This window comes from Phalacrocorax carbo, chromosome 6 (genome assembly GCF_963921805.1).
Source record: "Phalacrocorax carbo chromosome 6, bPhaCar2.1, whole genome shotgun sequence".
In the NCBI taxonomy this organism is placed as follows: Eukaryota; Metazoa; Chordata; class Aves; order Suliformes; family Phalacrocoracidae; genus Phalacrocorax; species Phalacrocorax carbo.
The window spans coordinates 49,794,168-49,855,115 of record NC_087518.1 but is presented as its reverse complement, the minus strand read 5'-3'; the positions used below and the strand labels follow the sequence as shown (position 1 = coordinate 49,855,115).

The window sequence follows — 60,948 nt, the reverse complement described above, 5'->3', positions numbered from 1 at the left end:
AATTTCAGTCTATTTTGAAACATGACCACAAAGGGAAGGCACTTCCCCCTCCACAAGCCTCTCTCCTGGGTGTGCTTTTGTCACAACACCCGGTAATTTGCCTCCTGCTAGCAGGAGTCCCTGCAGCCGTGGGGCTCTGCCTTCAGACGCAGCGCCCAACTTGATTCATTGTAAAGCTCAAGCTCTCGTCCTCGCACCTTTGTGCGCAGGCGGCGACCACCTTCCCGCCGGGGCCTGATCCACCGTACCCACACAGCGTGAGCAGGCCCTGGAGCCCTCCTCAGGCCGCTGTCTGTTCGTCTGTCAGTCGTGCTCCCTGCCTGCCTGCCTGCCTGCCTCCCTCAGCGGAGCCCCGAGCGGGTCGATAGGGCTCGGCGCTCGCTTGGCCACGCCTGTTGCCTTGGTGAAGAGGCGGGGCGGAGGCCGCCCAACGCCTTTCCCGCCTCCGGCAGGGCGCGCGCGGACGGCCTCGCGCGCGGGACGTGACCGTTACCGGTCGTCCGTCGTCCCCCCCGTCCCGTCCCCCCCCCCCCCCCCCCACCGTGAGGCGATGGTGAGTGCGGGGTGGCAGGGGACGCTGGGCCGGGCCGGGCCTGCGGGGCTGCTGCGGGGGACCCCCGGCCCCGCCCCCCCCTCAGTGTGTGTGTCTGTGTGTTCTGTGCTCCCCTTCCAGAGGAGGAGCCTGGCCCCCAGCCAGCTGGCCAAGAGGAAAGCGGGCGACGAGGAGGAGGAGGAGGAGGAGGAGGAGGAGGACCGGCACCCCACAGTGGTGAGCAAGGGGCGCCGGGATGTGGCGGGCTTGGCCCGACGGGACGCCCGGAGCCTCCCGGACCGTGGGCAGGGGGACGTGGAGCGGGTGGTGGGGTGGACCAGGTCAGTCCCTGGTGCCTGGTCGGAGGTTGTTATCGCCCCCCGTCTTCTGAGGAGTGAGGGTCAGGCCCCAAGTTTGTGCTGTTTTCACCAGTTAGGAGAAGACTTGTGTCTGGGCATGTAGTTGGTAGAACTTCGTTATATACAGGTGATGCTTCGTGGTTAAGGAAAAAACTCCCTGGGAGAGCTTCCAGGTGTTTTGTGAGAGGGCTGGTAATGAGGAATGTTTAAGACAAAACATTATGTTATGATGCATTGTTCTATGTCATACAGGTCAGAGAATCTCACCTGGTACTTTCTATGTCAGATTCCTTCTTCTGTTTCAGCAGGTGGTTAAAACCATGCCTCGGTCTGAAGAGGAGTGTGTTAAATCAGTAAACAGATCAATGCCTGACTTGCCTTCATGCCTTGCTAAGTGTCTGAAATTTATGTTCCAGTGTGAGGCCTTTCACCTGTGTAACAGCAGATGCGTGGGAGCCTCTGGGGACTTTCATGTAGTTTGTTCCATGCTATTGACCCTTCCTCTTTTTGTCTTCTGCTTTTTTGGGAGTGGGGGCACAGGACACATCTTAGCACAGACAAGCATGCTTAGAAGGTGGTAGATATTTTTTAAATAGGAGAGTATTTTAACCATTCTGCAGTTTAAACTTCAGGGCATTGTGACCTTGGTGGTGTTGCTGGCTCTGTCCTTTGGCAGTGGGGGTGAGTAATGATTGGGTGTGTACAGAGATGCTCAGCTGGCTGGGTGGATTGTCTGTGTGGTTAGGTGCTTACTGAGTGTGACAGTGATGCATCTGTCTTCTGGTCTCACCAGCTGCCCCTGAGTTGTTTTGTCTTGATTGTGTTTTTCAGACTCGTAAGAGACAGAAGCCCGTCAGTGAGATGGAGAGTGGAGAATGTTACAGGTCGCCTTTCCGAAAACCCTTGGCTCAGTTGACCAACAGACCTCGCTGCCTGGATAGCAGTCAGCATGTAAGTGGTGTTACTGCTAGCACACCATAGCAGGTGGGTTGCACATGGAGCACATTCACCAACGGAGTCCAAATGCTTCCATGGACCCTTTTAATCAGAGGTGTTATGGAAATGCCACACATACACAGAGTCTTTAGGAGACACCTTTAGCTAGCTCCAACCATTTAATGCTGAGGGAGGTGTGGGTGTACTTTCTATAGTGGAAATCCTGAATACGAGAGTTCTGTGAGGTCTAGGTGAAGGCCAGTGCCAAGGGACGTGGGTAGCTTTCCACGCAAATGCCTCAAGTGCTGTTTGCTTGCCTGGTTCTCTCTGGGCTTCGATTGCTGGAGACTGGGTGCTGGTCTGGTGTGGACGTTTCTACAATGGTAACCCAGTTTCATTACAGGAAATTAATTGCCTGACTGAATTACTAAGATGGGGGGAAGCAATAGCATTTACAGAAGTGAATAATGCCAGCAGATTTGAGAAGATGGGAGTTATGAAATATCAATTTTACACATCAGAAAACCCAAAGGAAAATAGGCTTGAAAAGCAGAGTTGGTGGGGGGAATTGTGCTGGTTTGCTACTTTCTTCGTTCTGGATATTCTTGAAAATAGTTGGAGTTGAAGCTTGAATAGAGGGACTCTCAGTGCTTGGCAAAACTGAGTTCTCAAAAAATGTCCTGGACTTGCCTTCCTGAACAATCTCTGATTTCAGACTTCTTAAGCGTGTTTTCTTTCTGAATTCCTAGGAGGCTTTTATCCGCAGCATTTTGTCCAAACCCTTCAAAGTCCCCATTCCAAATTATAAAGGTAAGATGAGGAGGTTTAAGGACTGTCTGTGTTGACTGACTCTGGTAAAACACATGGTGGTGCTTAGACCTGTCAAATATATATGTTGGGATTATTGTTATTTTTTGCACTGATGCATTTGAAAGAAAATATTGGCACATTAGCAAAGTCATCATATTTCTTACTACTGTTTAGTTTGGATAATCCTACATTTCAGAATTGGATTTTTGTATTCTTACTGCTGTGTATTTGATGTAGTGCCAGAAGATGTGCACTGTATTGCAAATACAAAAGCAAGTTGAATTCCAAGCGATGAAGGTTTACCATCTAAATAAAACCCTAATGATACTAACACACAGAAGGCTGTATGTGGAAAAGACAGCATGAACCAGTTTTCTTTCTGTTCGTCTTAGTGTGTTGAATCTCAAGGTGACCTTCAAGGCAAGGTAGTTTTGAAGTTCAAAGCCTCAGCTGGTTTGAATCAGTGAAACACAAGATCTCAGAATCAAATGGGCCTGGTTTTGTCCCCTTCCCCTTCACCCTCCAGCTGAAAAATTCAAATGCAGAACAACCAGTTTCACTCAAACTTTAGTTATAAAAATATGTCTGTAAGCAGACACTGACTGTGAAATGACAAGCTCCAAAAGAGTTTGACAAAGTTAACTGGCAGAAAAGCAAATTTGTCAGGAGGCTAAAACAACTGTAACTGGGAAGCTGCTTTCTGTGGCTGTTGTTTTTCTCTCTTAATTAGGAGTTGAGGGTGTCTCGTGCTCTTTTCTTGGTATGTAGGAACTGTTGCCTCAGCTTGTGATGCTCTCATTTTGCAAGGAGCTTTGGCAAGCAGTGGGTAAAATTGACCCTGCTTGTATCTTTCCTAAGCAAAATCAATCCTGGGAGCACAGTTGCCTGAGTTTTGATGGGAAAAGGGATTTCTATGCATGTCCTTTTTGTGTTCATCTCAATTACAAAACTGTGATGTCAAAATATAATACTAGGAAGAGGGACTCATGCTTGGTTTCTGCTTTTCACAAAAATTATCTCCAAGGCCAAACGTGATCTGTTGTTCAGCAGAGAGAAAATAATGCTTTAGAGTAGGTAATGGTGGTATGGTACTAACTATAATACTGTAAAACCTCATCGCTGTTACAGAGCAGTTCCTGCCCTTGCATAAAAGATAAAGCTCCGAATAAGTCTGCGTTAGCTGATCCAAAAAGAGGATTTGACCTTTTTGACCTCGGTATATACTATGTATGTGAGAGTGTATTTACTGAGCGGCTGAGGCATACATTCTGGAACCCTGCTTGTCTTCCATAAAACTAGAACAGCAGCTTTTGGGTACTAGGGGTAACTTCGATGCCCAGAACTAGCTGAGGGAGACATTGTACCTGTTTGTTGTTGGATGCCAATGGCACAGGTCTGGGATGAAGCCATTAGTCACCTTGTGAGATAACTTGTACTGTTGTGTGTCAGCATATATGGCATTTGGTCCACCCAGTGTGACGGGCAGTGCCATTTCTCCATCTTTGTCTCTGTCCCTTCATTCTGTTCTTTCTTGCCACAGAGCTACCTGCTGTGTGCTGGCAGAGTGCTGCCAAACAACTGTCCTGTGTAGGTTTGACTGCACCAGTTGTGCCTGCATCTCCACTCCAGCACCCAATTAATTCACTGTTCCTACATGTAATCAGACTCTTCTGCAAGGCTGCGCTTTCTCCAGCAAGAAGTTCTTTGAGTTGTGCCTTTGTTTGCTTTCAGGGCCACTGGGCTTGCGTGCGCTGGGTATCAAACGGGCAGGGCTGAGGAGTCCTCTCCATGACCCTTTTGAGGAAGGAGCTCTGGTTCTATATGAGCCCCCACTGCTGAGTGCCCACGACCAGCTGAAAATAGACAAGTGAGTCATCATCTGGCACAAATGCTTCAGCTCTGACCTCCTTGTGCGTGTAGGTTTGTGTGCTTTCTTCCCAGATGTATCCGAACTGGGGTCTGAACGTCAAGGGAAGTTGGGTTCCAAGTATTCTGCCTTTGAGTTGGTTCAGATATGGTACAATCAAAGTAGGAATGTACCCATGCTGGATTGAGTTGTCCCACAGGCTTTCATCTCTCACTCATCAAACATTTAAGCCTTTTGCAGGGAATGAGAATGCACACATGGAGAAGCTGCTTAGACAATGTTATGGCTTAGCTGTTAGTCAGGAAATGTCAGCATCTAGGGACAAGCAAAGGGATATGACTGACATTCAAATGTTAGGCTGCCTAATGGTTTTTATTCTTAAGTAGTTCCTTCTGTGCTGTTGTTATAACTTAAAAGGGCTGTCAGCTGGATCTTCATGGGCAGAGGAGGAGGTTTCTCTCTCCAGTAATGCAGTTACAATATTGTTATTGAAACAAGGAAAATAATAATGACTTTTTAATTGTGGCTCTGAACCACATTCTGCCCTTGCTTTAACCACAGCCCAAATACGTGGTTTCACTGATGCTTTAGATTGTAGATCAGGCTCCTGTGCCTTTGTTACCAAAACTGAATTAATCCATTTTTCACTTTCTTGTTGGCAGTTGCTTCCCTCATACCACAGGGGAGTCCTCAGTATAGCAGTGAGATTTTTTTAAAAAAACTAAACATATGCTGTGCCGAGTTCATTAATCACGCTGTCTTCTTCCTTGACTGCCTCCTTCAGGGAGAAAGCACCTGTCCATGTTGTGGTGGATCCTGTCCTCAGCCATGTTTTACGGCCCCATCAGAGAGAAGTAAGTTTACCATCGGGACCCTAGGTTGGAGCATTTGGTGCATTTCAAAAAGCTTCAGTTCCTCTGCTGCAATTGTAACACACCAACTATGAGGTCTTCATAGACCTTGCAGACTAACAGTCTGTGACAGTATAACAGACTCTAGCGTTGCAAATGCAAAGTGAAATACTGGTTTTAACCATCCTCTTAGAGGCCTGAATGTTGCAAATATCATCTGTCCCATGGTAAGTAAGAGGACATGCCGGGAGTATTACAACAGCCCTGTTTGTCCTTAAAAAAATACAGTAATTCACTGCTTTCTTGTGGGTAAGAACTTGCTCTTCACTTGCCTCTGATCCAGCAGGGTCAGAGTACTCCCAGCCTAAACATGATGTTGCTTAATGCGCAGGTGTGTTCAGTGTGGGCTTGTAGGTCAGGTCAGATGATAGTGGAAACTGGGGAGTTTCTGTGAGCATTGTGCACTGGTTGCAGGTCTAGGAGAGCACATTGGTGACAGAAAAGTCAGTCAATGATACCTTAGGAAAAGACCAGCTTCTGCAGGGAGATGGGATCTTGCAGAGTCAGGGCTGAAAGTCCAGCCTTTAATTATCTTGAAGTCTGGAGATGAAGCTCTGCTCAGTGCAACTCAGTGTGGAAGGTGATGGGTTATAGTTGCACTAAATGACGTTGCAGCCCAGTCTTGAGTTGGGCAAGGCAGACTGTTCACTGTGTTTTGCTGGTCAGCAGAATTAATTAGATCCACAGTCTGAGCCAGGAAACACTGAAGCTCTTCTTTCTGGTACCATGGTTCCCAGCATAGCGTGGAGTAGATTCCTACTTCATTGTGTTTTAATTGGAGGCTGCTCTTAGTAGGCGCGAGCTGCCATGACCTGTGTAGACTTGGAATTCACCCATGGAGAGTGCCAAAAAACATTTTATGTCGTAAATATGTGCAGCATCACAATGTCAAAGCAGTGGGTACTAATCTCCAAATATCTAATTGTAAGGTATCTGGACACTTTGAAGTTCATCACAGATGCAGGATATTATCATTTAAGCCTAGGGGCAGCACAGGTGGAAGCTGTGATTGCTGATCTTGCAGGCTAAGCAGGTCAAGATGGATGTGTCCGTGCATGGGAGATCTTCAGATGGCTCAGAGTGCTGTAGGCTGCTCCTAGCTTGTACTTTTATCTCAGAGTTGGTACTGAACCCATGACCCAGTATAATGCTCATCTCTGGCTACATAGCTGGAGGCACTCTGTTTTTGGGGTAAGGTACTGCCTGCTGGTGCTTTTGTCAAGTTATAGTTATGTTGGTGTCCTAGGAACACTGTCTGTTTTTGACAGCTAGGTATCTCTGATAAAGCAGTTTCTGCTCCAGTCTGACTAATAAGTCTGCCTGCTAAGATTCCTGTGCTGCTTTATTCAGGTGGTGTTTCCAGACTCTTGTACAGTTTCACTCTGCCTTTGTCATGTCTTTTGCCCAGCTGCTCAGAGGTTACCCAGCTGGATCCCCAGCCAAATGTATTGTTCAACTGGCTTAAATAAACTTCATTAACCTGTTGTTAAGGGCCTAAGAAAGAAAGAAAAGATACTGAAAGTGCAAGTGAAGGTGCTCCATCCAGTCCTAAATAATGGAGCACAGAGGGGTGACTCTGCCCAGCCCAGATGTGTTTAGGTTGTGCCCCTCATTCCCTGCTCTATTGGTACAGTGCAGGGAGCTTGTACATTCGCAGGACAATGCCCTGGTTTTCTGACTATTGTCACATGATAAAGGAACATTTTTGCAGTCTGTCTTGTTTTCCCTTTTCTCTGTTTTGGTGGTGTTAGCCCTAATGCAGGGCCGAGCTCTTCTCCCACTGTGTGATGTGGGCTTATAACCTCAGCCCTGTGTCTTCTCTGAACCTAAATTGGCTTTGGATCTTGAGTCCAAAGACCCAAAGGTGGGTCATTGCAGTTCTAGGCAGAAGCAATGAGGGCTGCTGAGGGTACTCTGGGAGTTAATCAGGCAGTAGAAACAATTCTGCTCACTCTATGATTCTGTATTTTTAAAACTACCTAATAGGGTAGTGTTAAGATGATTAATCTGTTTGCAGTGATTGATGCAGGATAGCTGATGGCTTGGGCCTGTCTAATGTAGCCAAGGGTAGAAATTTCTGGGAATTCACGTCAGGAAGTTATTAACAATTGTACAGTTAAAATGTAGTAAGATTTCACACATGTTATGAGGTACGTGTTGGCACCAGTAATGTTGTTTCAAACCAACTGTAGCTGCATTTTAGCTGCATCTTGGGCAATTTCCCTCTGTCTCATTAGAACGGTGCGTGTCCCCAGGGGTGTCCTAAACAGATTTGCTGTTTGTTGTGGTATTAGTCCTGTGCATTGCAGTAATGAAGCTGAAATGAAGTTGTCATTCTGCTGATATCCCCATCCTGCTCTGAGAGAACAGTTTTTTGGCAGGGAGTGAAATTCCTCTGGGACTGTGTGACGGGCCGGCGGATCCCTGGGAGTCATGGCTGTATCATGGCAGATGAAATGGGGCTGGGCAAAACCCTGCAGTGCATCACACTCATGTGGACGCTTCTCCGGCAAAGCCCAGACTGCAAGCCTGAAATCGAGAAAGCCATGGTGGTGTCTCCCTCCAGCCTGGTGAGAAACTGGTACAATGAAGTAGAGAAATGGCTGGGGGGAAGGATCCAGCCGCTGGCCATTGATGGAGGCTCCAAAGAAGAGATTGACCGTAAACTAGGTACAGAAATGTTTGCAAATGGTGCAATTGGCTGGCTTAGGTCAAAAATCTTGTGTTGGAAGAAGCCTGCAGCAGTTGATGGGAACACCTCTAAGCTGTCACTAGAGCTCTGGAGACTGATGAAAGTCTCCCCACTAACATGTTCAGATCAGGCTCTTGCATGTTTGGTAATAGTTGATCTTTTGGAATAATCCAAGTCCAGTCATGTGCTTAAGTTAGGGCAGTCCCAGTGCCTCCTCTTTGTTCCAGCCAGTAGCCAGGAAAGGAGTGGTCAGGTGGGAGGGGGAGGGAAATGGGGACAGTTGCAGGGAAGGGAGCATGGGTATAAGTGGTTGGAAGGGATGCTACGGAGTAATTGAAACAGGTTTTCCTAGATTTTTTAAGGCAAAAGCTTTGACTAGAGAGCTTGTGCCCTTTTCTATTAGTTTGCCTCATCCCTCTTTTTTTTTTTCTTTTCCCCCTTCCCATCTGCAGTTGGCTTCATGAACCAGCGTGGCCTGCGAGTGCCTTCACCCATCCTGATCATCTCTTATGAGACCTTCCGACTCCATGCCGATGCGTTACAGAAGGGCAGTGTTGGGCTGGTCATATGTGATGAGGTACAGGAGAATCTTTAAGGAGAATCTGTTCCTGATGTTTTCTTGAGATCTGGGCAAAACTGGGTCAGCTTCCTTAAAAGAGGAGAGGGCAGCGGGAAACAAGGTTTAGCTGTGGACAGCACCTATTCTGGTGTTTGAGAGGCATTGGGTAACCGGCTTATCCATACTGGGTGAGCCTGAATGAGAGAGAGTGTTTTCAGGAGCTGAGATATGAGGAGAATCCAGGTGGTGGTAACTGGCCACTTCATAGGCCCCTGGCAGAGTGGGGGCATCTACTAGGGTTCTCTCAGCATGAAATATGTAGCAGAAAGGAGGTCCACTGCCTGTCTCTTACTCTGAAACAGGCCTTACTCTGTTGGGATGGTAGTGCCCTGGCTCGCTGATCTGTTTTTTGTCTGTTTGTGTCTCTTTGCTAAAGTGAGAAGTACATTCTGTTTGGCCTAGCCTCATGTCCTGCCCAGTAATTTTTAACTTGGCTCTATTTGGAGGAAGAGGTTGGTCTGGAGACTCCTGAGGTCTTTCCCAACCTAAATGATTCTGTGCACGCTCTTGTGTATATCTTTGGCTGCTGTCAGCCACTTTATCTGGACATCATCATCTGTGCTTGTGGGGGAGTTTAAAGGGCACTCCCATGGCAGGACCCTCTTCCCCTATCTGTAGCTTCCTGCCTGGGGCAGAGGTAGGAGGGCTAGGTGAGGAGCTACCTCGTGTTTCTTGTTCAAGAAAGGACAGACCTGGTGCGACTCCCTGTTCGCTGACTGCTGGACCTAGCTTTGCGAAGCCTGTATTGTTAAGCTCTGCTCTCACATGGCAGAAATGGAGGTGTTTTTTCATATATTGTTCCCTATTTGTGGTTATAGGTAGTGAGAGCCAGATATACTGTCAAGGACAAAATGAAAAAAGTGCCCTCTGCCTCCTTGAAACAATCAAGCTGGGGGCCTCAGTCACTGTGGAGGTGTCCTCCACGGCTAGTTAGGTGGGGCTTGTTAAATAGCAGTGCCACCCAGTGGTTTGGGTTTGTATTTGCTAGAACAGTGCTGAGAGGAGCTTAAAAAGAGCAAGCATCCTCACAAGTGTCACTCCAACACTTCTCAGAGCCCCTGGGACGGGGCCAGCAGCTAGACATTCTGGGAATGCAGGTTCTTGGCCTTGTGTCTTCTGTATATTCCCAGTAAATACTCGGCTCTGCAGTGGTCTGGCACTTCTAAAAAGCATCTCTTTGCTTATCCTTTGTCCTACAGCATACACTTGGATGCTAATAAAGTTGCTTTTCACAGGCATGGGAATGGGGCCTGTGTTCAGATTACCCCTGCAAGAGGTGCAGAAACTCTATCTATTAGTGTGCAAAGGCCTGGCAGTCCTGGATATAGGTGGTCTGAATGGCTTCCGATCTTGACCTTTGGTGATGCAGTGTTACTACTCCAGAGTTCAGTGTCTGGTGTTGGTAGCTAAAAACATCCCTGTCTTTGAACAAGAAAGACTTTTTGTAGTTAAACCATTAGGTTGGTGGTTATTTTCATGGTAGGCCCTCTCGCCTGGGTGCGACTCAGATGTTCCTAGTCTCGGAACCTTGTAATGCCATGTTTCCTCACGTAATGGCTTCAGGTTTCCTACCAGATGGTTGCCTTTGAAAGAAGTCTGTTACAACAGTTGAATACACATACAACACTCAGTCCACTACCAGGAATGGGAAAGTGGTGTGATGCCTTGTGGGAGATACATCATGCCAGTGTCGATGAGGCTCTCCAAGCTGCTTCCCATCAGGGCCACTGGATTTATCAGCTTCATACAGGTTTTTTTCTTTTTTTTTCAAAGGGCCATAGACTGAAGAACTCTGAAAATCAAACATACCAGGCTCTCAACAGCTTAAATACACCTCGACGAGTCCTTATCTCAGGCACCCCCATTCAGAATGACCTGCTTGAGTATTTCAGCCTGGTGCACTTTGTCAATTCAGGCATCCTAGGTAAGATGTGAATGTGTGAGAGACATGATGGAGGGGGAAGTTGCTGGCAAGGCCCCTCCCCTGCCTACCAGTGCCAGTGAAAGCAGCGACCAAGACATTACTGAGAGGAGAGGTCATGTACAGGTTGGAGAGTTATTGTTCAAACTGAAGTTTGTATCCAGAAAGCCTAGATAAGGGTCCCCTGTTCCAGAAGCTGTATATCATCAAAGCTCTGTTTCAAGAAGATTGTAATTTCAAGTGCACCAGTCTAACAGCTGTTTTGGAAGGGGAATTAATTATTAAGGTAAAATTAATTTATAACCCTGAGTACTCCATGGCTGATCTTGTGTAGCTATACTTGTCAGCCAAAATGTTCATGTAGGCTAGGAGTTTCTCTAACAATAAGCCCTTGGTAGATACTGCAGGAGTTGCTGGGCAGGAAGAGCCAGCTCATAATGGTATTTCCCCCAGCACTCCCAGGCTTTAGCAAATTCAGAAATCTAAGCCAGGAATGATGTCTTTGTAGGATAGGCTCTGTGGAGGGGAGGGTTTGACTTGACACGTTCTCTGCATTGAATAGAGAGGCAGCCTGGGAGACAGCTTTTCCCTGCTCTCTCACCTGTATTCTTCTGGCACAGGAGGTTGAAGTGGCTGGTGCAAGGTGGAATGGTGTACCTTGTGACAGTTAGGCAACAAAGCCCGAATTTCTGGTGGTCTGCCATCCCACTTTCAGATAATCTGAGAGAAAGCTGAGGGTGATGTCTAGCATTTGGAGTTAAGACTGCTCCTGTTTTTTAAGTCAAGGAGGCCTGTGAATATGGGATTAACTTCATCTGAGATAGAAAAGGTCTGGAGGAGAGATACCGATTAGTGTGAGTTTTCAGGATAAAACACCTACAGTTGCTGATAGCAGACTGACGTATTCTCTCTGGTGCTTATGCTTATGTCTGCAAGCTCTGTTTTCATTTTAAAGCAAAGTAGTCTTTGCCCGCTCTCCTGCGTCACTGGGTTAGGAGCAGGTCTATTGCTCTCCATTGTGGAATTGCTTGTCTTTTTGTCAAGAGAGGTCATTTTTCTGTCAAGAAATGAAAATAAACCAATCTGTAAATAATTTCCTTGTTGCTGTAACTTGCCACCCATGTTTGTCTCAGATGGTTTGGCATCCAGTCCAAGAGGCTTCTCATTAATTCTACTGCACGCATAACTCAGTTAAACACCACTCATCAGATTCTTAGTCTTACAAGCAGCATTTGGGCTGTATCTTTTTCTGTTCAGTTGTTCTGTCCCCAAGATTTCTCAAGGAAATTATGGGATGGGGTTGTAGATGTTTTACATCTGCTTTTATCATGTGCTTCAATTTTGGGTAGTTATTGCAGGGAGCTGATGTGGTTTCCCCTGCCCCCTTGACCTGTACTTTGGGCAAGACTAGTCTCCCTGTACTTCCAGCTCATTCTTTCTGAGATGAGACTAATAATGTAAATACTACCAGCAAAGCTGCATACATGCAGTAGGCATTTTTTCCACTTTCAGCCTGCGACCAGTAATAAGCAATTGATGACAGGTAATTTTGGAACAGGCACACGTAATGCCTGTGCTGTTGTTTGCAAGGACAAAATCTGGGAGTAAATGTACAGCTGGAATGTGAGCAAAAACAGTACATGCTTGACTGAACTCAGGTTTAACTAAAATTGTATGACTTTTGGCAGTGCATTGGTGTTGGAGTACAAAATGGTTTTCTGGTGTACAGATTTGCCTGCCTTGATTGAATATTTGCTGGCTAGAAAAGAAAGCAAATTATACTGATGGGGCGAGAGTTTGTTTTATCTGCTGGGCCCCGTGCTTGTGGTATGATAACTGGGGTTGTGGGGTGCTGATCAAAGGTTATTTGATAGGACTTGTCACCTTTTCACTTCTGTTTTGTACAGGGACTGCACAAGAATTTAAAAGACATTTTGAAATTCCCATCTTGAAAGGCAGAGATGCGGATGCAAGTGAAGCTGAGCGACACAAAGGAGAAGAGAGGCTTAAAGAACTGATCAGCATTGTGAACAGGTCAACTTCATCCCTCTTCTCTTTGCAAAGCTTTTGCATAAACCCTTGATGTACACTAGTATCTTTCCAAATTACAGTTGTAGCTGTAATGAATTCTCTTGCCAGTTATGTCTATTCAGCAAGTGATTGTGCAAGTATTTATTGCCTAAGAAATCTACATAGCACGTAGCTTTAGTCTGAAAAATAGCACATTAAAATGGCACAGTTAGCTGCAGTCACCCTCAAGCAAATGTACTCAGATACTGAATCATGATTTGACTCTTATGTTTCTGTTTTCTCCTGGAATCTGGACAGGCTTTTATTTGTGCTAACGTAACTACAGTGTAGACTGGGTCAGACTTGAGATCCATTCAGCCCAGATGTTGAGTGGCAGACAGAAAGAGCATAAGGAATATTGCTCAGTTTTGCTGTTGATTGCTCAAGTCACAAAAGAATCCAGCTCATGCTTTCATAGCTGTGCTGTCTCTGTAGGGCTAATGGCATTAGATGACTAGTGTCAGAGGTGTGACTTTTGATCCCCAAGAAGCACTCTGTGATGTAAAATGCTGTCTTATTTCTCTTTGATTTTTGGTATTTGTTTAAGCCTGGTTTGGTTTCTATTAATGAATACAACCAATTTATCCACATCTGCTGGCAAATGCTTGTGTCTCTAAGAACTCTTACTAGAGACCCTTTTGAATTCCCAGCATTGCTGGTGTCTTCACTTCTTTTTATTTTTTTCAATCTGAACTTTTGCAACCATCACTAATACAATCCTGCAGTTCATAGTCGTGGTAAATTGCATTTCACGCTGAGTACAGCCTCTCTATTGAGACAGCCCTAACCTTGACTCAGGTCATCTTGCAGAAGCCCAGGAGAAAGGAAAGCTTGGGAGGAGAATCACTTATTCCTTTTTGAGGTGCATTTATTTATTTTTATAGTTGATGGAAAAGGGGTGTAAAAGTGTGTTCAGGAAGGCTTGTGCCTGGCTGCGTCAAGGTCTGTGTCCTTTCCTTTATTGTGCACAGTCACAATACACAAATAGGGAAGATGAAGCATGTAAGTAGTAACAGATGAATCCATTGAATTTGGTAGGAATTACAAATGAGACAGTGATGCAAAGGTATGTGCAATCATAGGTGTAAGGCTGGACAGGCCCTGGAGAAGGCATCTAATCCGTCTTGCTGTCCCAAGGTAGAAGGCATTAGACCTAAACTGTCCCTTACTTAACCCCCACCCAACACTGACAACCTTATCAATTCCCCAGGACACCTTTTCCAGGGCATCACTGTCTTTACAGTTAGAAAATGCTCTTAATGTGTAACGTAAATCTTCCTTACTGCAGTTCAAGCCTGTTACTTTTCATCCTACTGCTTATGGGTTTGGAGACAGATTATTCATTTCTTCCGTTGACAGATTTTGGGGCTGTCATATATCCCTGCTGTTTGTCTTCTGTAGGTTTCATAACATCATGTTTTCAATGTTTCCTGGCAGAACTGGGTTTCTGCACCTCTTTCTTATTCTCATCACTCAGTTCAGTGCTTTTTCTAGTCCATCCCATCTTTTCTGAAGTGGGATAGAACTGCTCCATGGGACATCTCTAGAGCCCCAAAGGATGTACCCTTTGCTGGAGTCTTGGGCCAGACAATGAACCCATCTTGGCTGAGGATGGCTGCTGAGTTACTATGTGGGGAGCTGCTTGCTTGTACTTTGGGTTATGTCTATGGTGCGTGGTGGTTAAATCCTGTCCTTGTTTGCTGTCCATGCAACTGGTGTGTTGTAGCTCAAGTTCAGAATGCCATTGGTAATCTGAGGAAGAGATGAGTTTCACTTGTAAGGGACTGGGCTCTGTTAGGTGGAATCATACCTGATCTCTCTAAATCTCATGAACGAAATCTGGAAGCCTCACAAAGGCAGTGGGTGTTATTGGGCTCTGTAGCATGGGCTGATGGAGTGTCTTATCATGGCTTAGTGTGGATGGTGGGTGTCTGGCTTTTGCCATGTGTTGGACCATCACAGGCTTGGAGATCAGATATCAAAGGGACTTTGTGTTGAACTTGTGAGGAATAATACTGACAAAACAGAGTGTTGATGTCATCCAAGCATCTGATCTTCATTTCCTTCCTTGCAGGTGTTTAATCAGAAGAACTTCGGACATCCTCTCTAAATACCTGCCAGTGAAGATTGAGCAGGTGGTCTGCTGCAGGTACCAAAAAGCTGGTACTGTGTCTGGGAAAGGGAGGAGCAACAGGAAGGACTAAAGAGTTGCAAAAATCCCTTCAGTGCTTATGGTGACTGCTTCCCTCTAGGAAAGAGATTGTAGCCATTGGCAATATGTTGCTTTTCCTCCTGAAGCAGGGATGGACAATCTGCAACTGGTGGTTCTGCCAGCCAGCTGGTGTGCTCTGGGAAGCTGTGTACAGCAGAGCCCTGGGCCACACAGAGTATCTGCAAGCTTCCCTTCCAGCTCTGGGCTTGAGATGCCAATGCTCTACCATCTGTGATGTACCTAAAAAATTGATCACTGGAGCTAAAAGGAACACACTGTGTAGATGGAGGAGGAAGGGTGGGGTTGGTTTGGGGTCAGGCTGAGACTGCAGAGCTCTTGTCCTGTTTCAGGCTGACTCCTCTGCAAGCTGAGCTGTATAAGAACTTCCTGAAGCAAGCCAAGCCAGTGGAGGAGCTGAAGGAGGGCAAAATCAGTGTGTCATCTCTCTCTTCCATCACTTCCCTGAAGAAGCTCTGCAATCGTGAGTTGTTCCACTAATGTAATGGGTTTGGGTTTTGAACTGTTGGTGGGGTGTTTTTTTGGCCTCCCTTGCATACTCCACAGTCTGAGCTCTTCTTGTTCACAGATCCTGCTCTTATCCATGATAAGTGTGTGGAAGAGGAAGAAGGTTTTATGGGAGCCCTAGATTTGTTCCCTGCTGGCTACAGCACCAAATCTGTGGAGCCCCAGCTTTCAGGTACTGTGGAACTCAACAGTACAAATGTGCTGCCTAACACAGGCAACTATGGAGACTGCGTTTAGCATCTTATCAAGTGCCCCTCTAAGGTCTGGAATTTGTGAACTTCTGCTCTAGCTTTCTTCTTTCTTTCCTTTTTACCCAGGAAAGATGCTGGTTTTGGACTACATCCTTGCTGTTACAAAAAGCACCAGTAATGACAAGGTGGTTTTAGTGTCTAACTACACTCAGACACTGGACTTATTTGAAAAGCTCTGCCGGAACAGGAGGTTTGTTTTGGGGCTTTGTTTAATCCTGCGAGACTATACTTGTAGCTCATGCTGTAAAAACAACTGCCTCTATCAGTTCTGCTTCTATCAGCGGGAACTTGTGGTCTGTCTTTTACCTCAGATGTTCCTGAATTGGAACTAAGGTGGCTTGTCATTTTGCTACTGGGGTCTCTCAGCAGAAAAGCTCTGGTCCTCTGCAAAAGCTCCTAAATCCCAGGCCCTTGCTACAAGGCTGTTTATGAGAGATTTTTCTCTTTCAAGTATGATGCTCTAAAGGTCACAGCAGTCTGATTGTAGTAAATGCTGTATGTTCTAGGTATTTGTATGTCCGGCTGGACGGCACCATGTCCATTAAAAAGAGAGCGAAGATTGTGGAGCGATTCAACAGCCCCTCAGTAAGTAGAACCTGCCAGATGTGAGTAGCTCTCCTGCCAGTTCTGAATGCTGTGAATAAAAGTATGGCTGCCTCTGTAGTTTAATCCAAGACTGCCTTTTTCCACAGAGCCCTGAATTTATCTTCATGTTAAGCAGCAAAGCAGGTGGCTGTGGTTTGAATTTGATTGGGGCTAACAGACTGGTTATGTTCGACCCAGACTGGAATCCAGCTAATGATGAGCAGGCCATGGCTCGTGTGTGGCGAGATGGCCAAAAGAAGACATGCTACATCTATCGACTGCTTTCTGTGAGTCTTACTCCTCTCACCTCCTCAACATGTTATTGGAACAGGCTGCCCAGGGAGGTGGTGGAGCCGCCATCCCTGAAGGCGTTCAAAAAATGTGTAGATGTGGCACTTTGGAACATGGTTTAGGAGGGCTGGTGGTGTTGGGCTGACGTTTGGACTTGATGGTCTTATTAAGGTTGGAAAATACTTCTGATTTTATGATTTTACAAACATGGAATTCTTGGTGCCAGTCCAGACTGCAGCTGCTGTGATCAGGACCAGAAGGGGAAGAACTCTTGTGACCAGAATTGATTGGAAGTTAATTGCTTCCTTCCCTTAGACGTGTTGCTATGGAAAACCATGAAGGTTCATGCTGGAGGGTCATTACTGCAAGCCTTGGTTTCTAATGGTGACGGGATTCTGAGAAATAGAAACAACTGCAGCTTTCCAGATCAGATCTGCTTTGAAGCTATTTAAGCACGACTACTTTAATTTTGTGGGGTGTCTGATGCAGAAGTTGCTGTTTTTCAGTCTGGCTGCAGTCTGTTTTGGTTGGGTGTATCTGTACTTAATAAACAGCAAGTACATTCCCAGAATTACAGCAGCTTTTCGAATGGGGCTGCCAATTAGCAGGTGGAGCAGCTGCTCTGAAAAGGAAAAGCACGAAGAAGTCTTTTCAAGCTACTGTAATACTTTGTCCAGCAGTGCTAGTAGTGATTGCTGCTCAGAAATGTCCCCTCTGCTGCCCTTGTTCACCTTCACCTCTCTTTAGTTCAGGCTGTGGTGTTGGTTTTTTTTTGGTTTGGGTTTTTTGTGAGTTTGTGTTCCTTGATCAATTATTTTACTTACACAAAACAGATGTTCTTTGCCCATCTCTTCCTTATGGTGTTCCACTGGTTCCTCTGACCTGGCTGCATCTGGAAGCAGGGAGCTCCTTTGCTTTTAGAACTAGGAAAATGGTCTGCCAATCATGACTAATTGCCCCTCTTCTTTGCGTGACATTTGTTTGAAAAACAGACATTTTTCTCTTAGGTTTTTGCCTTAAAATTGTAGCATATGGGACATGTAGAAAGCAAATGGGCTTTTTGCACATCTGTTCTAGACACAGTCATCTCCCTCTGGACAGTGGGTGTGATTGATCTGTGTGTGGGTGAACCAGCAAATACTGCTGATGCTTGTGTCACCCAGGGTTAGGCCTTGTTGCTCATTTTTGGGAGGCGTTGTGTTTGGGTTGTGTGTTTGGTGGTGTTTTGTTCGGTGTGGGTTTTTTTTTTTTGTTTGTATTTTTTCTTTGTGATTGGTTTGGTTTGGATTTTTTGTCAGGGAGTGGCTGTAGCTGCTCAGCTGCTTTCGCTTCCTTGCTGTCAGCACGACCTGGTGTGGTGTGTGAGCTCCTCATCCGTATCTCTGTTGGATCCACTCCTGTAGCCACAGTGAAAGACAAGAGAAGCAGAGTTGGGTTAGATATGCAACCAAATAGGGCATGGTTGGAGTGCAGCTAGTAAAACTTGCCTATCATCTGTACTGCTCTGGCAAGGCACCAAATGGTCCTGACAGCTGACTGCCTTTTGATATGTGATGATTTCCCAACGTAGTGCTCCTTCAGAACTAGTGTCCCAACTGTGCTTCATCTCTGATGCTCTCTCCTGTAGACAGGGACCATTGAGGAGAAGATATTCCAACGCCAGACTCACAAGAAGGCCCTCAGCAGCTGCGTGGTGGATGAAGAGCAGGATGTGGAAAGGCATTTCTCACTCGGGGAGCTGAAGGAGCTCTTCACATTGAATGAGACCACCACCAGTGACACCCATGACAAGTGAGTATACTGCATGATAGGGTCAGCAATAGAATCCCTCCACATTTTGGTCTACTGATTCAGGCAGCAGGAGGAACCTCAGAGACATAGAGCCTCAAGTGTCCCTGCTTCTGAAGCTGTTAACCACTTGGAGATACGCATTTCCCTGCTGTCCTCACTTGTTGTCTTAGAAAAGCTGTGCTGGCTGGACAAGTGAGCCAGCTATCTTGTTGCTGCCTGTGTTTGGAGGCTGTGAAACACTGCAGCTAATGAAAAGAGGGAAGTTGATCAGAGCTGTTCAAATTGGTGGAGCCCAACTTGGTCCTTCCTTGCCCTTCTCTTCCTGATGGTTTCTGTCTTCCAAATGCTGAGCTGCTTGTGCTGCCAGGGCTATTCCATCTGCTGATAATTCAAGAGACCAACTCAAGTGCTGTTCAGGGGACTACAAGAATCCTCTTTTCCATTATCTGCCCTTCTCCCCCCCACCCCTTAGACCTGTGGTACTGTATCCACCAGAAAGAGGACAGGGAGTGCATGAAAATGCTTCACTGTGAAAGTTAAGACTCCTAGCACAGGCAAGAAGTGGATTAGTTTTAAGCTGACTCAAAGCTTAGCTCCGTGTAGGTATCTTGTCTGCATGGCAACAAGCTTTGCTGGCAGGGCTGCCGCTGCTCTTTGTTTCCTGACGGTGGCAGCTCAGCAGGGCATCTCTAAAACAGCCTGAACACAACCATGGCCACAGTGGGAGCCAGGATGGCATGTTTTGGAGCGTGGTGTGGTCTCTTGAACTTGGAAAGCCTGATGCAGTGCTGAGAATGTGTTAGCAGTAGGGGGGTTCACTTGAGATCTGCTGTAAGCAACATCCCTTGCCATTCAGGGGACATTCCTCCTGAATGCCCTCTGGGTCCTGCTGGACCATTCCCACATGGCTAAACATGGAGGGGGAGTGCTATTGGAAACCCTGTGGTTCCATTTCTAAAATGAGTCATTCCTTATCTGTTGCACACGCCAGAAGGTGGTTGTGCATTTAAATGAAATGTGGTAGTAATTAATCTTGTCTGAAAATCCAGTTGCCAGTGTTGCAGGTGAAGGGGAGTTAATCCAAATGTTACTGGGCTGCATTTTTTTAAATGACCCCTGTGCTAAAGTAGTGGAGGAACCTGGCACTGACCTTGCACTGGCTCTGTTGCAGGATCAAGTGTCGCCGCTGTGTGAACGGCCACCAGGTACGGCCCCCTCCTGAAGGGACTGACTGTACCTCCGACCTCTCCCAGTGGAACCACTGTGCTGATAAGCGGGGGCTACAGGACTCTGTGCTGAAGGCTGCATGGGATGCTGCCGTCACCTTCACCTTTCATCATCACTCCCATGAGGAGCAGCGAGGGATTCCCTAAAAGGTTACTGTCCCCTGTGGGGGCAAGGGCAGGCTGCTCTGGCAGTCCACCCCACCTTAATCCCTTTCAAGGAAAGGGGCAGTGGGTAGCAGTACATGCTGGATTGTTGTGTGGCTGTGGAATAGCAGAACAGCATAGTTTCTGAGAGGCTGGAAAGCCCTTAGCATTAGCCAGTCTACTGAAACAGCAGAGTCCATGGTGCTTGCTCTGCTGTTGCATTGTGTACCTGAAAAACAGCCCTTTGGGAATTGGGAATAACTGGAGCTTGTGTGCTTGATGAGATTTGGCACAGGTTCTCATGGTGCTGGTGGCTGTGCCTTCTGCTCAGCCAAGTTTTGTCTTCAGGTTTAAGTTAAGCCTGCAGTTTTATAGCACTTGATGTGCACAATCATGATGTTTTCCTGGACAGCTCTGGCTTGCAGCTGCTGATCAGAAACTTGCAAGACCCATTTCTGTTGTGAAATGTGAACCTTGCAGATTACTCAGGAACAAGAGGATTTGTAAAAGGGGAAAAAAATTTCAGCTTGTATGTTGAACATCTGGCCTGAAAGATGCAGGCAGTATGAAATCAGGCTGTTAAGGTAACTCCATTTCTAAAACCACTTGCTTTGTTACAGGCAGCATTCCCTGATCTCAGTGTTTTAATTAGATCACATTACAAGCCAGTAATAAAATTCACACTTTGGTACATTATGGGTCTTGTGTCCTTTTGTAACATTTTTATAATAAAAATAAGCTATTCAAAACCTCTGTAAAATAACTGCAGGCATTGGAGAGGGGCAAAATGATTGCAAATAAACAGCCTAATTTTTTTTTCTGTATAAGTTTTCCAAATGTTAAAAAGGTCAATGTGGGAGCTTTTTTAGCTTGTTTTCTACTCCCTTTGAAGTGCAGGGAGTTCTTATTTCACAGATTACGGAATGGTTGAAGCTGGAAGGGACCTCAAGGTCATACTGTTCAAGGGCCCTGCTTCAAAGCAAGGTCACCTAGAGCTGGTTGCCAAGGACCACAACCAGCTGACTTGAGTCTCTCCAATAATGGAGATAGCCAATGTCTCATCAATAACTGAAACAGTGTGAAATTTGTAATGACACCCAGTGAAATAAATAAATGCTTGTCCAGAGATCTGCAGGAAGTCACAGAAGCTCATTTGATAACCATTTCTTAGTGGGACAGATAAGAGTTAGATCACCTGGAAATACAGCTGTTGACCCAGAGTCTTGTGTATTGCTTCAGTGTGGTACCCCTTCTCCAAGTGAATAGAAAAGTGACAAGAACAACTGTATGCTGCTTGAACCAGAGGAAGAAAACCCCACCTGTGCTGTGAAATAATCATATTAGCCAAAGACTGAACTGCTTAGTTTCAAGCTCCTGCATCCTTCACATGACACTGATGTAGTCAGCAAAGGCCTGGGAGGAGTCCCACGAATCACTGACCACACTGCACACAGCTCTGAGACGCCGAAGTGCTTCTTGAGCTGTTTCAGCATCCTGGTCCAGCCAATTTTGGAAGAGGCGGAGGTGCGTGAACTGAATCTGTCCCCTTCTCTGCTGGATGTGGCCTTCCAGCTTCTTTGTGAACGCCAAGAGCCCATCAGGTTTGATGCAATTTGAGCTTTCCAGGGAAAGAAGGACAAAAAAGTCATTAAGAGTCTAAGCTAGAATTTGGACAGTTTAAATTACCATTCCTTCTAGTAGCTCCCAGTGCAGGTACCTGAGGATGTTTCAATGCAAAGTACAGCTTTCTTCAGCAATACAATGTGTAATTAGTTATTAGTTTTGAAAAACTAAAGTAAAGCATAGTAATATGAGGGGTGGAAGCTTTTTAAAACTAAGGTGGTAACCACTGACACATTAAACTCATTAGCCTGGCCTTCTTACTACTGACTTAAGTAGACCTAGCTGTGGCCTTAAGATGTTGCTGCTGCTAGTTACACAGTGCCAGGAGCTCTTCAGCGTCAGCAGCTGTCAGCTGCCTGGACCAAGAGGCCTAGCCCTACCTACACATCCCATTGTGCATAGATGTGCAAATAAACACGATTTTGCATGCACAATGTAATCTTGAGAGGCACAGTAACAATCAGGATTCAAGGCTGCTGAAGGAGTGGCCATGGTTAAATTGTCAAGCCTGTGTACTCTCAGCAACCTGAGCCATTAGGATGTAAGGGGGGGGGGGGGGTGGGGGAAAATCAAGCAGAACAGTTGTTAGTATTGCAGAAATGCCCTCCTCCATGTGCTTCTTGAAGGTTACTGCCTATCTTTATGGCCATTCAGGCTCCAGAAGACAGAAGCAGTTCAGGTTGAAGACCAAAGACAATGAAAGGAATCCAGAGGCGTTCACAGGATCTGATGGGGCAATGACAGCATTCTCTTTCTATGCAGAGGCAGAGGGAACAGAGCTATTCATGCTGCTGCCTAAGAATAAAGGTGTGTATGGAGGTTAGTTCTAACCTACAGTGAAGGCAGAGCTTGCAGCAGCCTCCCCAGGGAGCACCAAACCAAAGCTGCTTTTAAGATGGAGCCTGACTCATTTCTGAAAGGGACAGTGAGATGCCTCAGAGATGCTGGAGGTCCCTGAGGTTGTACATGCCCATGGCAGCATTCTCTAAACTTTTCTTGGGCGTACATTCCCTTGAGGAAGGAACAAAACCATGCTTAGGCTTCTCCTGCTATTTGTGCACAGTTCAGCTCTGGCCCTCCCAAAACAAGAAATTCAGTGTTTTTAGAGCAGCAGAATACCTGACATCCAGCTGGCAAAGAGAAGAGGAGGAATCTTCAGAAAAAATGTCTGCAAGGGCAACCAGTCTGTGATTCCCTAAGAGGGGAGAAACGTGGGTGTTAGATGCAAACTGGACTGTCTTAAATATCTCAATGGCCACAGGGCTGGGATAATAGTGCAGAAAGGAGGCTGTAAGCACGTGCATGCAGCACAAAGGGCTCATCTCCGCACCCTCAGTTTGTCCCCCTCAGTGGCCTAAAGCAAGTTTGCCCTGCCCTGAGCACAGTGTTCAAGGCAATGGAAATGTTTCCTGATGGGGCACTAGAAAATTCCTTGTTTTGTTTGAAAAGTCATATATTGACTTTGTTTTAAAAATTGCCAGAAGCACAGGGTTAAACACAAACCTTAGGCATTAAGTGTATTTCAGGTGATCCCAAGCTTTCCCATATCATTTCATTAGAAGAACAGAAAACAGTGGTCTGGATTTACCTGAAATTAATTTCTCAAACATTTCTACTTGGCCTGTGATCCAAAAAGCCTATAATTTACCTAAATTCAGCTCCACTTCTCTGACACAAACCCTTCCTTTACTTGTTCCCAAACCCTCCAGTGGCTGCCAACAGCTTTTAAGGCACAAAATGCCCAAACTTGGGCAACACCTGCACCTCAATGAGAGGCAGTGCATCTGCTGCTGGATCTGTTCCTTTAAGGAGTCTGAGGCAGACCAGTGTTCAGTCAAATCTGGAGTCCTGCTAATACTTGCTTTTGCTGCAGAAAAAAAAGCAACTGTAATGCCTACACAGCACCTGGGCTCTTGGCACACTGCTGAACACAGCTGAAGTTCTCCCTTTAAAGAGTGAACTCAGTGCTCCTTACCTTGTGAACTAAATCACTCTGTTCATGCATGTGTTAAGTTCAGCATTGAGGTCACCGGCTAGCAATGGTCATAATGCCAACCCTGAAGTTATCGCCAAGAGAGCTGGTCTAAGGTCAAGGCCCCATAGCAACATTCACTGTACGCACCAAGGCGATTCCCAGGCAGCCTGAGGCTCTTCAAAGATGAATTTCTTTTCACTGTATTGATTATTTCCGACAAAAACTCAGTAGTAGAGCTTTCAAACAGCCGGCAGAAGGAAAGTGTGATTTCTACAGAAGAAATGGATTGACAGTACATGTTAGTCCCCATTATACCATAATGGCATCCTGCAGACAGCTCCAGCCCTTAATCTGCATGCAAGAACAAGGCTTCCCCAGCAGTGGATTGCATACAACAGCACCGCTGCTCTGGCACAGGAGAGAGGGATCACACCCAGGGAAGAGGCTTTGCCAGCTGACCCAGTTAAAGGCTGATGTGCTCTGCAGGTTAAAAACCTTTGGTTTATAGCCAAGACTAGGAACTCTTCTCTGCAGCATACACCAGCTTTGCAGCTGCTCCTCTCTGCCCTGCTGGCACAAAGAACCAGACACATTCCCACTCTGCCAACAGCTACATATCTGCTCCAGGGGCAGTAACATTTGGCTAAACCATATGCATCTGAAGATCACCTCTTAAATGTCAGCCAGCCAAAAACAGCCACCTACAGGATCTTTCCAAGCAACAGCACCCAAGAGTTTGCTATACCTTGCAGGACAGGATCCTGAAGCAAAAGCAGAACTTCTTTCTGGTGCTCAGCCAGGTTCACATCATGAAAGCTCAGTTTCCTCAGATTTGGATTACATTCTAAAAGCAAAAAAAAGTTCTCAGGTAAAGGCCTGTACGTCATTGGCATAAGACGACCCTGACCCAAGTACCAGCTAAGGCCCAGAAACTGAGTTGGACTGTGGATAATTTATGCTAGACTGGGGGCAATTAAACACAAACCATCCTGCTGTACAGCTCAGCACAGAAAGTGGGATGGCTGATTCCCATTTCCTTGTCTCAGGAGACTTCAAGGGTGTCCACACAGAAGAAATGGACCCACCTAGGCTGGCTTCATGCTAAAGGATGGAAGAGCACAGCAAGGAAGCTACTCCATGTGTCACAGGTTAGCAGAGTACCTTTGAGTGCCTCCAAAAGGAGCCCGAGCTCCTGAGAAGAAGGCAGCGTGGCGCTGTCAAGGGACAGCTGCTGGAGGGACTTCGACGCCTTGAGCACTGGCAGCAGGAAGGCAGTGTGCAGAGGTTCCCTGGGGAATCGGATCTCTAGCTGCTGCAGGCAGCTCTCTAACAGAAGAAAAACAAACAACAATAAAAGAGCTTGGTCTGGAGGGCCTGTCTTCAACATAGCCAGGTCCTAGAGCAAGCAAGCAGTCTGTGTGCTGATGTGACTATCATTTAGGTTGGTAGAAAGTGCCTACATGACACACCCTGCCTCACAGAGCAATGCGGCACTGTAAATCACTTAGGGCTCATTTCAAGACTCCTGCCAGACCACAGGGCCATCAATTCCTACTGCATTCTGGCAGTGAAACAATGCTTGAGAAAAGATCACTCTATGCACCAACCAGTCAGTGTCTTCCCAGAGCACAGCTCTTCACTGACCCCACTCCCTACTCATTCAGGCTTTGCTTACTGCTTTTCCGGTCATTTGAGGACTAGTAAGAGTCACAAGAGTCTTGCAAGATGCAAACAGGCTGCTATAGCTCCCAGACTGTAATCCAGAGGCTTGGACAGTGCTTTGCCATCACCTGTGGTATTGTGATGATCAAGAAATGCTTTCCCTCTGCTTAAGGGTCCATCTAAGGTTTAGAGCCTCACAGTCAAAAGGATGGACAAAGCAGAAGCTCCTAACCAGTTTACAGATCTGGTGGGATATGCTCCCCATGGGCTGCGTGGACAGTCACTGCCAGCAGGTTTATGACTGGCCCTGTCCAAAGATGATGTTGCAGCAGGTTGGCATGCAGCAATAGAACGCTTTGTCCAAGACTCAGGCTCCACAAAGCACATCACAGACTGGAAATGACAAACTGCAACACCATCTAAATCAGGAAAGTAAGGTTGTAACTGGTTAATTACACATCACACTGACAGCATGGAGTTCAAATCTGCATGCCAAGCTTTTGCAGCTCTGTCTGCCACATCCTGGTCATCACTCAGAATGATGATTCCTACCTAAGATTTCTGCCTCACTGCAGCTTGGATTCCCCTCTGGCGTGTCCTCTTCCAGCTGGTTTTTGAGGTCAAAGCCGACTGAGAGTGCGTGGAGCTGGGGAAAGGTGCTCAGGATGCAGCGAACAAGATCCATGCAAGGCATGTGGGAGAAGACGTCGCTCACGCGCACCACGCGGAGGCGGCAGTCCGAGTGGCAGGAGAGGGCCCGGAGCCCAGAGAGAATGCAGAAGATGTTTGCACCCAGGCCTGGAACAGCATTTGTACAGAAAGACATTAGCTGTGCCTGTACAGACATCAACATACACGCAGCTGGAGCTGAGCTAACGGCCAGGCAACTTAAGTCAAAGACTAAACTCACAACCTGCTTTATCCACACATTCTTAAGTTAGACTGTGTATATGGGAGATGGAGATCTGCCTCTTCCCTTCGCCCTCTCTGGATGGTGTTTAAGCACAAGGCTGGGGGCTGTTCTGGGGCAGAAGGGCCCCATTCTCACCCTCAAACAAGACCTCACACTCATTAAACATCTCTACCGATGCCATTCTCAAGATCAGCTACCAATACACACACAATGCCCATTCCAGTAAAAATAAAATCAGGGTAAACCTAAGCCTTAACTCAGATCATTAGACCAAGGCTGGAAGGAAGCAACCTGTTGATATCACTAACCATTGTAAGACAGAACCAGGTTTTCTAAAGACACCCAGGAGCTCAGCAGGTTACTCAGAGTCTGACACGTCTCCCCAGTCAAAGGAATGGAGAACAATTCCAGCGTAGACACGCTTCGGAAGCGGCGAGCAGCTTTCAGAGGAAAGAGCCCAGCAGATCCTCCTCTTTTCTTACAGCCAGCATGGCCAGTGCACGGAGATCCTGGGGAGGAACTAGTCCAGTTCTCACCGTTTTCTCCCTCCGTGGTGCTGCTTTTGTTGAGCAACACTGAATTATCCTCTCTAGCAACAGTAAAAACGAAATCATACAGGTCTTCTGGGTCGGCATATGGTCCCCTGCTTCGTCTGAGGCAGCGACGTTTCTTCCCCACTGCAGATCTCAGCCGCCTGCGTGTCTTTCGAAGAACAGCATGGCAGGACAGCTGGTCTGAGATGCAACGAGGTGAAAAACCTCCCTGAATGCTGGTGTGGTCACAGGGCACCTTGCTGCTTGCCTCACTGCATGCTTCGTTTTGCAGAGGAGGACTTCTCAGTCCGGAGGGGATAGAGTTCAGGTGATTGTCAGCCCCGCATCCGTTCACCTCTGCGTTAGCCTCCTCCGTGGCCCTGAGGCATCTCTTCTGGTTCTCCCAATCGCTCCACTCCCTCTCATCACTACGGCCCCTCTCTGCTCGCTCTTGTGCCAACTCCTGGCTTTGGGCTATGTCCTCTCTGCAAAGGCCACACGGGCTGCTCTGATATGCGAGGGCACTTCCTGAGCGCCAAAACCCAGCGCTCATGCTCAAAATGAGAACGAGAAGAACCGTGTCGGGAACAGGCCAGGAATACACGGACACGTGGCTGACAGAGCCATGGTGAATCAGCCGGTGAAGAAGTAAAACCAGCGGATGCCTGATGGACTGGTCAGAGGAGAGGAGGTGCTGAAACTTCAGGATCCGCAGGGAACCAGCCAGGTTTTCAAGCACTTTCTGGTTGTGCTCAGCAGCAAGCTCCACTGCGCCCTGCAGCATGTTGCAGAGGGTAAGCTGGGAAACATGTGGGGCGCTGTGGAGCAGCGGTGAAAAGTGATGGTCATTGAGACGCCAGTCAGAGGAAACATCCAAGACACCGTGAAGGACGTTTGAGAAGAACGTTTCAAGGAACTTCTTCCTCCAACAGGTTATATTCTGCAATTAAACAACAGAGCCACATCAATGAAAAGCAAGCCACAATTTTTCTTGTTCTTTTTCAATTAAATTATTGCAATCTGCTAACCTGGTAAATGTGGTATCTAAAAAAACCTACCGCTAGCACAACTAAGGCTACCCTTCTAGTTCTCAACACCCTTCCTCAGTGTATTTGTTGAAAAACTGCATTATTCCCACCACTCTCTCTTTATCCTGCTTCTGGTCTAGTTTAAACATGTTCAGGGGTGAAGTCCCATAACACTGGGGGTGCTCACCATCTTAGGCGTTTGCCCATGCTATCCCCCATACCCTGCCACACATAGCTATCGAGCCTTGGGGCAGATCTCTGGGTGATATTCTTAAATTGCTTATTAACCTTAGACAGAACTGAAACCATCTGCCAAAGCAATACCAACAGATGTATCTTAACTACCCAAGGATGTTCAAAATACTGAAAAGTTGTTGTAATGAAGGAGGAGACATTATATAAGATGGTAGCTAAGAAGCCATTCTGTATTTCCTCCATAAAAAACCACTCAGAGGAGGGGGAGGTATAATTGCTAATTGTCTCCATGAGGTGGTAGCTGAAGTACAGTAACGGCTTCCATGCAAGACCCAAACAACCAGTAACGCTCAAGGCCAGTGTTTTAATAACTAATCTCCTAGGCAAAGCATCTCTAATCACTGCAGAACACAGCAAACTACCAACACCAATTTTTAACACGTACTTTACACTCAGCATGGTATAGACTGGACAAACTAATATTGAGAACAGATGAATCAATGCTGTGACCAGCAACTGTTGTTACCTCAAACCCTTCGAGCCCCACGTTGGGCACCAAAAGAGACTATCATGGTTCAGCCTCAGTCGGCAACTAAACATCCCGCAGCCGCTCGCTCACTCCCCCCACCCCTGTGGGACGGGGGAGAGAATGAGAAGAGCAAAAGTACAAAGAGACTTGTGGGTTGAAATAAGAACAGTTTAATACATACAATAATAATACTAATGATTATGATAATAATAACAATATTGATAATATAATAAAATGGAAAAGGGTAAAAAAAAGGAAAAAAACCAGAAATACAAATGATACAACCACTCACTACTCACTGACTGACGCTGCCAGTCCCCAAGCGCGATTGCTGCCTCCCTACCCCGGCCAGCCCCTCCCAGGTAACATACTGGGCATGACATTACATGATAGGGAATATCCCTTTGGCTGGTTTGAATCTGCTCTCTTAGCTGTGCCCCCTCCCCTCCCGGCTTCTCGTGCACCCAGCAGAGCATGGGAAGCTGGAAAAGTCCTTGACTAGTACAAGCGCTACTCAGCAACAACCAAAACATCGGTGTGTTATCAACATTGTTTTCATACCAAGTCCAAAGCACAGCACTAGGCCAGCTGCAGTGAAGAAAATTAACTCTATCCCAGCTAAAACCATGACAGAAGCTAAGCCAAGTTTTTGCCTATTAAAAACCATATAATCAGGAATTTCCTTCCCAAGCATCTGTTTCTAGACTGTGATTAAGCTGTCTGTTAACAATTCCTTTGTGATACTGAATCAAAGGAGCTGCTTCAGTATTCCTTCATAAAACCATTCTTCCAAACTCATTGTCTTCTGTAAGTGTTTTTCTGGTACTTTCTAAGACATCAGCACATTTTTTTTACCAGCGTAGGTGTAAGCATGATATAAGATACTGTTATTATCCTCTGCTTCCCTAAGAATTACATCTCTCGCTGTTGGGAGTTGAAGGGTGTGGCTGTACACTACAGTTCCTTTTATGAACCCCATTTCCCAAAATTATTATAATACCAGGGTCATGGCTTGGTCCTAAACTTTAAAAATGCTTATAAGCAAGCACCAGCAATAGGTTGGAGGTGGCCAGGAGCACCAGCAGGCTTCAAAATGAAACCTCGTGGAAGATGTTGGAAATGGAGCACCTGCACTGTGTCCCTTCTCCCACCAGCACTGTCCCCTCACCTCCGAGTTGGGCGGCCTGGTCTTCATCACGTCGTCCCACAGCTTGCGCCAAATGGGCTGTGTCGAGAGGCCTGGGGGGGGGGCGAATAATCAACCAGGTGCTTTCACTCCACCTCCCCACCCGAGCGTCCTGCCCCAGAGCTTGCAGGTGTGCCAGGTGGACAAGGGCCAGCACTGGGGGCGCAGACCCAGGCCCCTGCACCGACAGGACTGTGCTTGCAGCGAAGGGAAGCCCACTGCCTTTCAAGGGATGCAAGTTCAAAATGGCAGTTTGCCGGTCCTCAAAAGGAGCAGAGTTACAGCAGGGCTGTCACCGCTACACAAGCCTCACCGGGGGACAGGATGGGGCAGGGACTGTGCTGTGGGGGTGTCCCCCACTCCACAGAGGGATTCACCCTCCAGCCCAAGGCTCGCATTTCTAGCCTACAGGAGTTCGTCTCCTCTCCAGACAGGGGTCCCTCCAGTGTGGGGCTCATCCCTCCAGGTCGGGGACACCCTTCCAGCGTGGGGGAGGAGAGTTGTTTGTCCATCCCATCAGTTTTGGGGGCCCAGGGGTACCCCAAAGGGTTTGTCGCCATCCCCGCCAATGTCACCTGCTCTCCGCGCGGCGCCCTCGGCCCGCTCGAGGCGGAAGATGGTGAGAAGCGGCAGGAGCCCCCGCAGGAGGTGCCTGGGTAGCGCTGCGGAGAGCCAGAGGGAGACGGCGGCAGGGTGCGGGCAGGCCCCAGGCCCCGCGCCCCGCCGCCCCACGCCGCCCGCGCCTTACCCCAGACGTCCCGCTCCAAGGCCCCCATGCTGCGGCTCACCGCCACCGCGCTCAGCGCGAACAGGCTGCGCGGCCCCCCCTCCTCCGCCTCCTCCAAGGCTGCTGCCGCCGCCATGGCCCTGCTCAGTACCGCCGCGCCGCCGTCTTACGAACGGACGCCCCTCCCCTTCCTGCCCCCTCGCCCGCCTCTTGGGAGGAGGAGGAGGAGGAGTGAGCGGGCGGCCATGTTGGGGAGGTCGCGTCTAGCGGCGTCCCCTTCCCAGGCGGGACCGGGCAGGCCGGCAGCGGCAGGTAGGCCGGCCGAGCCGGATGCGAGGTTGCGATCCCCGAGAAGAAGGGCAAAAAAGAAGCTCGGGAGCGGCACCATAGCCATCTTGAGGCGGCAACAGCCGCCGCCGGCTGCCATGTTTGGAAGGGAAACGCCTAGGCCTGAAGCACCACCCTCTGGGAGACGGTCCCAGCGCGCTGCTGCGCGCTTCCTCTTCCGGGTCGGCTAGCGGCACTTCCGGCGGGTGACCCTGCGGAGTCCTTCTGGGTGGTGGGAGTGGAGCGATGGGGCTGCGTGACCGCGTCGTTCACGCCGGGGAGCCCGAGGTGGGCCGAGCCGGGGGGCGCCGGGGGGGACCCGGGCCGCGAGCAGCCAGGCCGTCCATAACCACTGTGCTTTCTTCTGTTTTTTTTTTTTTTTCTTTTTCCCCAGGAGGAGGAGGAGGAGGAAGAGCTGGTGGTGAGGCGCGAGGCGCGGTGGAGGGCGCGGGCCGCCCCTGCCCGGGGAGCTGGCAGGCCTCGGCGGCGGGGGCGATGAGGGAGGCCCCGGGCCGCTGCAGCCTCTCCTTGCTGGGGGGGAAGCGGCCCGGCGCCTTCAGCACTGACAGGCAAACCCGCCTGAGCTGCGCCTCCCCCCCCACCCCCCGCCGCTGTGTGCCGCCGCCCAGAGCTCTGCGGGAGGCGGCCGGAGTCCCGGCTTGGGTGGGGACACAGGGCTGCCCGCTAAAGCAGGGGCCTCGGGGGAGAGCGGCCCCTCGGGGGGTCTCCCCGTTCTCACGGCAGCCCCGTGCCCGCAGGATCCTTTAACCACGGTCCGTGAGCACTGCGAGCAGACTGAGAAGTGCGTCAAGGCGCGGGAGCGGCTGGAGCTGTGCGACGCGCGGGTGTCCTCCAGGTCCCAGACGGAAGAGCAGTGCACGGAGGAGCTTTTTGACTTCCTGCATGCCAGGGACCACTGTGTAAGTGCAGTACCTGCGGATGCGCAGTGCCTGCCAGTGCTGACAGCAGAGCCGTCTTTAGCCGCGCTTCTGAGAGCGCAGACCGCTCAAGTGTGAGACGTGGTAGCTGGTCAGTCACAGTAACCTCTGAAGAACAGCGAGCCTTGGTGCTTTTTCTAGTTAAATGTTTGGTTCCTCCTTGTTACAACAGTTCCATCTGGGATTCAGTAGGTTGTTAAACAACTAAATAAGTCAAACGCGTTTTCTGCCCTGCAAATGACACTTAGCTATTTCGGTGTTGTATTTGCCATTTTAAAGTTAAACCTTTTTAAGCTGAAGTGAAACTTTGTAAGAAATCTCAGCTTGTTTTCTTGAATGACCTGTTGCAAAACAATGAGAAGAGTGGAGGGCTGTGGGGCCGTGCGCATTAGTGGCCCAGAAAACCAAGAGGCGGAAGGTAACACCCTGCTGATTTCCAGCCCTAAATTATGAGTTACCAAATGCTTTGTTTCTGCAGGTTGCTCACAAACTCTTTAAGAACCTGAAGTGAAGGCAGGTATGATTGTCCATCTGCTTCCACAGCGTCAGCGGTTCCTGGACTCACAGTACCACTTCCTGCCCTTTCGTGCTCCATGCCAAGTATAAATGAAATGGCTTCCTGGCAGCGACTGAGCGTCAGAGTGTCCCTGTGTCTTGTCGGGGAAGATGTGCAGCCGCGCAAAAACCATGTTGATATTCTGTAATTTTCCATATTAAACATTCAGAGTTCCTGTGGAAATACCCTCTGTTTACTTCTTAGTTCTTGTGCTACTGACTTGTGCTGGGTTAAGATGCAGTCAGTGAGGGGCAGAGCCCAGTTTGTGGGGGAAGACTTCCCCTCACTTGTGGGAATGACCTTTTTGCGCAGCCGTGATGTCCGGTGGCTGGAGCGCGGTCCCACAGGTGAGATGTTTGGCTGTTGGAGCCAGAAAGATGTTTGAGCCCTGCAAGACCAATATTGTTAATGCAGTAAGTTCTGACCAAGTTAAACTGAAGAAGTGACCCTTTTCTAGGAGAGAAGTTTCCCCCCTTTGGGGGAAAACCGTCAGCTGTCCCTCACTGTCACCCACAGCTGCCGTCAGCGGGAAGAGCCTCCTAGCCAGGGTTGGCTTCGTGTTCTTGCCCAGAGTGGTCGGCCACATGGCTGTGGACAGGCAGGGCGATGGTTCTGCTTGCTCAGACCCGGAGCAGAGCGTGGATGGTCGCCTGGGGGAACTAAAGCCCTTCTGCTGACCTGGGACTGTAATGCAGAAGCACTGAGCTCATGCTCTGCTTGTTTTTCGTCCGAGTAGGATGTTTAGTTGTGGGAAAACTGGTGTTTCACAGGGCAGCAATTCTTTCTCAGCTATTCTTCAAGGTGAAAAAATCCCACATTTTAAATGCAGCTGTTCCTTATCAGTGTAGCAGTTTGTAATCCTTTTGCTGGTGGATTTCAAGTTTAATCCCTAGTGGACTGCAATGGAGCTTCAGCAGGGTGAGTGTAGCATGTCAATATTACGAGTTTTGGCGTTTTTATAGCACTGGGTCTGGAAAGAAGGGGCAGGGCCCGGCCGGGCGCGTTTCTCCCGCCGCAAAGGCCGTTTTGCCGCCGGATCCTTTGCAGCGGCCGATGCCCGGCCCCGGCCCCTCCCCGCCTTGCAGCGGCTGCTCGGCCCCCGCGGCCGGGGACCCCACGCGGGGGTCGTTCCCGCGGGGCCCGGGGGGGGCGGTGCGTGCGGGGCCCGCCCCGGTGCCGGTGCCGGTGCCGCCCCGGAAGGCGGCGGGCGCGGGCGATGGCGGCGCTGGGCGGGCGCGGGCGGGCGGCGGCAGCGCTGTTGCGGCGGGGGCCGCCGCCGCCGGGGCTGGGAGCGGGGCCGCGCCGCTACCGGTACAAGGAGAAGTGGGTGAGCACGTCCCCGCCGTGCGGGCTGCCCAACCCCCCTTTCCCCTCTTGTACCGCGTTGCACCCCCTCTTTTCTCCCCGCTAACCCTTCTGCACCCCGCTGCACCCCCTTTCTCCCCCCACAACCCTTCTTATCATTGATCCCTCCTCCGCTGCGCCCTCCAGTCTCCCTGTTCCCCGTTACACTCGGGTTATGCCTCCGCTACACCCCTTCCTACCTCCCCTCTCCTCCATCCCACCTTCCTTATACCTCTTCTGCCCCTGTTCCACACCTCGTTGCACCCCCTCTGCCTCCCCATTTTACCCCGGTTACATTGCTGTTGCACCTGTCTAATCTCATTTCAGCCCTTGCACCTCTCATTGCACCCTTTAGCACCCCCATTACACCCCCGTTACACCGCCCTGAACACAGCCGTTCCCCTCCTCGCATGCCCACCCTGTGCCCCCAGCCCGATCTGGCCATTCCTAGTCCTGAACCCTCCCCAGGGGACCACCAGCTCTTAGATGTTGGGGCACAGTCACTTTCTGGGGCTGCAGCAGAGCCCCAAGGACTTTTGGCAGCACAGAACCCAGCACTGAATTCTCCTGGTAAAACCTTGAGGCTGGAGGGAGGCACTGGGGTGTTGAGGTATTTTGTCTTTTAATATCTCTGATATTTTTTTCCCCAAGGCTGCCACGGCTCCCCGCATCCCGCCCACGCGGCTGGCCCTGCACCACTTCGATGTGAACTACAGCCTGCAGCTGAAGGACCTGTGGCCCTCTGTCCGCGCCAGCCTGCTCTGCGAGCAGAAGTACGGTGCCCTCCTCAACAACTTCTCTGCTGTCAACCACGTCCCCCAAGAGCTGGAGCTGCTGAATGCCACCGATTTTGTTTCCGAAGCCCGCAAAAAGGCACAGCGATCGCAGCAGGCTGCAGCGGCGGAGGAAGTGGGGAGAGGGGAAAGCAGGTCCCAGGAGGGGTCTGGCGAGGGCAGGACAGCGATGCGGGCAGAGACAGTGACTCAGGCGGAGATGTCACCTCTGCTTCGTGCCTCCATCACCTCCAACATCAAGTGTTACACCTTCCCCAGGGGCGACATCACGCGCTTTCGCCCTGCACGGTGAGACATCCCTGGGACAGATCGCCCACTGTCCTTGCCAGCCTTGGGGGCTGCACGTGTGTGAGCACCCGCTGCTTCTGTATGTCCCCGTCCTCACGTCCAGCTCTTGTTTTCTTTTCCCCTTGAACGTTTGCTCTTTTTATGCAAACTGGTGATTTCCAGGCCGGACACTCTGGGGCTCCTCGACTATTACCTCATGGATGCAGCATCTCTCCTGCCCGTCCTGGCGCTCAACGTGCGGCCAGATGACCTTGTCCTTGACCTCTGTGCAGCTCCTGGTGGCAAGACTCTGGCTCTGCTGCAGACTGGGATTTGTGGTAAGTGGAGGTGGGTGTTCCTCATCCCCAAGTGAAAGCAGGGCTGGAGGAACATGCTGTCCCCGTTAATGACTGACCGTCATTTCTGGTTGTAAGAGTTGGGAATCAGTTGTGTTTTTGCAAAAGTGACGTTCCCAGTGTGCCTGTTTTGTCCTTTCAGGGCGTCTGGCAGCCAATGACGTCTCCATTTCCCGGACAAAGAGGCTGCACCAGATTCTCCATAGCTACGTTCCCAAAGAAATCAGGGAAACTGTGAGTGTCACGTCCTGCGATGGAAGGGACTGGGGGCAGCTGCAAGGTGACACCTTCCATAAGGTAGGTGATTGGGAACCGATGAAGATAACCCACCTAGTTCACTTTCTTCCTGTTTCAGAGGGAGACAGCAGCTTATCCTACAGTATAATTGTATAGTTTTCCATAATCTTAAATGCAGAGAAAGAAAAGACTAAGCCACATATTTCCCCCAGCTACACCCTTCCTGCAGGATCTGGTGCATATGGGCATCCAGAGCTGTACCTTTATTTACCTGCGTAATACTCCTTTAAAATCTTGTACTAATCCATCACCTGGAAGGGGTTAAATGTGAAGATTAGATAATTCTTGTTTCTCAGCCATGCCCAGCTGTGGGAGCTGAGTTTGTTCCTTTGGGAGGCGTCACTGCAGAAGCTCTGGCCATGGGTCATTGCAGCCATAGGTGCTGCAGTAACACCTACCAGGGAGACACACGGAGTGTGATGTTGTCCACCATGTCTGTGTCTGTTTGCACGTTCCTGAAACGCAAAAGCAGCCAGACGAGTCACAGTTCAGTGCAGGTGCACACCTGCGCTCAGGCAGCATCAGCTAGGCAAGGTACCGAGAACCGCTTGGTGCGCGGCAAGGGCGGAGGAGCTGGGCAAGGGGCAGGCTGCATGAGGAGACTTGCTGAGCTTGGCCTGGGCCCAGGACTGATGCAGGACCTCTGCTGCTCCAGGTTCTGGTGGATGTGCCCTGCACGACAGACCGGCATTCTGCAATGGAGGACGACAACAACATCTTCCACAAGAGGCGAACCAAGGAGCGTCAGATGTTGCCCATGCTGCAGCTGCAGCTGCTGATGTGAGTGAGCTCCATGCTGTGTGGTGGTACTCTCTGTGTTATGGTAGCAGCTCTCCATGGCCAGCATGGAAACCTCATCTTAATTTATGTGTCCCCACCTGGGAAGTGTGGAAACCATGCATGGTTTTCTGGAATGGCAATAGCTGAACACATCAAATCACAATAAGTGTAAGAAGGTGCAGATGTTCTTGGTTAGATCAAATGTTCTTCCTGTCCCCAGCAGTAGCCACAGGAGGTAGGGAGGAGGGTCTAAGGAACAAGATGGGCCTAGTGTTGTCCTTCTGTGTGATGATCTGGGTCCCAGCAGACAGCCCTGGAGGATTCCTGAGTGTCCACATCTCCCACAACATGGGAAGACATGGGGATGCTTTGTCACCCCAGTTCACTGGGAAGGCTGGATGGGATTACGGTGAGCTGGGGCAGTAAGGAAACAGATTAAGAGTCCCATGGCAGACCCTGAACTGTGAGAGTCTCTTCCCCTGTATGTACTCTTATGCCATTCCCTTAGAGGTGAGTGCAGGATTACTCCTTCCAGCTGTTCTCTAGTAGCGTCTATCCCATGTTATGTACTTCATCAATCTAAGCATCTGTTTGACCCGTATTGCCCTGGTCTGAAAAGGTCCTCAAGCTGCAGTGACACAGTGAGACTGCTGAGCCTGTGGAGTTCAAGGAGATCTGTCTCTCACCTATGAGTTACGTGCTGGCTTCCCAATTTCAGTGGGTGCGAATGCTAGTGTCCCACACAGTCCTCTTCTTTCTGTGACGGTGTGCGTGTTCATCTTGCCTGCAGGGCTGGGATCCTCGCTACCAAGCCAGGAGGAGAGGTGGTGTATTCTACATGCTCCCTCTCCCCGTTGCAGAATGAATATGTGATCGAGAGAGCGGTAGAAATTGCAGAAACCCAGTTTGACATCAGTATCCACGTTGAGGACTTGAGCCACTTTCGGACGCTCTTCCAGGACACGTTTTCCTTCTTCCCAGATTGCCGGCTGGGGGAGCTTGTTCTGCCTCACCTCACAGCCAACTTCGGACCTATGTATTTCTGCAAATTACGTCGGATGTAGGAGGGGTGACAGACTATGTCTGCTGGCTATCAGGAAATACCCCAAATGTCCAGGGAAGGCAAAACTGCTTTATATTTATTTTTCTTTTTAAAGAAAAGACTTCCAAAGGAAGTCTGCTCTTTTACTGCAGACATGAAGAATAAATAAGACCTGCTGTGGAATCTAAATATTTCTCTGTTTGTGACTGAGGTGTTTAATCTAGGAAAGAGAGAGATATCTTATCAGAGGGACTGATTTATCCATCCATCTCGGGATGGGGTAAATGACCCTGTGTGGATGCTGCTCTCTCCCTCCCTTCTGACTGCTTTGATCCTACATGAGCAGGTTTGGGTTAACAAACACCATCTGGGGATCTCAGCCTTTCTGCATAATCGAATTTCATCTGTCTCTGCTTATCTCCCACCTGCAGAAAGAGCAGCCTGAGGTCCTGAAATAAGAGGTTCCTAAGAATGGCCCTGCTGTGAGGTGGAAATGTGCTTGGGATGCTTGAGATGTGGTGGTGGAAAGCTTGGTGCTGTGCAAATGCCATCCCTTACAGACAGGAAGGCTGTGGTTGACAGGGAGGGTGTGAACACTCCCATGCTAGATGCCATTTAATGTCCAGTGGGAAGGTGTTTGTAGGGTTTTGAGTAATAACTGTGCATTCATGTAATCATAGCCATTAGTGAAGGATTACTGGAGTTTATGAAAAGAGTTGCTTAATAGCTACATTTTTATTTTTGTGAGTAAAATACAGTGATGGGGAGGGTAGACACGGCTGTATTCCTTACAGGGCAGCCCATAGTTACACCCATATAAAGTTACTCCAGTGCCAGCAAGAAAATACTATTGAGCTTTTGTAATCCTTTTCTCTCAGCACCACCCTGCTTCTGCAAGAGGCAGCATAGATGAAAACGAGGGTGAACTCCCACCCACCAGAAAGGTGCAGTTCATAGATTTATCATCATTTGAACCAAGCTTAAGCTCCAGTCCTGCCCTCTGCATGACATCTTGGTTTCTTACAGGATCCGTGCTTACTGGCAAGGAGCAGGGTCAGGAAACGGCTTTTCCTTCCTCCTTCCCTCCTCGCTGTAATCTCTGCACTGCTGGTTGCAAAGTGCTGTCCCTTTCACGTCACCTCTGGCCTTGCAGGTGTGGGACTGTGGGGGCTATGCCGCTCTCTTCTCATGGCTGAGGGTCTCCACCTCCTTCATGAACCGGAGGCACAGCTCCTCCCGCCATGGCAAGGCCACGCACTGCACAGCCACGGGCAGACCCGTGGCTCCCGCCACAGCCTGCAGCGGGGGCACAAATGATGAGGGGTTACCCTGGGTGCTCAGACCTTCAGCAGCTTTTGGAAACTTGGTTTAGGCACGTGGCTTGTCCCAGAGAGTGGGAAGGTTGGAGGCTGAGCCCTGCCATTCAAACAGCATTATTGCACTGGGGCAGAGGGGAGGGTCTTGCTGTTCTTGTGATAGAAATGGTTGCCAAATATTGAGCAGCATGTTTAAGACACTCACCCCCACCCCCTAGCCAGCTCTGCTTTGATCTGTCTTGCAGCCAGATCCCTTTTCCTTCAGCATCCTCATTCATAAGCCACGCTCTGCTGACAGCCTGGGCCTGGCAAAGGTGTCACGGAGCAGGAGGGAAGTGCAGTGCTGTACTGTGGGCTGTGGCTGCCAAGGACCTACTCAGAGAAGCCTTGCTGCATGGCTCCTTTCTGGTTTCAGCCTATAATCCAGCCTGGGGGTGCTCCCCCAGTTCCCCCAAACCTTAGTGACCTACATTTTTGGGGGCTTAGGAGAAAAGGGATTTGCAAGTGGTATATAAAGAAGAGGTGAATTTTTTCTGCACTGTGCCCATATTGATGGAGACATTTAGGAGCCCCTGATTTCAGTGAAACTTACTTGAACATCCATCAGCAGTCTTTGCTCCACCACTTTCCATGTTGCATACCTGTTTCAGCGTCCGGTCCCAGGGGTCATCACAGCACCCTCGATAAAGCTTTAGCTCTTCCTCATCAGCTTCTGTCACCGTGCTGACGGGTACAACCCCAGCAGGGAAGTTCAAGATGTTGTACAGCATTGTAGAGGAGATGGCAGCTGAGAGAAGCAGAAGAGAGAATGCAGGAAGTCAGAGCCTCCTATCTTCTTCAAACTTACACATTATGCGTTCACTGGAGCCCCTGAGAACCAGCTGCTGCTGGGAGGAGGGATTGCACAGGGCTGGTTGTCTGCAGGTCCAAGTTCTACTGCAAGAAACAACTGCCATCAGATCGCTTCGTCCATGTGTCTGTCTCCATCTGCTCAGATAGCTTTATGGTAGTTATTTTTGCTTCCTAATGCCCGTAAAATGCTTAGGTGCACAATGAAGCTCCATGGTAGTGGACATATCTGTCCAGTCTCAGCCACTGTGGTCCTCTGCCTTCCCAGGAAGGTCCCAGACTCACTTACTGAGGAGTTTCCCGGGGTATCCCGTGGTGAAGGCAGGCCCCAGGACAGGACACAGCACAACGTCCAGCTGGAGTTCCCTCCACTGGGCGATGAACTCAGTGCGGTACACCTTGGGGAGGAGAGGGGAAATGACATGGAGGCCATGTCCATGCCTGGAGCCTCTCAGCTTCTCCAGGGTATGCACCAGGCTCTGGTATGGCCAAGGAGGCAGCAGTGCTTGAGGGAAGAGGCAGGGGAGCGTGTAAGTGTCTGCCTCCACAGCATGTGGCCAGACTGTGGCCAGGAATTGGAAAGGCCCCTCTTTAGCTGTCCCCACTCCCAGGACAGCCTTTGTTGTGCTGGGACCTTCGAACGTGGGCACTTGAGCATGAACACTGTGGACAACTGATAAGGTCCTATCTGGGTTGACCCAAAAGCCCATCTACCCCATTACTATGTCTCTTTTGTGCCTTTTCCGCAGTCTTGTCTCCTCTGCAGCACTCCCTTGCACAACCTCTTTCCTAACCTATGACCCTCCAGCCTGGCACTTGCCATAAAGCCTCAGCTTGTAGTATGATTCCAGAGAGGAAAGTCCTCAAAACATACCTCTATTTCGTGTTGATGATTCCACATCTCCTTCACTGACCTGCAAGTGGAAATCGTAGCAACATTTTTAAGCTTTAAGAGGAGGAGGAATTACTTAAATCCTCCAGGTTGATAAACCACGGTGATTTTAGCAATTACTTAAAATGATACATGCTTTCTGTATGACCTTATCCATCCAAGTCCCTCAATCCTTTCAGCATAACAGTAGGGACACTACAATACTGGGGAGGTGTGTTCTTAAAGGCTGAAGCCATGTTCAAGATGGAGGGACAGCCCCTGCACAGAGCAGGTCAGAGTCTGTTATGAATCCAGTCCTCGCTCCCACATGGACACTTAGAGGAGAAGGTACCGTTCATTTTCATGGACATCGCTGGGGATGATGCGGTCTTACCTCATTCCACCCAAGGCACTCAGATAGTCAGCCAGGCGGGGAAACTGGAAAGACAAGAGGTTGCTGTTAGGGACATGACAGGGGCGTGCAGTAATTTGTGCTATCGTGGGAAACCCCTGGTCCCATCCTGGCCCCATCCCTGGGGATGCTGCACTGAGGGTGAAGGATAATATTTAAAAAGGCTCCTCATGGTTCTGATTTTACTTTGTTTCCAACTTCTGGTTGTTGGTTCCCAATTTGTTTCTTACAGCCCAATATTTCCATCTCACACGGGAATGCACTGACTTGAACCAAGTTGCCTTTCATTACTTTTGATAAATCAACCTTTTTTTAGCTTGGTATCTTACAGAAACAAGACCCCTACAAGCACTTTGATTGCTTCCTACTCACTGCCACCTTTTTGATACTGGCAGCTGAGAACAACCCAACTGGGCAGAGAGGCAGAGAAAATGGACGATGGAGGAGAGAAGCCCTACAAATGATGCTCACCTGGTGAAAGGACTACAGTGAGGACCTGCTCTTATTAATCACCAGGCACCCCCATGAAGATGTGAGCTTTGGGAGGCCTCCAACACAGATAGAGCTTCAAACTCAAGTCCCTCTGGTGTAGTAATCCCAATGCATTAATCTGTCAGAAACTAGGTCTAGCGTTTGAAGAACCACTTGCTGTGGGCTCTGCATTACCCTTTCACAGCTCTTGGCTGGTCCTTCTGTCATTTCCCTTTGCACTGGATACATCCCAGCAGGGGTCTAGAAAAGACCTTCCAAAGTCATGGCATGTGCCTTGGCCTGAAACCCCAGTGTTTCTAGTTAAAGGTACCATCACGCTTCCAAGCATCTCAAGGCCTTGCTGACACCACTCTGCTTTGAGCCTGAGTCCCAGTACTCACCAGAGGTTTAAGGATCAGAGCCAGCAGCTTCTTCCCCAGCCTCGGGATCTTACAGCTATTCACCTGTGGTTTCAAGCTTGGATCTACAATATCTCCTGTGCTGAGAGATGATAAGAGGAGGGAATCATGCCAGAGAAGCTGTTTGCCCTTTCTCAGAAACCTGAGTATCTCCTGTTTAGGGTGTGAGAGATGGGCTCATTTTGCCTGTGCATTGTGCTCATGGGCATGGGGATGGAGGTGTTTTACAGCACTGCTGCCAGAGGACTGCTACTTACAACAAGTCCAACCAAGCATCGCCTCCATCAGCAAAAAAGGTCTTCAAAAACAGCTCAGTCATGACATAGTTTATCCGAGGTGGAGAAAAGGGCACCAGCTGCACCAAAACACAAGATTATGTGGCAGCCTGGGGATGTGAATAAATTCCAAGGCCCGGCTGTGGATATACTTCAAAGGCACAGCAGCACCTCCCTGGGCTCCAGATGCCAACAGAGGCCCTGGTTCAACCCTTTAGCAGCCCAGGCATTTCCCCATGGGATCGTTGCTCCCTGATGGTCATTTGGCTCAGCTCTGATATCTCTCCAGAACTGTTTTTTCCTCCAGACAGTCACTGAGCCAGAAACTGCACCAGTTTCCCACCTGTCCCAGCAGAATCGACACCTGCTCAGACATGGATTCACTTTGCTATGAAGAGCACCACTAGCATGTTTCCATAGGGAGAAAAAGGTGTTTCACATCCCATCTCCCACAGTCCTTTTCCCTCAGTGGTCCAGGAAGGTCAGAAGTCTCCATGGACATTGGGGAGGAAAGGGAAAAACACCTTTCAGCCCTGCTGGGGATCACAGACCTAGAAAATGCCAGGGCAACCTTCCAGAGTCAAATGCAGCACTTTACGGATGCTGCTGTCTGGTGTGAACTGCAGCCACCAGATCAGAGATGGAGTCATGACACCCCTGGCCTCTTGAAGATATAAGCTTACTAATTGCTAGTGCTGATTCCCCATGAGATGCATTGCTACCCTGGGTAGGTGTGTGTCTGCATTGTGTTACGTGGCTGTAGTAACTTAATCCTGTACCTCTGGCAGGCCATTTATCCCACAACTGGGCTTGGGGGCTATATCTGGTCTCTGAAGGGTGATTTCAGCAGCAAGGAGCAAAGCTGGGGACACGCTGGGGAAAAGAACATGGGGTGGTTGTGCTCACCTGGTGCCCGGCTGCCTGCAGAGCCCCCCTGGTTTCCTGCACCGCCCGCCGCATGCAAGGGGGCAGTGGGAAGTAGCCGTCTGTGTCGTAGTACCCGACCCGCAGGGGAGCAGAGCTGGAGTACACCTGGAGCAAAGAGCCACCAGTTAAGCATTTCCAACCCTGCTGGGGGTAGTACTGCCCCCATGCTGAATCTCACTGCAGAAGGGGATAAAAGCTCCAAATGTTAGGGAGTAACTAATTTTCTGGTTTGCTGCTTATAGTTTCCATAGGTTACCCTTTCCAAATGTCCTCCTCCACCTTTTTCTCCAGCCTCCCCTTCATCCCTCCCTTCAGATAGAGCACAGCCACTCAAAACCAGTAGATTCAACCATTGCTACAAAGGATGGAGGTGGAAAAACCTCCCGAAATTAATCTGCTGCAGAGGGAAAGGAAATGTCCTCAGTCAAAAGATTTGCTGCAGGAGTTTTCAATCCTGTCTTATCTTCCCCTAAATATCTCCAGCTTTTTGCTCCCGGTGTTGCCTTCCTCCCCACTCTTCTCTGGTGTCTCTCAATCTGATAAGACATACACCAGCTGAGAAGGCAGAAAGGACAACTACTTATTTACATATTTTTGCAAATAATTATAAATCGTGCTCTCAAAGAGACCTAACAAGTTACTGGAAACCAGTTGGAAACCATCATTGGAAACCGTTGTAGAGATAACTGGATCCTTAAAGAATGCATACATTGAGTGTACAGCACCCTCAAAAGAACCAGGGCTTGCTGACTTAAGGACTCACCTCCTCATCAAAGGGGATGGGGGGCACGGTGGGGTCCAGCCGGAACATCTCCTCGCAGAGCAGCGCCTTCATGCACAGGGCTAGGCTGTCCACGTCCCTTGCCATCGGCCCCAGCGCACAAGGAACTGGAGTGGGATGAGAGCAAATGTCCACGTTAAGCAAACAGGTGCACCAACCACTGGTCTGCCCCTCTGCATGGCCACATTGGCTGCAAGAGATGATCAGGCAATTAAGTGGACTCCAGACAGATCTTGGTTGTCTCAGGCTTCCCTCAGGCCTAGAGGAGAACATAGGACTCTGCAGCAAATACAGAAAAGAAATTAAAAATTCATGTACCTGCCAGGATCCCACTGACTGGCCCACCTGCTCCAGACAAGCTGTGGGAAGAGAAAAAGTAGTATATTGTCATTTCAATAATGGTGAGATATTCCCAATATGTTTGAATAGCATAGTGGGGTCTTCAGTTCAGGACCTGAACCAGGAGGAAATTATTAAAAGTATTTTATTTAAGTAATGTGAAACAGAAAATTTGGTCAAAATAAAAAAACCCCAAACCCTAAACGCCAACAAATCTTAATTTTGGCTTAACCGAAATGTTCCATTTTGGCATTATTTAACCACTTTAGACCCCTTTTCCTTTTAACTCTGGGCCGGATTTACAATGAAAACATGGCCATTTCCCCACAAAACCTAACAACACTGCCTCTTGGGAGATGTTTTGAGCAAAGCAAGCCAGCCTTTAAGAAACTGTCCTCTCCTTTCCCCCCAAGTACTCACTGAGTACCTTGCCCCTTCTGTTGAGTTCGTCAGTTAGCAGGCTCCTTACAGCGTGGGAAGGGCAGACCCCAGAACGCACCTGAGCCTTTCAGCTGTGGGTTTGAGCCCGCACAGCCCACAGAAGCTGGACGGCAGGCGGATGCTGCCACCGACGTCTGAGCCAATGCCCAGGATGGAGCCTCCCGCTGCGATCAGAGCTCCTTCCCCTCCCGAGGAGCCCCCGGGGCTCTTCTGGTGGTTGAAGGGGTTCAAGGTCTGGCCGAAGATGGGATTGCTGCAGTCATAGCTGGGGAGAAGAAAACCAGTAAGTGGGCTGTCAGGAACAGCCTAATGCCAGGGGTTTGTTGGCTGTCCCTTGCAGTGAGCTTATGTGGCATAGTCAACCCCATCCTTCTATCCCATAAATCCCTTGGACACAGCTCGTTCCCGTGAGCCACCTCTCTCCCTCCCATGCACAAATGCACTTCATTTTTCTTATGTCATGGCGTGTTTTTTCCTCTTATTCTTATCTGATAGTTATTTTCGTTTGGACTGAGATTGTTGGCAGCTGATGGAAGAGGGACTTATCCAGGCAACATCTCAGGAGACAGGAAGGAACCTGTCCTGGGACCTACAGGCTGGATTTTATCTTCAGGAGCACAACCAGAAGAAAGATTTCTAATGAAGTATGTTACTTGAAGAGGGATTGCGGCACGTTGGTCATTGCAAATAGGATGGCCCCCTGTCTCTTCAGAACCTTGACTAGGATGCTGTCCTCCTGCACCGGAGTACCCAGGCGTTGCACCAGCCCACAGGTTGACAGATGCCCCTGCAGAGAGGAGAAGTGACAATGGACGTGGTCAGCTCAGTTTCCCTGCAGATGATCTGGTGTCCCCTTTTGCCGGGGGTGGGGGGGTGACTACTAACCCACTCCCTTGCAAGCCTTTGCATGAAGGGCCATGGAGTGCCTCTCCTTCCATCCTTGGCAGATGGCTGCCAAGCACTTACAGGGTTAAGGCTTCTCCCAAACCTGTCCTTGCTCTTTTTCATGCTGTTTCTCTCCCCTGACCCAGATGCAACTTCATAGGTGCAGTAGCTCAGGATCAAACCCAGTGTCCTGCTGTCCAGGTAAAGCCACCAGTGGATGTTCAGGGAGGGAATATACATCCCAGGAAAACACAGTGTGATCCTTTTTCAGTTAGCCTTGGTGTTTGCGGCTTGCTTAGAGCTTAGAGCCCTCTTAACAGTGTTGGTAGGTCAACATGGAAGAGACTGGCTAACAAATTCAGCTCAGGAGTGTGTGGTCAATTCTCATCAGGGCTTGTCTGTGGAGGGGGTGTCCCTGGTCAGTCTTATGCACAAGCTCTTTGCTAAGGGTCTTAGTGGCCAGGCTACAGCATAACAGGGATTCAGGGTTAATGGTTCCTGCTACTGGTGATGTTCTAGAAGCTGAGTGATGTTCTTATCCCTGATGCTGCAAAAACCCCTGAGCAGAAGTCTGAGTTATGGTCCAAACAACCATGCAGCCCAGTCTGTGCTGTCTCACATATCAAAGAAGCAATAATTTGGGTGCATAACTATTCACCCCTTGGCTTTTAGCCAATGGAGGCTTCTAACTGCCAGGGTTGTAGCTGTAATGAGGTGTAGGGCCACAGCCTCAGACCCAGCCAGGCTTCCCGTGGTGTAAGCTGGGAGGGATCAGGCCCCTTCCCCATTCTGTGTGTCCCACCACTTCACCACCCAGCCCAGCTCATGATGGGACACCTCACAGGCAGAAAGGGAAGCACCTTGTGGCCGATGTGATCCTTGATGCTGACAGGGATGCCACAGAGCAGCCCTTTCTCCCTCTGCTGTTGTATTTCCCGGAGCTGCTCCTCACACTCTGGGATAAAATGTCGCAAGCAGTTTGTCTGCTGAGTCACTTCCAGGGCCTTTGCCGGACATGTGGAGGAATAGGTGTTAGTTAAGAACAACATTGTTACACAGCTGCATTCAGCAGCTACCTGGATCTTCAAAACAAGGGCTAGTGGCTTGGCACGAATGGTAACCCCCACACCAGAGCATTCCAGCTCAAGCCATCTCAAAACACCATCCAGTGATGGGTCTGACCCAGGAGGCAGAGAGAACCCTGCCTTTTCATATCTTTCTCCTGGTATCTGCTATATTAAAGACTTGTCAAAATCACCAGCTCCAACGAGTCTTCTCAGCCACCAGCCCACACACCATGGCATGGAGAACATAAGTGATTTGCTCATCACACTGCAGGCAGGCACTCACCTTCTCTAAGTAGGTGTAGAGGACAGTCTTGGGGGACAGAGACCCTTCCTGCAGCCTCCCAGTGAGTTCCAGCAGGGGCAGGGACAGGATGGCATCCGTTTGGACACTGGGGACCTGCAAGGGGAAGATGAAGGGGATGCCAGGACAGCAGCTCCAGTTACCCTTTGGCTCAGAGGGGATAAGTCTCTTAAGTTTTGTCAACATTATCAACAGAGCTTGCTGGGAAGGCGGACCCTGCACATGGGGGTTCAGACCTTGAGTTGCTGAGTGTTTCTTCCTGAGTTTGGATATCATGAACATGATGCAAACAGAGGAGACCAGCTGTCTCTGAAGGTGTAGAAGAGCCTCATGCATCCACTGCAGCAGAGGACAAGGCAATGCCTCACATCAGAGCCTTCCTCCTGGCACTGTGGGAGTTACCTCTTGGTCAGTGGGTAATATCAGCTGAGCAAACACCAGCCTGGGCAGGAGGTACCGGAGTCCTTGCACACAAGTCTCAGGCTGGCCCATCACCCCTCAGAATGGGCTCAGGCAGTGTGTGTCAGCCCCATCTGAGGGCAAACATCTCATAGCTGAAGCCCAGCGAGCTGCAAAGAAGTCAGTAGGACTCACAGGTGGGTAAGGCCTACTCAGGTGAATACGGCTGGCAGTTCTCAGCACCACCAACTTTTTTTTTAAGGTTTTATGTCATATTTATAGATGTATATATAGTTAAGTAAACCGATTGTAAAGATATGTATCACTTGTAGCTGGTATGCTTTATATCTCCAGGAACATTACCTGTGTAAACATGAGCTGGTTTAAGCAGTACTCAGAAGTAAATGGAGAAGGAAGGAAAGGTGGTTAGAAAGCAGTGTCACAGTAGAAATTCAGCATCCAGGTTGGTTGGGTGCCTGCCTCATTCATCCCCATGTCATGTCCTGTTTGCTCCCAGGGGACACCGAATGCCCTGTGCTTCATTAATATTAAGTTAGGCCAAACATCCTCTGGGCAGCCTGCTGGGCTGGGAGGTCTCACTTGCTGGGAACCCAAGTGAAAGCTTTTTTAAGGCTCTCCAAGAATCATCCAGAAGCCAGGTTTTACAGACAAAGATATAGGGGTGTGGACAGATGTGTAAACTTAGACTTACAAGGAGGAAAATGCTTTCTTGCTTCTACCCATAGAGGCAAGACACGTTTCTAGATCCCAAAAGAACTGGGGTTTGGATCAATGAAGGTCCAGAGCTTCATCACCTGTGTTGTCCAAAACCTCTTCCCAGTGAGTAATTCACATCTCCCTGGCTCTAGACTCCCACCACATCTCATCCAGCTTGAAGAAAGCAGTGATCTCCCTTCCTCCCAAGGCAGCCTTTCCCCTTGTTGAGGGCTGCTGCCACATCTCCCCTGGACCTCTCATTATAAAAGCTATGGACGCATGAGCCGGAAGGAGGACTTGAAGAAAAACGTCAGCAGACTCCCCGGTGGGACTCAGACCCCCCAGAAGGATGGGTTACCTGCTCCCTGAACTGCTGGACAGCCTTTGCTATATTCTTCACACCCTCATCCCGGGTCCTCCGAGCCTCTTCCATTTGCTTCTGGATCTGCCTTTTGCCCAGCCATTTCCAGACCACCACGGCTGCTGCTGAGCCACAGAGCAGGGCAAGGGCAGCAGAAGGATTCACCTGCCTCTCTGGCAGGAGCTGCCTCAGTGATTGCAGGATCATAACGTGGTCTTCTGGTCTCCAGGGATGGAGTGAGAAAGTAAAGCAAGGCAGGAGCAGGAGACCTTCTCTGCTTCCCTAGACCTGTCCCTCTTCCCAGCACCACTGCCTAGGGTCAACATACAGTTTATAAGTCCAAAGCTGACCTCTGCAAAGCAACCTTCAGTGGAGCATGCAGTGGAGAATGATTGACCAGGAAACGGAAAAGGTGAAGGTTGGCCAGTGAACTTTGGGGCGTCAGGTTTATAGGGCTTTCTGGACTGCGGGAAGTTCTCTGCTGGAAAGGAAGGGCTGTGGAATCAGCTGAACAAAAGCAGCAAGGAAATAGCTGCTCTCCTATTTCCTGTGTAGGCTGAGAGGACAATGGGAGAAGGGGAAAAAACAGCTTGAAATCACAAGATTTCCCTGCATGGGGATGGGGAATGGTATGACAAGAGGATGTATAGCTGTGGGGTACCCACTTGCTCACTGAATCCCTTGGCCTATGCTGCTCCCACGGTCGCCAGAGGCTGTTTCAGGAGGCCTATGGGATAGGGCTCAGCACTGCCGTGATGTCTGCATGCACCAGAAGGAGAGGCTGTTCCACCCCATGATGGAGCATGTTGGTATTGCCTTAGGAGTAGAAGATCGCACAGGGCTGCAGGCCAGAGGAAAACTATTCCCAACAGACATTGGGACAGCTGGAGTCTGAGATCTTTCCAGCACAGATGCCTTTCACTACAAGCTCACAAGAACTATGCACTGAGCTGAAGGCAATAACCCAGCTAACATCAGCCCCAAAACAAAAGCCATGGTCTGTCTGTGATCTCTGCTGGTTTAGGATGGTGGGTCCTCCTACAGGTTCCATCTTGAAAAAGGTGTTTGGGCAGCTAGATTGTGCATTACAAAACTTTGCAAGGTTGCACTTGATGGCCAGAGGCCTAGAACCTGTGCCTGTACCAACAGAGTGTGGAACTGGATATGGAAAGGAAGGTGAAGAGCCTTCTCCCATCAGGGCTAGGTAGTCCTATAATGCTTCATTTTTCATCCATATATCATGTCCTTTCTTAGTGGTCATAAGAATTCACCGTTGTCTGTAACAGTTTGTGTCAGTAGGGAATGCTCTGCTCTTTGTTCTTAACTGGGGAAATTTATGAAGGACTCAACCAAATTGGTATTCTCTAACAAACAGTCTGGAGCTGACAGCAATTAACTATGTAGTAACAAATTAAACTGACCTTTTACTGTGTTCCCTTTCAGTGACACCTTTGCTCAGAGGATGCCGCCTCAGCTAAAGCACTGCTGGTTTTATGAGAGCAGTGGCATGGGGACATGACTGCAGCCCATCCACCTCCTGCACCTGCCCCATGGTGCTGGCTGCAGCAGGTGCCTCTGGAAGGCACATGTGAACAGGGTCAGCACGCAGCAATTCCCAACCCTTCCCCAGTCTCCAGGAATCCAGAGATTCTTCCAGAGGCAGAGGTGGGCTCTTTGCTTATGTGACAGCAACATAACTTCTATGATGTGCTGAGCAGATGTGGGATTTTTTTCTACCCATGCTGGCAAGTGTTCCCACATCCGCTTGTGCACTGGGACCTGTGCTCCAATCCTGCCCTTTAGACACTCGGCAAATGTTTAATGGAGACAGAGGCAGCTGTGTCTTGACCGACTTGGCATTTCAAAGGGCAGATTTACCAGCAGGCACAACGTTTCCAGCTGGCCGGATGCTGCTGAGGAAACCTCTTTTCCTATCAATGTGTGAGTGTTTCCACCTCTTTCATGAACCGGAGGCATGGCTACTCCTGCCACCGCAAGGCCACAGGCAGCCCCGCAGCTCCTACCACAGCCTGCAGCAGGGACACAGGCAGCAGGGAGTGACTGGAGGGAGTGAAGGTTGAATCCACCCTCAGGACTGGGATAGTTTCAAAATCCAAGCCTATTTTGCACCCTCCGAGTAGACCTGCTGAGGCACTCCAAGAGCCATATGAAATTAAAGAACTCAGCACTGGAGTTAAGATGAAAGCCAAGACCCTTTTCACAAGAAGATTCAGACTGAAGCAGCTGGTCTGGGATTTCACTGTGGCATCCACGACACCTCCTTCACCTTGGACCATCACAGAAAAAGGCAGTTAGACCAACTCAGACAGTCCTCTCTTGTCCCCAGCAAGGGCTGCACCATCTTTGCTTGCCGAAGCAAAACTGCATTGACTTACTGTCATCACACTCCATCCATCACCTTCAGCTCTCAAGCAGGCTGGGTTTTGACAGAAATTTTCTGTAACTAAACTGTCTACCCTCTAAATTGGTAATAATTATTTTAAAGTAAGCTTTGACTCCATTTTGATTAAAATGACAAAGAATAAATCCTGACAGTTGTATCTCATATTAATCTTTTTGGAGCCAAACACACTGATGCACTTTTTCAAAACAATTTACAAAATGAGGTACATTATCTGTGCTGCTCTAAAAGAATTTTAAAGGCATTTCACAAAATACTGAAATCAGAGTGAAACGGGCTGGTCCCCTCTGGAGAAGTTATTCCAGTTGGCTCAGAGGGCTGAATAAATGTTTTCTGGGAACTCTCCAGTTTCTGACTCATTTCAGCCTGGAGTATCTATTGGAAGCACAAGATTTTCCTCAATTACAGTCCAACTCCACCAACACTCACAGAACATAACAGCTGGTAAGAAACTTACCACTACTTAATCTGCACTTTTCCAAAAACCAAGAACATCAGTTGAGAGGTGAGGGTCTGTTTCTGTCAAACCTTTCTTACATTGCTCAGCCAGGACCCTGTTGACCCTCCCTGAATAAACTGCACCAGGCTGGGGAGAGAAACCTCCCATACCAACCCTCATACCTCCAACAGCAAGGGCAGCTTTTTCTCCTGACCATGCCTACATCTTTCTCACTTTTGTGGGTATTGCACTATTTTCCTTGGGCTTTTCCATAGCCAAACGGGTTGTATGGGTTCTACTTACAACTTCTCCAGCAAGGTAGAGACACCAAAGATGCTGCAGAGAGCTGTTAGTTCTTACAGGAAGCCCAGGAACATTCCTACTTCTTCCATCATGCCTGGTATCTTGCACAGGTCTGTCCCCACTGAGTCACTTCAGCACCCTCATGGTGAAGCACTGGGATGTTCCCAGCTGCAACGTGGCTGGGCACAAAGCTTACAGTAGGAAGTTGGGGTTTTCACTGGTCTTACCATGGGCAAGCAGGGCAGGGGGGAAGCCAGGTGATTTGAGTGCAAAGTAGAACAGTAACAGGGGAAGAGAAAAAAAAGAAAGAAAAAAGAAAAAAAGAAAAGAGCAGAATAAGACTGTGTTTGGAGAGATGAGGATCTGCACAGCTTACAGCTGTTTCAGAGTGAAAGATGTAGCAGCCCTTATTCTTGCATTTTTGTGTTTCAAGGATGAGCCTTGTTATGTCAAGATGGTTCATTTCAACTAATTTCAACATTTGTTTTTAAGCTAGAAACTTCAACTACCTCTTCCCTTGAAACTTGTTTGAAATTAATGTCTGGGATCCTGGGGAAGCTGATGTCTCTAATGCTCTCTGCCACTTTCTGTTTACACCAGAAAGCTCTGTTTGCGTCAGATACTGTCCTAACAACTCATGTTCTGCTGATATCAGTTATTCTAGAGAGATTTATTTGTTCCTGATGTTGTGGCTACAAAAACTCTAACCTGCAAACTAAAGAAAAAAAATGCTGCAAAATGAAGTCAGGTCAAATATAAAAGCTGGATTGTCTGATGACTCAATCTCTCAACCTTGCTCAGTTACTTATCCGGCCACAGAATGAAATGTGGGTTGAGGAGAGCACATTTAAATTCTTATTAAAGTAAGGAGGAAGAAGGAAAAAATGATCAAAGCAAAGACCACAGCCTGGATATTGTAGAATATCAGTAAAAACAAATCCCTTTTGTCCTAAGCAGCACTTCTACCTAATTCTCTGAGATAGACCAAAGCCTGTATTTTGGTCAGCACCAGGCAGCTGGACAAGCTGTCTGAAGACATGCAATACAGGTCTGCAAGGGCAGCACAGCCTGAGCCAACAGCTTATGGTGAAGGGGCCATGGAAGGGTTTGAAACACAGCGGGGCTGTGCTGGTGGGTGTGGGAAGGGTCTGACATTACCACTCCAGCCTGGAAGACATCTGGAGGAAGAATTCTCCTGCAAACCTAAAGTTATACCCACTAAAGGGCTTTCCCTCTTTGAGTTTCAGGCCCTGAGCTCACCAGACTGCTCTCAGCATCACCCTCTCCACTTTCGCCCCATATTTATGCAGCAATGCAAACTGACATCATGGAGAACCTGTCTTGAGAAGGACCCTGAGTTTTACTCAAGAAGGTGCTTTGCTCTCTGCCAAGCTGAGGCACTTACCTGCTCTTTAAATTCCTGAACAGACCCCCACATCTGGTCCAAACCTGTATCATGTTTCACCCATGCCTTGTCCATCTTCTTCTAAACATGTGTCCACCTCACGCTCTTCAATGCCAGGAGACCTTTGCCAGAGCTACGGACCAGGGCTGAGAGCACCCATGCGCTCTGCTTCAATATCTGCTAGATTACAGTGAGAACTTCCCTTTGGGTGCTGGGTCCTGGGAGCTAATGGCTGGCTGGAGGCAGGAGAAGGGAGAGCAGGAGGAACAGTAAATCTCTTCCAGAACCACCCACAAAGAGCAGCTGGAATGCAGAGCACAAGTATGCATGGGGGAATTCCTTTTAGAAATAGGAGCCTTTCACCTCACTCAGCCTTGCAAAGATATGGAGGGATACATGAGCAAAAGACATGGTCCCTTCCTTGTAAAACAAGTCTGTGCGTGCTCAGATCTATCCAGGAAAGCTACCTGGGCAGGTTAGCTGTTTAATGGTGAGCGCCCATCTTCCCTGTGAGAGGACAGCTAAAAGTCATTTGCTCCTGGCCTGATAGTCATGGTCATTTGGCAGACTCCCATCAGGCAGCAGCTCTGTGGCTGGTGCTGCCCAGCAGCAGTCCTGCAGAGGGAGGGCATCTTCTGGGAGCAGGGCTGCGCTGTGGACCTCCCTGCTCTGTTCTGAAGAGAGGATGGTGAGTCAGGCTGAGGAGTCAGGACTCACTGCATGACTCAGGCCTGCTTGTGAGCATGCAAGGCTGCTGGATGACTGTGGCATCCCTGCGCAGCCCCAGGGAGGCAGATAAATAACAAGAGCGGTGTTACCCCTTGGTCCTGTGGCTCTCTTCTCCAGTTGGGGAAATACTGCCTCCAGCCCTGGTGCCTGGAGAGATATGCAGGCTTGGAGAAGGCACGGATCATTGCTAACATTGATGCCTTGTTTCAAAGCACACTTGCCTATTCAAAGCATTTTGGCCTCCTCCATCACGCTCACCTTCCCTTCCAGCCTCTTCCTCCACCTTGAGAGGAGAGGATGGGTCGAGAAAAAATGCACAATTGTCACAGTGAGGTTGGAAGCACCAAACAGTGCAAACGATCTAAACATAGCCACAGAAATGCATAAACTCAGTTTTCCTTCATGGGCAACTGCTTATAGGCAATAAAAAAAAAATCCCCAACCTTCTTTTCCCATTGCTTAACGAGAAGAAAAAATGAGAAACAGAAGTGGAGACAGACCAGTCACACAGACCATTTCTCACAACTTATGCTTAAATGAAGAAAACTGAGCTTTCCGCTACTCACTGCACAGTTAAACTGCAGAGCCCACTTCCACCAGGTGGTGTGGAGATCACGAGAGTAAATGAGTCGGGAAGGGGCTCAAGAAGTTCATGAAGGAGAGCTTTCTTGGCAGCTCTTAAAAATGATGGGGCTGACTGCAAGCCTTTGCCAAAAATTTTCTTAGCCAAAGAGGGAATCCTGCACTTACCAGGTCATACTCTTCCACGAACATCTGCTTCTGCCCAGTGTTGGAAGTAAAATATTAGGGTAAATAGCTCTTTGATCTCATATCATGGAACAGAGATCATTACACTATAGTTATTGGACTCCTTTGGTCCAGCATTAACTCTCATTCCTTTCGTTTGTTTTTTTTTGACTCAGTTTAACACGAACGAAGAAGGACAATTTGGACGGAGATGAGATTTTGGCGGACTATTTTTAAACAGCTTTTACTGCCATTTTATTGAAACAGTGGTTCAGAGTCTGGAGGATGCTATCTACTTTGCTTTGTGCATCAGGTAGAAGGTGGCTGGAGTGAAGGACAGGGAACGAAAAGTCATCACAGTGAAGGCAGATTCCTAGAAATCACACATTTCTTTTTGTGCCGTGGGCAAGTATCTCCACCTCCTTCATGAAGCGAAGGCACAGCTCCTCCTGCCATGGCAGAGCCACGCATTGCACAGCTACTGGCAGCCCCACAGCTCCTTCCACAGCCTGCAAAAATTAAGCATGGTGCTGAGTCAGAGCACCAGAGCTCCTGGAGTGGTGCAAGAGGGAACTCTGTCTTTTGACACTACAGGAAGAGAAGACAAAGACATGCAAAGGGACAGTTGTCAGGCTGACCTACACCAGCCTAGCTGCACCACATGTGGTATAGTAATATGGTGTATGCAGACTGAATTACTAAACAAGCTCCCACTCTCATCAGGAGATGTAGACAAGCCTTGGGACAATGTGCCAGAGGTGTCACTGTGCCAGTCATAACCTTCTGCTAAGACTTAAGCTCTTTCCCCACTGACCTCTTTCAGCCTCTTATCCCAAGGGTCTCCGTAGTGCCCTCGGTAATGCTTCAGTTCTTCTTCGTCAGCTCTTGTGACCGTGCTGACCGGCACCACCCCAGCAGGGAAGTTTAAGACGTTGTATAAATTGGTGTAGGAGGTTGCAGCTGGAAAAGATCACAAAGAACATGCAAAATGGCAAAATTTAGTGTGCTGGGCCAGTAATGACTTTTGGATGACAGCTTTTTGGATGACTTTTGGGTTCCAGGAATTGTAAACTGGAGTTGCTGGACCTGAAGAGACCATGAAAACAGGCTGCTTTCAAAAGGACTTTTGATGGAGAGGTTTGAGGGCCACATTGCTGCTGAGACTAGAGAGAGACCTACGCTTTCACCTGTCAGTTGGGTCGAGGTTAGATCTGCTCTGGGAGAGACAGGTATGAGAATTTGATCTGATTCAGAGTCTGCATATATGTCTCCCATACTCTAAGGAAAAATCCCAGCTATCTTTTCAAGATAATCCAGGTGTCCAGTTATGTAACACCATCTTGGGGATTTTGGATCCCAAAGGGCCATTGCTAGAGAGATAGAGGACCCTGACTGTTTGCTGGAAGCTATAAAACTTTGCCTTTTTCTGCAAGGTACAGGCAATGAGCCTTTCTGCTATTTCTAAAGCCTTGGGAAATGTAAGATGGCCACATTCAGAAGAGCCTGGCCTTGTACTAAGGTCCAGCCCTTCCACCCCACCCCCCCAACAACTATCCTCACAGCCACTCTCTGCTGCAAGAGTAGCTCCTGGGCTTTCTGCAGGACAGACAATGCAGGGGAAATGCACCCATGAATGACTGGGACAGATCTGCCACTAATTGCTGCCCCATAATAATACAAACACCTGCAGCCCAGATGAGGTGTGGGCATGAGGAGACCCACTGGGAGGAGACCTCTCCTTTGCTTTCTACCCCAGAGGGAAGACCAAGCACCACACATGCTTTGGGGAATGTCCAAGGGACCAAAATATCTTGCTCCAGCTCTGCCCACAAACACCACCATGGATATACCCAGAGACACCTCAATGGAGATTACCAAATAGCTTCCCAGCATAGCCGTGGTTAAAGGCTGGCCCCAGCGCAGGACAAAGAATGACATCCAGCCTTAGCTTCCTCCATTTAGCAATGAATTCAGTGCGGTAATCCTAGAAGGAAAGACAGAGGAGGTGATAAAAATTGTCTGTTGGACAGCAGTGGTGGATCAATGCCTACAGCATAGGAAAAGAAGGGAAAAAACCTTCCTGGATACAACTGAAAATTCAAATAAAATCTGAGCTGTGCTTTGAAAGAGCCAATAGATTTTGTTCTTCTACCCTTAGGTTTCCTGTCAGAATACCATGAGCTGCCCAGATCTAGACATTAGTGCTATGTGCGCATTTCAGAGTTGATTTCTTTGAGTATTAACCCAATCCTTCCCGTGAACAGTTTTGTCTTTGTATTTTATTGAATGGAAATCAACAGTAGTTTGAAGAATTACATCTAGCTGACTAAAAAGTAAAATTTCCTAAAAACTTTGGTTATTTCAGTAGAAGAATCTAAAAGACACAAATTCAAAATATTTTCACAAAACCTTCTTTCACTCTGCATCAGGATACAGGTAAGAAAAAGAAGCAGCAAGAAACATCTAGGCAAGCCCAAGGTCTTCCCCGCACAGTGCAGGAGGCATAGCTTCAGGCTTGTGCTGTAGATCCAAGAGAAGTCTAGGTTTGTAGTCTGGTTTACCGCAGCTTTTCTGAACATCAGACAATGAATGAATCTTACTCAAAATGCTGTTTCACTTTGTCTTGGTAAATAGGCATGTGTGGACCACAGTATAGCTGCTTCTGCAGCCATATTCTGGTTACCGGGACGAATTTGTCCCATGGTCCAGCCCTTGTTCTGCACAGCTCTCTCACTCCAAATTTTCTGTACAATAGTCTTCCACATCTCTCATGAAAGCTCCAGCCATGAGGTTATTTTTCAGCCTGACCTCAGTTTTCATCTGCAGTCTGAGAACCTTCCTGCTGAAAGTTCAACAAATGAGATGGGTTTCCAGGAAATACAGTCAGTGTAGCTAACCTGATTGTTTTTTTCTGAGAGAAAAGCTGGTTGCTAGCCAAAATTTTGAATCAGCTCTTGTTTGAAGTAGATTAAAAAATGTGAGTATGGTTTCACTGAAGGAAAACAATTCAAACTATCTCTGAGGCCAACAAATTTTTCCAAGAGTTTTCATTTTAGTTGACTTTTTGGTTTTTTGGGTGGGGGTGGGAGAGAAGAGGAATCTGTTTTCACCTGAAAAAAACCCCAAACCCATTTCCTTCCAAACATGCCCATCAGCCCAGTGACCAGGCAGGTTTGTAGGAGTTTTTCCTCTGCCCTGTAATCTGACAGACCTGCTGCAAGTGAGTGTGCATGTCCATCGAGTGGCTGGCACTGATGGAAGCTGCATGGTGCAGGCTGGGGGCATGTTTCTTCTTGGGGAGGGTTGCAAGGGTGTCCCAGGGAACACAGGTTCTGCCTTGTGGGAGGACACCAAAACAGCTCAGCTTCTTTAGCCTTGCAAAACACCAGCTGAAAAGGGATACAATTGCTCTCTATAAATAGATCAAGGACGAGGGAGGCAGTGGAAAATACTGGAGAGGGGGGGTGCTGTTTAAGCTCAAGGACAGGAATAAAATGAGAAAAAAATGGAAATGAATAAACAGCATGGGAAATACAAAAGTTTCCAACCATCAGAGCAGGGAGGAGAGGAGCCAGGCAGTAAAAACAAATGCAAGCATAAAACTCAACTGGTTTTAAAGAGGAACCTGATCAGTTTGTGGGTAGCACTGGACTCAGTTGTCCAGGAGAATGCTTCCTATCTTATGTTCCTGATTGCAAATGAGTTCATATGCAATCCACCTAAGCCAAAGGGTTCACAGCCACAATTTCTGACTCCCAAGGTCTCTGCTTGATAGTTCAAACATGGTCTTAGCTTATGACAATAGCACCTAATGTCTGAAATGAAGGATTTGCACCGAGAGACAGAAAGAAGAAAAAATGAAGCCTCATCTTTAGTGGCTGTTCTTAGGCTACTTCTGCTTGGAAAATGCAGGGCAAAGGATAATGTTTCTTCCCTATCCTCCAGTAAGTAGAGACCTCCACATGAACATTGATTGCCTCAATCTCTTATCAATTCTTGTAAAGCTTGACTTTCAAAGAAAAGCCTAGGTCCTTTATTTCCACATGATCTTTTTCCAACCCTGAATCCATCACAGAGTTCAAAGCAATTGCTTAGGAAATCTAGGGATCTCTCACTATATTTCACTATCTTTAGTAAGGAGTGGGTAAAAAAAAAATAATCACATTACCACCACCGCTCCATGCTGATCCCAGAGGTTTTTGGCAGACCTGGAAAGGTAGCAGAATTAATCAGCTTTAGGACTGTGGCAACAGAAGACAATTAACAAAATGTACAGACAGCCCATTGGTATGTAAACCGCATGACCCTTCTGGGAACAAGCTATAGTATCACCAGCTGATTCCACTGGGTTCACATGTGCTTACAGGTACCTCAAAAGAGCTTACAATAAAAGCATGCCACCACAACTAGGTGCTCTGGCACCCAGACAAAGATCATGTCAGTCTTCCAAATTCACTTGATCCCAGTTTGGTGTGTCTCTGTCTCTCTTGGAGGGGCAGGCACCTCACATACCACACTGCACCCACATGCAGAGACCTCTGCGTTAGTTTGGCACATGATGTTCTGGGTACCAGAATCCACCTGATGGGGAAAGTAGCTGTAACTCTCTCTGTTGATCTCCATAGAGACATCCTAGCCCTGCCACGATGAGGATACTTGAGCTCTTAAAATAATCTCTGGCTGCATAGCCCTGGATAACACTGTGCTAAGCCCAGGTGGTGCTGAGGCAGCGCATATTCATCTGGCTCAGCCTGTGCTGCACAGCTGCATGACAGGGCATTGGCACAGAGAGCTGGCATCTACCTGCATGAACTGGTGGACACAGCCATGTGCACCCCCTTTCTCTAGAGCTACTTCAGTGTGTCTTACCCCACTCCACAGAGAGCGCTGAGATCCCGAGCAATTCGTGGGTACTTGTGGAGGGAAGAAAAGAACTTGGAATTAGTCAACAACAATGCAGCTGAAATAGCTGGCTACCATGTGATTGCATTTTGGGCACACTTCTTGTCATAGCAGAAGTGGCTCTAAAGAACAGGTATGGTTTCCAGTGAAGTGGTTTTACTCCCACATTAATTTATACATTTAATCACAACAACCCATGCCAATAATGTTCTAGACCACAGTTCTAGCCCTGGAGAGCATCCTCTGGATGTGGCGATGCTGTTTAGATCCTTGCTAGTGATATCCATTCTCTTGGATCCCACTGCTGGATGGTGTATGGCTCATGGGTTCCTGAGAGCAGATCATTTTTTGACCTCCCCATGTAAAACTCCCTCAAAAAGCTGTGGGAGCCTTGACTTGTGAGCAAAAAACTTGGTAAACTCAGCCCGGGTTTAGAGACTGAGTGTGTTTAAGTGCATTTCACTATGAAGCCCATCAGGCACTTAACATGAAGCCGCAAAGCACTCACAGAAGGGAACAGCCTACTTCCCTGCACAGGGAAACTTCCCCACCTTGCAGATTTCCTATAACACAGGTGAGACATGTCCACACACTTACTATGGGCTTCAAAATGATAGCCAAGATCCTTTTCACCAGAGCAGGAAGCCTGTAAGTATTGAACTGGGATTTCAGGTTGGGATCCACGATGTCTCCTTTGCTGGAAGGGCAGAGAGTGAGGGAGAAGTCAGGACAAGCCATCTGTGCCAGAGCTACAGCACAGCAGCACTGTTTCCGAAGCAGGGTTTGTCTTAGAGCAGAGTTGCTTGAGACAAAATCTGCCTGTTTCAATCCAAAACACTTGAATGAGAGATGTTCATGTAGGGTTTAGATGCTCAGGTGTAAATGCTCGCTGCAAAAGTTATAGAGAAATAGGTACTTTGCCTGTGTTGTCAGTGCCATACAGCCTTTGGAATGCTTTGCAGTGGTGGGGTCACATACAACCCTGGGCATGTTTCACCTTGAAGTAAGCAAGTGGCTGGTGGGGTGTTTGGCCACTAGCCAAGGCTAATCCAGTACACCTCTGTAGGAAGTTCTATAATGTGTGGTATTTCCCATGTGCCATGGACTAATTACACACATAAAAACCAGTTGCCACAGCACTGTTGACACATGGTATCTTATTCCCGTACTGTGTTATCCATGTGCGTGAACTGCTCTTGTGAACTAGCTGCTGCTTGTGCTAAATTTATCCTTCCAGAAATTGTTCCTCTGCTGCTTGTTATTCAGTTTGCACCCACAAGAATATAAACACTCTGGATGCAACCACTGCCAAGTGTCATGGCCCACACTGAAATGGGGGTTTTACTCACAAGCAGTCCACAAGGTGAGCAGCACCATCTGAGAAAATCCCTCTGGTGAACAGCTCATCTACCATGTAGTCAATCTTGGGTGGTGCAAAGGGAACAAGCTGCAAGAAAACCATCCCCGTTCAAGAGCCAAAGAAGAATGATTCATAGAGCCCTCTGTGAACCTCCCTGCCCATCTCCAGGGCATTAACACATATTGTGATCTGGCACAAGCTCCACTTCTCCACACGTTAGAGAAGAATTTTTAGAGGCTTCTTCCAAGTATTTTAATTAAATTGCATCATTGGAACAGCTCCCATATAGAAATCCCCATTGGTGGAACCACAGAGTAATTTAGGCTAGAAGAGGTGCCTGGTCAGCTGCTCCAAGGCCCTTCCCGCTTACCCACCAAGAAATCTGTAAACTGTGTTTAACAGCTGAGCGATTGTGGAAACTGTTGTGAGTTTGATATTCATGGGAATACCAAACATGATGGAAAAAACAGTGCTTTAGGAAAGGGGTGACTTGAAGGTATCTGAAGGTGATTCGCCTGTCTGCTAGGCTAGGAATATAAGCAAGATTGCTTCAGTTTGGGAAACAAGCTGTTGCATTTGTATTCCTTCTGCTTTGTGACCTTTGCAGCAGGGAGGGATGGTCCCTGTTTTATGGGCAGGAAAAGCAAAGATGGGAAATTACTTGTTCAGACTCTGTAAGGAGCAGGATAACAGCTCCAGGCAATCACAGGCATGAAAACCCACCGTGTGTCCTGCATCCTGCAGGAGCTTTCTTGTCTGCTGGATGGCCCGTTTCATGCTGGGTGAGGGCTGGAAGTAGCCATCTCCTTCATATACCCAATCCGAAGTGGCTTTGAACTGGTGTAAACCTGTGAAAAGAGGAACCATCACCTGCACATATGAGACATACAAGATCAGACCATTCCCAGGGCATGGTCAGGACAGGTGCTTCACACCTGGCTATCTCAAAGGCTGGAGACATGTTGCAGCATGGCAGGAGGTGGCGTCAGAAAGACC

The 60,948-nt window shown here is 48.5% G+C and overlaps 6 protein-coding genes across 10 annotated transcripts in view; 3 read left to right on the top strand and 3 right to left on the bottom strand.

Moving 5' to 3' along the window:
* The first annotated feature begins 678 nt into the window (after nucleotides 1-678).
* RAD54L (RAD54 like) lies at nucleotides 679-20,547 on the top strand. Of its 2 annotated transcripts, XM_064455164.1 has the most exons (17): nucleotides 679-769; nucleotides 1,723-1,842; nucleotides 2,577-2,637; nucleotides 4,369-4,504; nucleotides 5,289-5,358; nucleotides 7,797-8,085; nucleotides 8,560-8,684; nucleotides 10,500-10,650; nucleotides 12,555-12,681; nucleotides 14,792-14,866; nucleotides 15,280-15,410; nucleotides 15,516-15,626; nucleotides 15,772-15,895; nucleotides 16,212-16,290; nucleotides 16,398-16,577; nucleotides 18,209-18,372; nucleotides 19,544-20,547. In XM_064455164.1, the coding sequence occupies exons 2-17, from the start codon at nucleotides 1,753-1,755 to the stop codon at nucleotides 19,743-19,745; spliced, it is 2,115 nt and encodes a 704-aa protein (XP_064311234.1). In that variant the 5' UTR covers nucleotides 679-769; nucleotides 1,723-1,752; the 3' UTR covers nucleotides 19,746-20,547. The 2 variants fall into 2 exon arrangements, with proteins under 2 accessions (XP_064311234.1, XP_064311235.1); XM_064455165.1 differs by lacking the exons at nucleotides 679-769; nucleotides 1,723-1,842; nucleotides 2,577-2,637; nucleotides 4,369-4,504 and adding an exon at nucleotides 4,535-4,553.
* Nucleotides 20,369-30,460, bottom strand: LRRC41 (leucine rich repeat containing 41). Of its 2 annotated transcripts, XM_064455162.1 has the most exons (10): nucleotides 30,135-30,460; nucleotides 29,962-30,048; nucleotides 29,369-29,439; nucleotides 26,224-27,388; nucleotides 25,555-25,800; nucleotides 24,502-24,666; nucleotides 24,086-24,184; nucleotides 23,488-23,610; nucleotides 22,485-22,560; nucleotides 20,369-21,360 (listed from the first exon to the last, which is right to left on the bottom strand). In XM_064455162.1, the coding sequence occupies exons 1-10, from the start codon at nucleotides 30,247-30,249 to the stop codon at nucleotides 21,126-21,128; spliced, it is 2,382 nt and encodes a 793-aa protein (XP_064311232.1). In that variant the 5' UTR covers nucleotides 30,250-30,460; the 3' UTR covers nucleotides 20,369-21,125. The 2 variants fall into 2 exon arrangements, with proteins under 2 accessions (XP_064311232.1, XP_064311233.1); XM_064455163.1 differs by lacking the exons at nucleotides 29,369-29,439; nucleotides 29,962-30,048 and having other exon boundaries at nucleotides 30,175-30,460.
* A 144-nt stretch (nucleotides 30,461-30,604) lies between these two features.
* LOC104052226 (cytochrome b-c1 complex subunit 6, mitochondrial) lies at nucleotides 30,605-32,119 on the top strand. The gene is made up of 4 exons (XM_064455170.1): nucleotides 30,605-30,728; nucleotides 30,835-30,861; nucleotides 31,199-31,360; nucleotides 31,857-32,119. The coding sequence occupies exons 1-4, from the start codon at nucleotides 30,687-30,689 to the stop codon at nucleotides 31,887-31,889; spliced, it is 264 nt and encodes an 87-aa protein (XP_064311240.1). The 5' UTR covers nucleotides 30,605-30,686; the 3' UTR covers nucleotides 31,890-32,119.
* A 997-nt stretch (nucleotides 32,120-33,116) lies between these two features.
* On the top strand, nucleotides 33,117-37,003 carry NSUN4 (NOP2/Sun RNA methyltransferase 4). 2 transcript variants are annotated; one of them, XM_064455167.1, is made up of 6 exons: nucleotides 33,117-33,261; nucleotides 33,930-34,360; nucleotides 34,523-34,677; nucleotides 34,838-34,992; nucleotides 35,648-35,772; nucleotides 36,563-37,003. In XM_064455167.1, the coding sequence occupies exons 1-6, from the start codon at nucleotides 33,151-33,153 to the stop codon at nucleotides 36,834-36,836; spliced, it is 1,251 nt and encodes a 416-aa protein (XP_064311237.1). In that variant the 5' UTR covers nucleotides 33,117-33,150; the 3' UTR covers nucleotides 36,837-37,003. The 2 variants fall into 2 exon arrangements, with proteins under 2 accessions (XP_064311237.1, XP_064311238.1); XM_064455168.1 differs by having other exon boundaries at nucleotides 36,633-36,779.
* A 525-nt stretch (nucleotides 37,004-37,528) lies between these two features.
* Nucleotides 37,529-48,012, bottom strand: LOC104045046 (vitamin D3 hydroxylase-associated protein). Of its 2 annotated transcripts, XM_009504973.2 has the most exons (15): nucleotides 47,643-48,012; nucleotides 46,151-46,264; nucleotides 45,661-45,804; nucleotides 44,569-44,702; nucleotides 43,974-44,180; nucleotides 43,454-43,494; nucleotides 43,118-43,242; nucleotides 42,334-42,459; nucleotides 41,410-41,507; nucleotides 41,135-41,234; nucleotides 40,245-40,288; nucleotides 39,854-39,893; nucleotides 39,269-39,377; nucleotides 38,772-38,917; nucleotides 37,529-38,110 (listed from the first exon to the last, which is right to left on the bottom strand). In XM_009504973.2, exons 1-15 carry the CDS (start codon nucleotides 47,850-47,852, stop codon nucleotides 37,985-37,987), a joined length of 1,764 nt encoding a protein of 587 aa, XP_009503268.2. In that variant the 5' UTR covers nucleotides 47,853-48,012; the 3' UTR covers nucleotides 37,529-37,984. The 2 variants fall into 2 exon arrangements, with proteins under 2 accessions (XP_009503268.2, XP_064311236.1); XM_064455166.1 differs by lacking the exons at nucleotides 37,529-38,110; nucleotides 39,269-39,377 and having other exon boundaries at nucleotides 38,788-38,917.
* Nucleotides 48,013-53,902: 5,890 nt separating this feature from the next.
* The window catches only part of LOC104045045 (vitamin D3 hydroxylase-associated protein), a 13,580-nt gene continuing 6,534 nt past the window's right edge, over nucleotides 53,903-60,948 (bottom strand). Inside the window, 9 exon segments of the mRNA XM_009504972.2 lie at nucleotides 53,903-54,199; nucleotides 54,505-54,650; nucleotides 55,566-55,674; nucleotides 57,859-57,898; nucleotides 58,560-58,603; nucleotides 59,190-59,289; nucleotides 59,942-60,039; nucleotides 60,676-60,767; nucleotides 60,770-60,800. Of these exon segments, the coding sequence (XP_009503267.2) occupies nucleotides 54,071-54,199; nucleotides 54,505-54,650; nucleotides 55,566-55,674; nucleotides 57,859-57,898; nucleotides 58,560-58,603; nucleotides 59,190-59,289; nucleotides 59,942-60,039; nucleotides 60,676-60,767; nucleotides 60,770-60,800 (789 nt within the window). The 3' untranslated portion in view covers nucleotides 53,903-54,070.

Bases quoted from the DNA above. Each gene is read 5' to 3' on its own strand.
- RAD54L (XM_064455164.1), top strand. From the start codon at position 1,753: ATGGAGAGTGGAGAATGTTACAGGTCGCCTTTCCGAAAACCCTTGGCT. The intron at 8,086-8,559 runs GTACAGAAATGT...TCCCATCTGCAG, and splicing joins AGAGATTGACCGTAAACTAG to TTGGCTTCATGAACCAGCGT. The intron at 8,685-10,499 runs GTACAGGAGAAT...TTTTTTTCAAAG, and splicing joins GGCTGGTCATATGTGATGAG to GGCCATAGACTGAAGAACTC.
- LRRC41 (XM_064455162.1), bottom strand. From the start codon at position 30,249: ATGGCGGCGGCAGCAGCCTTGGAGGAGGCGGAGGAGGGGGGGCCGCGC. The intron at 27,389-29,368 runs GTGAGGGGACAG...GTTTAATTGCAG, and splicing joins CCAGGCCGCCCAACTCGGAG to AATATAACCTGTTGGAGGAA. The intron at 21,361-22,484 runs GTATTCTGCTGC...TTCCCTGGAAAG, and splicing joins CTTTGCCAGCTGGATGTCAG to CTCAAATTGCATCAAACCTG.
- LOC104052226 (XM_064455170.1), top strand. From the start codon at position 30,687: ATGGGGCTGCGTGACCGCGTCGTTCACGCCGGGGAGCCCGAG. The intron at 30,729-30,834 runs GTGGGCCGAGCC...CTTTTTCCCCAG, and splicing joins TTCACGCCGGGGAGCCCGAG to GAGGAGGAGGAGGAGGAAGA. The intron at 31,361-31,856 runs GTAAGTGCAGTA...TTGTTTCTGCAG, and splicing joins TGCATGCCAGGGACCACTGT to GTTGCTCACAAACTCTTTAA.
- NSUN4 (XM_064455167.1), top strand. From the start codon at position 33,151: ATGGCGGCGCTGGGCGGGCGCGGGCGGGCGGCGGCAGCGCTGTTGCGG. The intron at 33,262-33,929 runs GTGAGCACGTCC...TTTTTCCCCAAG, and splicing joins ACCGGTACAAGGAGAAGTGG to GCTGCCACGGCTCCCCGCAT. The intron at 34,678-34,837 runs GTAAGTGGAGGT...TTGTCCTTTCAG, and splicing joins GCTGCAGACTGGGATTTGTG to GGCGTCTGGCAGCCAATGAC.
- LOC104045046 (XM_009504973.2), bottom strand. From the start codon at position 47,852: ATGATCCTGCAATCACTGAGGCAGCTCCTGCCAGAGAGGCAGGTGAAT. The intron at 43,495-43,973 runs GTGCGTTCTGGG...CTCTTCCCACAG, and splicing joins CCCACAGCTGAAAGGCTCAG to CTTGTCTGGAGCAGGTGGGC. The intron at 43,243-43,453 runs GTACATGAATTT...ATCCCACTCCAG, and splicing joins AGTCAGTGGGATCCTGGCAG to TTCCTTGTGCGCTGGGGCCG.